At 52.4% G+C, this 61812-nt stretch overlaps 2 protein-coding genes across 3 annotated transcripts; both read right to left on the bottom strand.

Annotated features, from left to right (window-relative positions):
* Nucleotides 1–1072: 1072 nt before the first annotated feature.
* LOC120386233 (caspase recruitment domain-containing protein 8-like) lies at nucleotides 1073–23314 on the bottom strand. Its single transcript, XM_039505333.1, has 10 exons — nucleotides 22945–23314; nucleotides 16791–16823; nucleotides 12005–12102; nucleotides 10235–10296; nucleotides 9932–10152; nucleotides 7975–8240; nucleotides 6025–6150; nucleotides 5153–5294; nucleotides 3130–3171; nucleotides 1073–2191 (listed from the first exon to the last, which is right to left on the bottom strand). The coding sequence occupies exons 1-10, from the start codon at nucleotides 23216–23218 to the stop codon at nucleotides 1920–1922; spliced, it is 1536 nt and encodes a 511-aa protein (XP_039361267.1). The 5' UTR covers nucleotides 23219–23314; the 3' UTR covers nucleotides 1073–1919.
* Nucleotides 23315–32592: 9278 nt separating this feature from the next.
* On the bottom strand, nucleotides 32593–60100 carry LOC120386232 (caspase recruitment domain-containing protein 8-like). 2 transcript variants are annotated; one of them, XM_039505331.1, is made up of 12 exons: nucleotides 59656–60100; nucleotides 53329–53364; nucleotides 52874–52966; nucleotides 47776–47873; nucleotides 46994–47055; nucleotides 46691–46911; nucleotides 45711–45791; nucleotides 39002–39258; nucleotides 37362–37487; nucleotides 35724–35865; nucleotides 33907–33948; nucleotides 32593–32982 (listed from the first exon to the last, which is right to left on the bottom strand). In XM_039505331.1, exons 1-12 carry the CDS (start codon nucleotides 59924–59926, stop codon nucleotides 32711–32713), a joined length of 1701 nt encoding a protein of 566 aa, XP_039361265.1. In that variant the 5' UTR covers nucleotides 59927–60100; the 3' UTR covers nucleotides 32593–32710. The 2 variants fall into 2 exon arrangements, with proteins under 2 accessions (XP_039361265.1, XP_039361266.1); XM_039505332.1 differs by lacking the exon at nucleotides 52874–52966 and having other exon boundaries at nucleotides 59656–60099.
* Nucleotides 60101–61812: the final 1712 nt, after the last annotated feature.

Below are 61812 nucleotides of genomic sequence, written 5' to 3'. Positions count from 1 at the left end.
CTGGCTTTGTACTTTCACTCCTGATGTTTCAGACAAAATATCACCATTGTCAAACCATTTTATTGTGTGCTAAGTTGGGGTGTTCTTGTGCTGGCCTGTGTTTGCATATTCGGTGTGTTTTAGCAATACCGGCATCGAGTTCGTGTCCCAGACACTGGCTTGCAGGCAAGCATCTGCTTTGACAGGGCCTGACTGTTGCTCATAGGATAACTTCTGCTGACTTTGGTTCAGGCCTTGCACCAGGCCCTTGCTTCAGGCTCTTTCTTTCTACTCCAGTGTCCTTAAACAATTCCCAATTGTCATTCACATTTTCTGAATGATTTTTTTTCTCCCAGCTGATTTGGCTCATAATTGTTTACAGCTTTGTGAAACTGGCCCTTTTGAAGCACCGTCATGGGTCTGGACTTTATTCTGTTTGCACATTGTAAGTGTGATCAAGTCATTATCACTTGTATGTAAGTTACCATTAATTTTTAGTTCTGCGATCAGTCCCCCTTTATCTGTCCAGACGAGGTCTAATATAGAATTCCCCTGTGCTGGATGGAAGGGTTAGAGTTCAGCAAGGCCCCTAAAGACCAGTTTGGGGTGGGAGATCAGCGAAGGAGGTGCTTCCTGTGTTAAGGCATTGCGCTGCAGGGAGCCAGCTGAAGAGTTCTTACAGGTGTCAGTGCCTTTGTTAGGGAGGACCGATGATGTCAAGGCTGATTTCCCGCTCTGGCACGTCGAGTGCAGAAGGTGGGGGCCTGCAAGGACTCTAAAAGTTAATCCTGGCCACGCCAGGCTGGTTTTAAACTCCCAAGGTTACAGCTTCTCTCTGATCTTGGCTGGGTAGATGCTGCCACCACCCAAGTGCAAAAACCCCTTTGAGAACCCAGGAAGGAGCACTTGGGAATTCCTCCCTGTGGGGTACCCTCAAGCCCTTTCACTCCCCCTTCCAGGGAAGAGCTGAGAAAGAAAACAAAGGAAATCAGCCGTTGCCACTGGCTAATTAAACATGTGCACAAAGCTCTTAGGACACAAAATCCAATCCTGTCCTTAAACAAGATTCTTTTTGTTTTTAATAAAATGTAAGAAAATACATTTGAAAATGCAGGGTAGTGCGAGATTTTAAAAACCCACTTACAAGAATTAAGCATCAAGTCCAGCTTAAAGTGTACAAGCAAAACAAAAGCATTTGGGGTTAGCACAGAAGAGTCCAAAAGGCATAAAGAAATAAACAAAGATAAACCTAATCACGTCTTCCTAGACATTCCTGATCTATTTACATATCTGGGGTTTCACATGAGTAGTTTTTAGGTGACTCAGATGATTTTCAAACCTGGCCCCAAACTTCTTCCAGCATCCTTCCAGCCCACTCTCTGCTTCTCCCGGAGAACAACAGACAGACAGACAAAGGGAAGTTTTTTCCCCATTTAAAAAAGTTCTAGCCTTCCCATTGGCTCTTTTGGTCAGGTGCCCACTCCCTTCCTTTTACCTATGCAGGGAGACTTTTTAACCCTTTACAGGTGAGGTAAAGTAAGTAGAGAACTATGAGGGATTTTATAGCTAACTGGCTGGCTGGGTATCCATAAAAGGGAGCTACCCCCCACCCCTTTCATTTATCACAGATGATTTACCGGTGAAGGGTCTGGACTAGGAGTCAGGGCTGCTCTCGGTTGGGCCTGGTTGCGGAGGGCCCCTGGGGCCGTTGTGAGTGGGGTCAGAGAGTCAGATATGCAGGGGAATCCCCATTTTGAATGGTCAGCCAGCTTTCCAGCTCCTTTGCACTGCTAGCGTGGCACCCAGTGGGGAGACCCAGGCCCAGGGGCTGTGTCAGAAGGCTTGAAAAGCTCCTCACGTGACGTAAATCATATTGCTCCATGGTCCCTGGCGATGGCACAGCCAGGAGCACAGGTGGCTGTTAGTGGGATCTCCAGGCCCTAGCTGGATTGCTCCAAGTCCTGTACAAGGTAAGGGTCCATGTCTCTGAGAGACTGGTAGAATTCTTCTTGGGCCTGAGCTCCCTTCCGCTCAACCAGCTGCAGTAAGGCCTCGTTCATCCCCTTTCGTCCGTACTGCATACTAAGCACCTCCTCCTCTTCATCACTGTTCATTGCCTCTATGTCCCGTAAGCGTGCCAGGATGGGATGGATCGCTCCCATTCGCTGACGGAGCTGCTCCCGGTGCTTCTTCACAAAGGACACGCCTCGAGCTAAAGGAGACACCAGCCCTGCATTACTCTGCTGGGTATGGGAGGGACAACTCTGGGTTATTACAGTCCCATGAAATGACCCCATGTCACTGTGGGGTGCAACACCTTCCCCTGCACTGTAGGGCTGTTCTAGCTCAAAGTGTGTGGTCAGTTGCATGAAGTGATTCGTGTTGGAATATGGTTGTAAAGACCCATCCACGCTAACACTGCAAGGGGCTGAGGCTCTGATGCAACAGCCAGCACTGCTACAAGTTCCAGACCATCCCGCCAGCCTGTCCCGGGGGTATAGCGAGGGATAAGGAGATGGCACTGAGGAAAGGAAAGCTTGGGATGGACCTCAGGAGCACAACTCTCACCAGTGACGTACAGAGGGATCCCTTTGTGAGGAAGGGATGGAATCTGTGAGTCACTGCACTGGACAAAGGCAAACTGGAAGGTCTTTCTCCATGTCTAAGGTCTACGCTTCAAGCAGGAGGACAGGGCGTGTTAGAGAAGAAATGGATTCCAGCTAAAGCTTGTCAACATTTTTCAAACTTTTTTCCAAGTGGCTTTTTTTTTTTTTAAATAAAACTTTTTTTATTTTTCTGAAATTGTCCGATTTTTTTTCCACAACCTCCTTCCCCCTTGAAATTGACAATCCAAAGGGTTTTCCCTCTTTGGTATTTTACTCATTCCCCCCGCTCCTTCCCGCATTCCCCTCACTCAGCACCTATTTCTAATTTTGCCACTGAAAAAAGCATGGGAGTGGGGGGAGGGAGAGGAAGGGGTAAAACTGGACAGCTCTAAAGTTTGGGGTTTCCAGGTTGAAAAAAATCAGAATTTTTTCATGTAAATGTTTCAAGAAAATCCCAAGAATTAATTATTTTTTCATTAAACATACTGTATTCTGACCAGCTTGAGATTGTGGAAACTGAAAGCTCTGTTAAAATAATACTGACCTGTGAGCGTTTGGGACGATGCTGCAGGAATTTTAACGTCCCCTAAAAGAGAAAGGGAAGGGATCAGTCAAACAACCAATCACTTCTCTCATTAGCAGGAGGGTCCAGCAACATTAAAGACCATCAGAGGCTAAGGGCAATCAGAGAAGCTTTGCATTCCCAGAGACCTTCTCCTCCTTTGCTAGCAGGTGTCTCAGCTTCTCTAAAGTTATACTGGAGTTTCTCCACCTCACAAAGAATCTTGAAATACTTGGGTAATTTTCCAAAGATAATTTCTGAAATCTCCAGAGGAACCATGATCAAAGATCCTAAAAGTGCATTTAAACCACAGGACTTTGTTCAGTGGATTAGGATTTTTGCCATGGATAATGAAGATGGCAGAGCTGAGACAGCTGATTTAATGTACATCTCCTGCCTCTCTGTGCCCTCAACATGCCTAACTTCAATACCTGGGAAATTATAGAAAGATAGAAGCCTTATAGACTTACAGACGTTTTTTGAACTTGAACGTGGGTGAATGCCCACTTTGTTGGAGTGGGCCACCAAAGCTCATCATGCAAAACGCAAGTAGTCTATATAAGGTGCCATATATCTTTTTTTGCTTTTTTACAGAACCAGACTAACACAGCTACCTCTCTGATACTTGGGAAATTATCATGATTCAAGAACCAGTTTGCAGCTAGAGGATAATAGGGTTATAAGGGACAGCCAGCATGGGTTTGCCAAGAACAAAGCATGTCAAACCAACCTAATTCCCTTCTTTGACAGGGTAACTGACTTATGGGATAGAGGGGAAGCAGCAGATATGCTATAGCTTGATTTTATTAAGTCTTTTAACACAGTCCCTCATGACATTCTCATAAGCAAATTAGGGAAATGTGGTCTACATTAAATTACTATAAAGTGAGTGCACAACTGGTTGAAAGATGAAACTCAAAGAGTAGTTATCAATGGTTTTCTGTCAAACTGGAAGGGCGTAGCTAATGAGATTATACAGGCGTCAGTCCTGGGACTAGTCAATATTTTCATTAATGACTTGTAGAATGGATTGGCGAGTATGCGTAGAACATTTACAGATGACACCAAGCTGGAATGGGTTGCAAGAACTTTGGAGGACAGATTTAGAATTCAGAATCACTTTGACAAATTGGAGAATTGGTCTGAAATCAACAAAATGAAATTCAATAAAAACAAGTGCAAAGTACTCCACGTAGGAAGCAAAAATGAAACGAGACCTATATACTGGGGAATAACTGGCTAGGTAGCACTGCCAAAAAGCATCTGGGGTTATAGTGGATCCCAAATTGAATATGAGGCAACAATGGGATGCAGTGCCAGTTGCGAAAAAGGCTAATATCGCTCTGGGATGTATTAGCACGAGTGTTGTATGTAAGACACGGGAGATAATTGCCCTAGTTGACTCGGCACAGATGAGGCCTCGGCTGGAGCACTGTGTCCAGTTCTGGGCACCGCACTTGAAGAAACGATGTGGGCAAATTGCAGAGAGTCCAGAGGGGAGCAACAAAAATGATAAAAGGTTTAGAAAACTTGACCTGTGAGGGAAGGTTAAAAAACTGGGCACGTTTAGTCTTAAGAAAAGAAGACTGAGGGGGGAACCTGATACCAGTCTTCAAATATGTGAAGGGCTGTTACAAAGAGAACAGGGATCAATTGTTCTCCATGTTCGCTGAAGGTAGGACAAGAAGTAACTGGCTTAATGTGCAGCAAGGGAGATTTAGGTTAGATATCAGGAAAAACTTTCTAACTCTAAGGGTAGCTGAGCTCTGGAACAGGCTCCCAAGGGAGGTTGTGGAATCCCCATCATGGGAGGTTGTTAGGAACAGGCTGGACAAACACCTGTCAGGGATGGTCTAGGTTACTTGGTCCTGCCTCAGCACAGGGGGCTGCACTTGATGACCTCTCAAGGTCCCTTCCAGCCCGACATTTCAGCGATTCCATGAGCATCAGTCACCACAACCACCTGCCCAGAAGTTCTGCTTCAACGTCTTACGTGTGATCCTACCTGGCCTCACAAACGTCTTCCAAACCAATTTCCCATCTTTTCTGTCTTTCATGTGAAGCTTGATTTCCTCCTCCAGATCCGTCATGTAGAGCTCAATATAAGTCTGCTGGTCTGCCGGGCTTCTATAGCAGAGCTCCAGTTGCTGCAGTAAAGATACAATGACTTATGAGAGTCTCCCACCTCCGCCAAAAGCAGGAGGGTGGAGCAGCAGGTTCCCTAAGAACCGTGGACTCTGTGGAAATTAGACGGTTGTTTGTAAGGGGGGGGCAAGGCAAAGAAGGGCCAGGGGGGCCCATCACCATCCTGTTCCTCCCTGTTGCCCCCAGGATTCCCTCCCCTGGCCCCCCTCCCTCTTCCCCCCCCTCCCTTCTCCTGGGCTGGCGCCAGCCGGCCCAGCTGGCAGCTGGCAGCTGAGCTGAGCTGTCCCTGCCTGCTGCTGCTTGCTGGCAAGCAAAGGGGAGGGGGGGGGGGCTCTAAGGTTGCCGGGGGGGGGTGGGGCACTTTGCCCCCCCAGGCCCTGGCCCCCCCCCCCGCCCCACGTCTCCCCCTGCCCCGGCCCCTGTCCCCCCCTTAAATCAGAACTTTTTATAGGGAACCGGTTGTTAAGATTTTGGCAGCTCATCACTGAGCAGGAGTGAACGATGCCCATTGTTTGCTGTGTCCATTGTGGTCTCTTGGCTTATACTTAGATTGGAAGCTCTTTGGGGCAGGTCCATCTTTTTGTTCTGTGTTTGTACAGCTCCTGGCACAAGGGGGTCTTAGGTCACGACTGGGGCTCCTAGGCACCACCACCACACAACTAAAGCATAATAATACTTAATTGTTCAGCTCGTTTTCATGCCTTGGTGGAAGCAGAGGACAATCCTACTTACGTCAGGTGTTATCTTTAGCTCTGATGTACCAGACACCTCATACTGAGATCCAAAGTACAGTGCACTGGTCTGAGGAGGTTTGAGAATGAGCTTTGACTCCCACTTCGTTTCTTCTTCTTCAATGGCCTGTAAATTTCAAACATTGTCATTTCTGAGAGATACAAACAGGAGCCCCTGACCCTCAGCCAGCTCCGTCTTCACTCAGAGCATGTCGAGTCGTGGAGGGAAAAGGCCTGTTGGATCACCTTGTCCATCCCCCAGCCAAAGCAGGCATGTTCCCTACGCTACGTTTGGCTGGGATCTGGTCCAGCCCAGTCAAAATAATGCAGGTGCTAGGGCTGTCACCATTTCCCTGCTGGGAACCTCTTTCACAGCCTACCAGACCTCACGCTCAGGAAGTGTTTCCTCAGACAAACCTGATCACCACAGAAAAGATGGAGGCCTCTGCTTCTGCTTAAAAATAGGATGCGATCAAATACAAGGACAGACTCTCACAATACATACAGACAAGGGAGCAGAGAGAAGGTTGCAAACCACAATCTTAATTCTGGCATTCTCCAGTCAGTGGGTGATTGACTTTGCAACCTTAACATTGTTCTTTTAATGTGTGTGTATTTTCCATAGTGATAACAGGCTATGGGATCTACAGGCAATGTGGGGGTGGCTCCTGGGGTCCTTACAGTGATCATGTGGTCGCAGCCAGTGTAGCTAATGTTGAGTTCTAGCTGCCAACCTAATTCCCTCACTCAGAGTTTTCATTTGAACCTGGACTCTCCCATGCCTCTGGGTGACATTTGTAAAGATTTTTCACTGCTCAGAAGCTCAGTTATACATGGAATAGGCCACGGTGAGGAATGAGGCTGCTGGAGAGAACAGCACCTCCTAGTGGGTGCTGGGAGGACCTGGCCTTTAGCTTCAGGAATCACTATGTGGCTGAGTGGTGTGGATATCACACCACGGCAAGCCCGGCCCTGAGCTAGTCCCAGCTGTCCGCTGCTGCATACGGTGCCCCGTGAAGCTTGGTCACACCAACAATATAGTTCTCTTGATCTTCACCTCCTGTTTGAGCTTCCCCCAACAGATAAGGTATCTGTGCTGTGAGACCCCCGATCTCAGGGGTTCTCAAACTGGGGGTCGAGACCCCTCAAGAGGTCGCGAGCTGGCAGCCTCCACCCCAAATCCCGCTTTGCCTCCAGCATTTATAATGGTGTTAAATATATTAAAAAGTGTTATTAATTTATAAGGGGGGTCACTGGCTATGTGAAAGGGGTCGCCAGTATGAAAGTTTGAGAACCACTGCCCTATCCATTGGGGTCCCAACCGCATGCCTCATGTTAGCTAGTGCTGTGCATCCCTTGTGAGCTCAACTCTCTCCCCCTGGGTATGTGCCCCAGCCCATCACGCACCACTATTAAAAACACAGGAAAACGTGACTGCCGAGGTGCCTTCTATTTCAGTGACAGTCAGTGTGTAGGCCTCTGCCCTGTCCTCTCTGAACGATGCCGTGCTGCCCGGCGTTGCACTATGTGCTTGGCGGTACGGGTGTATTGATGTGGTTCATTCTCACTCTATGGTTGTGCAGAAGCAGCAAAGATCCCAAGAAGTTTTGCAGCATGAGCTTTTTTTTGGTGAATGTGCACTGAGCCCGGATACAACCAAGTAGTGGTGGAAATTTCCAGCATATATATATATATATATAGCAGAAGCAAGAAAGAGTAGAGATAAGAATCATCAGAGGAGGAGGAGGAGGATTGAGGCAGTGTTGGTGTGAAAACCAAGGGAGGAGAAACTGGTTCTGTAATTGGCAAGCCATTCACAGTCTTCGTTTAATCCTGAGCTGATGGTGTCAAATTTGCAGATGAACTGGAGCTCAGCAGTTTCTCTTTGGTTGCACCGTGTCCCAGCAATCTCGGTGTTGGGCACACCGTATAAATGGGATGGTTGTTTTACCTTCCTGAGTGAGCGGTAGTTGGGTATCAGGTAGAGGTGGAGAGTTATGTCTGCAGCCCTGAGTGCCCGGTAGATCAGCACAAGCGAATGGATGGGAATAAACGTTATGGTCGAACGTATCGTTCTCCAAAGCACGCCGAGCTGGGAGAAGCTGGGATTTTCCAGGACAACATGGAAGAGATGGATTCTTGTTGGAGTTTCCAGGGTCATGTGGCCAGCTTCAAAATGGGCGATTTGGCATGAACTTAAATCCCCTCCGCCTGGAGCTGGGATAGTGAGGGGAAGGAGATTGAAACACCCTGAGCTGGCAGCACCTGTACAATGACTTACACCAACACACAACAGCCGTCCCAGACGCCTTACAAATATAAACAACCGCAGGCGCTGTGCAGCCCTGCATCGAATGGGGTGCAGAGAGATGGACGGAGTGAGGAGAAAGGGAAGGAACGAGACGGCGGGAGGAAGAACAGACTGGGAGAAAGGGTGAGGCAGGGCGGTCCTTAGACACTGTAGTGTTCTATGCTGGCCCCAGGCCTCTGCAGGGGGAGAGCAGGGAAGAGGGGAGCATCCCCAGGCCTCTGCAGGGGGAGGGGCTGCACCCAAGGTCTGTGTGGGGGGCAGGAGCAGGCTTGGGGGGCAGGGGGGAACCACCCCACAGTACGAGCCGGCAGAGTGGAGTGGGATGGGGCTGGGTCGCCCCACTTCCTGCCGCCCAGTGAGTGCAGGACAGGCCTGACCCCTGCTGCAGTCCCCCGAGATGTAACTCAGGGGAAGGGGTGGGAAGAGGCAGGATGGGGGCAGAGCAGGGGCTTTGGGGAAGAGGTGGAGTGGGGGTGGTGCGGGAGTGGGGGCAGCTTTCCTGGCCGGCTCAGCCAGCCAGAGACCGGACTGGCTGCTGGAGCAGCACGCAGCTGCGTAGTGAACTAGGAAATTTGCAGCCATTTGGTGCCCCAAATTTCCTGGTGCCTTACGCAGCTGCGTAGTTTGCGTATGGGTAAGGACAGCCCTGGGGTGAGGGCTGGGAGAAGGGTACCCAGGGAAGGGGTCACACGGGAGGCTTAAGAGACAGGAGAGAGAACAAAAGCACAGTGAGAAGGAAACTAAAGGGAGGGAATGAAAAGAAGTGACACTGCCCCCTGAGTAGGAGAGAGAAGGGGAAGCCGTGGGTCTGGGCACAGGGACAGAGGCAGGGAATGGCTAGCGAGGGGAGATCAGGAGGGCTGGAGGGAGGACGCATGGAAGCAGCTGGGAGCGCTCTGGGATATCACACAGAAGAGTCTCCCTTAGGGAACCACCGGCCCAGGGAGTGATGGCAGGAAATGAAGCTTGCGAGATCCAGACCGGAAAACGGAGAGGTGGAAGGCCAGGGCAGGAACAGGGACACAATGGCCTGAATCTCCTCTGGGCCTTCTCCCCAGCCCAGCCTGTCTGCTGGGTGTACAGTGAGCATGGGACCACCTCCTGCTGTCTTCCCCCGGCCCCCTCCCACACAGAACCCGGGGGTCTGCCCCAGGCTCCCCCATCCCCTCCCCCTGCCCCAGGGGGTCGTTGCACTCCCGTGTGACGGGCACTTGTCTGGCCCTCAGGCGCTGGAGGATCTACCCACCATCCCCCACAGGGGGAGCCACACTCCCGTCAGGGTGGGGGATCTACACCCGAACTGGGCCGGACTGTGCCTGGCCCTGCACAGCGAGGAGGAGGAGGGAGAGGCAGCCAGGAGCCTTCCTCTCGGCTGCCCGCTCCCTGGAGCAGGGCCAGGCACAGTCTCCCTTGTGGTGGAGCCGAGCTGGAGCAGGAGCTGGGAGGGGAGCGGCGGGCACAGCGCAGAGCCCCTGGGGCTCACACTCCCCCAGTGCTGCAGGACCCCCCAGCCCTGCTGGCTGCAGACTGTGGCTCAAAGCCACCATCAGCCCCTGACTCCAGCAGCCAGCCCAGTGACTCCCCGTTCCTGCCCTACCTGCAAGGCACACGAAGTGGGGGAGGTGCACGGCTCGCACCGTATCAGGCTCGGCCCTGATGTGGAACAGGGGGCCGGCGACCATCCACTCCTGCCTGGCAGATGGGCTCAGACTCTCCGCCCAGGAGCCGTATTCATACTCGACGGTCACTGCTGCGCTCACCTCAAAGCCAAGCCCCGTTTTGGAGCAGCGGAAGGAGCCAGCGCTGGGGATGCGAGCTCTGGGGGGCACAACGAAAACGCAGAGGTCAGGCTTGGACAGGGCTTCTAGGGCCACATCCTGCAGCACCCTGGAGCTCCTACCTGTAGACGGTCCTGTTCTCCTCTGTGCCTGGAACAATCTCTGGCGTTACCTCTGGAAGGATCTGAAAGACAGCGAGTTCCAGTAACTAGGGGCTTCATAACGGTTACTCCTAGTGACAATGGAACATCTGGTGCTGGGCACTGTCAGAGAGAGGATACTGGGCCAGGTGGAGCTTGGCTCTGATCCACTCTGACAATCTCTGTGTTCCTAACATGGATGATTGTATTCTTGCCAGCAAGTTAAAGTAGTATGGGCTGGATGAATGGACTATGAGATGGATAGAAAGCTGGCTAGATCATCGGGCTCAATGGGTAGTGATCAATGGCTCCATGTCTAGTTGGCAGCCGGTATCAAGCGGGGTGCCCCAAGGGTCAGTCCTGGGGCCGGTTTTGTTCAATATCTTCATTAATGATCTGGAGGATGGCGTGGACTGCACCCTCAGCAAGTTTGCAGATGACACTAAACTGGGAGGAGTGGTAGATACACTGGAGGATAGGGATAGGATACAGAGGGACCAGACAAATTAGAGGGTTGGGCCAAAAGAAACCTGATGAGGTTCAACAAGGACAAGTGTAGAGTCCTGCACTTAGGATGGAAGAATCCCATGCACTGCTACAGGCTAGGGACCGAATGGCTGGGCAGCAGTTCTGCAGAAAAGGACCTAGGGGGTTACAGTGGACGAGAAGCTGGATATAAGTCGACAGTGTGCCCTTGTTGCCAAGAAGGCTAACAACATTTTGGGCTATATAAGAAGGAGCATTGCCAGCAGATCGAGGGACATGATCATTCCCCTGTAATCGACATTGGTGAGACCTCAGCTGGAGTACTGTGTCCAGCTTTGGGACCAAGAAGGATGTGGAAAAATTGGAGAGAGTCCACTGAAGGGCAACAAAAATGATTAGGGGGCTGGAGCACATGACTTATCATAGAATATCAGGGTTGGAAGGGACCTCAGGAGGTATCTAGTCCAACCCCCTGCTCAAAGCAGGACCAAACCCCAGACATTTTTTGCCCCAGATTCCTAAATGGCCCCTTCAAGGATTGAGTTTATAACCCTGGGTTTAGCAGGCCAATGCTCAAACCACTGAGCTATCCCTCCCCACCATGAGGAGAGGCTGAGGCAACTGAGATTGTTTAGTCTGCAGAAGGGAGGCATGGGAGAGGGATAGCTCAGTGGTTTGAGCATTGGCCTACTAAACCTGGGGTTGTGAGTTCAATCCTTGAGGGGGGCATTTAGAGATCTGGGGCAAAATCAGTACTTGGTCCTGCTTGTGAAGGCAGGGGACTGGACTCAATGACCTTTAAGGTCCCTTCCAGCTCTATGAGATAGGTGTATCTCTCTATATAGATGGGATTTGATAGCTGTTTTCAACTACCTAAAAGGGGCTCCTAAAGAGGATGAATCTAGACTGTTCTCAGTGGTAGAAGATGACAGAACAAGAAGCAATGGTCTCAAGTTGTAGTGGGGGAGGTCTAGGTTGGATATTAGGAAACACTATTTCACTAGGAGGGTGGTGAAGCACTGGAATGGGTTCCCTAGGGAGGTGGTGGAATCTCCTTCCTTAAAGGTTTTTAAGGCCTGGCTTGACAAAGCCCTGGCTGGGATGATTTAGTTGGGGATTGGTCCTGCTTTGAGCAGGGGGTTGGACTAGATACCTCCTGAGGTCCCTTCCAACCCTGAGATTCTATGATTTCTTCCAAGCTAAGCTGTGTCCCAGTTGAAACTGTTAAACTTCCAAGACTTTGACCGTCAGAAAGCAGCCCCTTACCTTGCTGATGCACTGCTTGCAGTTTTCCTTTGGTAAGGTGGAATTTCTAAGATCAGCCACAGCTCTTTTTGCATTTTCTATGTGCTGTATCTGCATAGCTAAAAAGATCACAACCACCCATGACCATTTTGTGTCTCTCTCCCTTGGCTCTCACAGAGACTTGGATCCTTTTGTCTGACTCTGGCCCTGCAGCCACCTTCTCCTACAGAGGCTTTCCCTTCTCTCACATCCCCAACCAAGATCAGAGCAGGGCAGGGGTGTTGGGCTTCTCCTGTCCTGTTCCCGCCTCTTCCAAACCCTCCCTCCCTCCTCGCCCTTCTGTCTCCTCTCTAAACAGCACTTCATCCTCTCTCCTCTTCCCGCCATGCTGCTGTCATCTACTGTGCACCCAGCTCCTCTCCATCAGCCTTCCTGTCTGAGTTCAACCCTTGGCTCTCTCCTCCTTGCCTCACAATCCCCCATACTCATCCTCAGTGGCTTCAACTGATGACCCGTCAGACCCTATACCTGCACCCTCATCTCTGCATTCGACCTGCAGCTCTGGTTCCTTGCTCCCACTCACCCACGGACCATTCACTCAGCTTGCTGTGCACCAAGCACTGCTCTCTCTGTGATCTGCTGGTACTGAGTTCCCCTTGTATGACCATCACTGGGTCTCTTTCAGTATCATGCATCGGCCTCCCCTCGTGCCGTCGCTCGGCCTCTCCTTGACTTCAGTCCATCAGCGCTGATGACTTCTCATCTGCTCCCTGCCCTCTTTCTTTTCTTCCATTAAATGGCTGTTGATTCTGTCCATGCTTCATTCTCCTCCATGCTGTACTCTTTTACCCCCTCTCCCACTGTAGGGTCTGCCCTGCCGACCCCCAGCCCTGGCTCACCCCCGACACCTGTTTCCTCCGTTCCTGCTCTCGCATTGCGGAGCGTCTCTGGCAGAAATCCTGCAGCCAGGCTGACATCCTCCTACAAATGTGTTCTCTCCTCCTTCAGGTCCACCATTGTCCTACCCGAATGCCTCTACTTCTCCAACCTCGCTTAACCGCACACCCATAATCCCAGCTGCCTTTTCACCATCTTTGACTCACTCCTGAAACCCTGCCCTCTCCCACCTCCACTTCTCTCTGCACAGGATCTCACCAATTTCTTCTAGGAGAAATGACTTTCCCCTGCCCCTCAGCTCCCTTTCCTTCCCTCTTCTCCTCCTCCTCACTCTCTCCTCCTTCTCCCTTCTCATGGATGCAGAAGTTTCCCATCTTCTGTCCTCCTCCAACCCCTCCACTTGTCCCAGTGACCCCATCCCAGCTCCTGATCTCTTGCACATCCACCCTCATGCCCTCCCTTATTCGTCTCCTTAGCCTCTCACTCTCCTCTAACTCTCTCCCCTCACAATACAAACATGCTTCAGTTTCTCCCATCTTAATAACGCACCCTTGACTCCACTTGCCTCTCCAGCTACCGCCCCATCTCTCTTCTCCTTTCCATCCCCACGCTCACTGAACACGCGCGTTACAATCTCTGTCTGCAGTTCCTTTTCTCCAGTTCCACCCTGGGCCCTGTCCAGGCCAGTGTCCACCCTGGCCCTCCACTGAAATCACCCTCGCCCAAGTCTCTGATGTCCTCTTCCTAACCAAAGCTCAGAACCAGTGCTCTGGCCTCAGCCTTCTTGATCTGTCAGATGCCTTTGACCAAGCTCTTCTTGAAATCTTGTCCTCCCCAGGCTTCCATGACTCTGTCCTCTCCCGGTTCTCCTCCTGCCTCTCTTATCACTCCTTCAACGCATCCTCCTCATCCTCCCCCCAGCTCTCTGTAGGGGTTCCACAGAGTCTGTCCTTGGTCCCCTTTTCCTCCCCTCTGCGCTGTACCTCTGGGTAATCTCATCACAAACCATCCCAACGCTGACCATGCGCAGACCTACCACTGCTCCAGACCTGTCTCCTTCTGGCCACACTAACCTCTCAGCCTGTCTTTCTGACCACGTATCCTTGTGGATGTTTAGCTGTCAGATCAACCTCTCAATGGCTAAAACAGAGCTCCTAATCTTCCCTCCCCCCACCACCTGCTTTATTCATCATTCTGGACATCACATCCACCCTGACTGTCATTCAGGCCCATAACTTGGGTGTCATCTTCGATCCAGCCTCTCTCTAGGTCCTCACATCACGCAGATTCTTTCTGCAGAACATCTCTGAAGTTCACTCTTTCCTGTCCATCCACACAACTCAAACTCTCGCTCAGGCTCCCATCATCTGGCCTGTCAGCTACTGCAACATCCTTCTCTCTGGCCTCGACTAATGCTGGCTCGCCCTGCTCATACCCATTCAGCATGCTGCCGCGCTCTGCTAGCCCGGGGCTTTGGCCATGTCACCCCCTCTTTGCATTCCTCTAGGAGATCAAACATAAGCTGCTTGTCTTCACTCTCAAGGCCCTTCATGGCCTGTCCCCCGTGAACCTCTCATCTCTTATTCACTCTCAAGCTGCTGCCCCCCACCTCTGCATGGCCACCCACCAGCACCCACTTGAGCCATTTTCAAACCAGCATCTTTCTGCTTTCTCCCTGGCTGCCCCTCAGCTTGAGAACTACGGCGTTATTTCAGAAGAAGGTTGGGGGAGGGGACACAAAGTAAGCTTGACACAGCATCCCTCACAGGCCCAAGAGAGACACAGCTGGGCCACCTAGGTACTGCCACAGCACACCCAGGTACTGCCACAGCACACCCAGGTACCGCCATAGCACCCCCTGGTACCGCCATAGCACACCCAGGTACTGCCATAGCACACCTAATAACAGACAGTGCCTGGCACACTGGGTCCTGGGCAATGGCTGGAGCTCCTAGGTGCTACCATAATACAAATTAATAAGAATAAAATAACAACAACTACATAGATGACACCATATATTTAAACTGTGTCTATCCAGTGGTATTTATTTTTTCTACAGCTGGTATAAGGCTCATACCCTGGGTGCTGAAGCTCAGCACAGTGCAGGGCTCCGCACCCTGAGCTGGCAGGATCCCCCTATCAGGTTTTACATGCAGAGTGCGGTGGCTGTACGGACAGTCTGGGGTTGCAGTTACTCAGAGCTCCCTGCCAGCCAGTGCTCCTGCCCCACTCCCCAGAAGCTCTTCCTGCTGGGAGAGGCTGGACTTGGATTTGGGTCAATGGCCCAGTCCCTTCTCTTGTGATGGAATCTTGTGCTTCAACATACAAGTTTTCATTTATAAAAGAAAATCAAGCCTGCAGCCCCCTAGTTTCAAAGATCAACTTTGAAACGTGACTCAGGTGAACCTGATGCCGTGATGTCTGCCTGAGTCTGCAGACAGCTGGAAACAACAGCTCTGAGAGGGGCGGGGATTCCATGTTCACATTCACAGGAAGGGGGTTAACGCTGACTCTCTGAAGGTGACAATTTAAAGGGCCGACCCAATAACCATTTCACAGCTCAGGCGAGGAGAGGGACAAGCATACAAGGAAGAGCTGCACAATCTATGCAAGTGGAAGCCCATTTTAGTCTCACAGCTGGGTGGGTTTTGGTTCTGGGTTGAGGATGGTAGAAGATCACATTCCCCCTCCCCCCTCCAAATGAACCCTGCAAGTAGCGGGGGCTCCCCACAGCCAGTGTTTCTATCGAGGGCCGGTGCAAGGATCTTTTGCGCCCTAGGCAAAACTTTCACCTTGTGCCCTCCCCCCATCCCTGAGCCCCTGCTCTGAGGCGGCCCCCCCTCGCGGCAGCTCCCCCCCTTCGCCCTGAGGTGCCCCTCCTGCCCACCCCAGGTGACCCCTGCTCCGTGCACGAGCACGAGCACCCCGAGTACGCCGTGGCTGCTTCACTTCTCCCGCCTATGTCGCAAGCCTGGGAGGCGGGAGAAGTGACACAGCCATGGCGTGCTCGGGGAGGAGGCGGGGCAGGGGTGAGCTGGGGCGGGGAGTTCCCCTGCGTGCCACCCCCTCCTTACTTGCTGCAGGCAGCCCTCCCCACGCTCCCCTGCCCCAGCTCCCTCCACCTAAATGCCGGCAGTGACCGGGACGGCCGAAGATCCGGCCACTGCGGTCGCCGCTGAAGAAAATGCCGCCCCCCAAATCCTAGTGCCCTAGGTGACCGCCTAAATGGTTGCACCGGCCCTGTTTCTATCACCCTTCTGTCTGGGAGAGGCTGGGACTGGAATCGCTGGGGGCTCCCTCAGCCCGTGCTTCTGTGGCACCTCCTACTGGGAGAGGCTGGTACTGCACTAGCAGGGGGCTGCTCCAGTGCTATTCTCTCGCTAGCATTTCATTGTTTTCTCTGGAGGGTTTTATTCCTGCACTGCCCAATTTTTAATTTCTTGAGACCCCCCGTTACGTGTTTGTTCCTCAGGTTCTGTTTTGTCTGGAGATGAGGAATGTGGCTGGGCTCCCGCTCTGCCTTGTGCAGTTACAGCAGGAAAGTGAGGGTCTGGAATAGCAGAGAAACCACTGTCACCTGAGATCATGTTTGTGTTAGTAATGCCAGCGCCATTCCTGATCCCACCCCATAACTCCTCTGCCCTCCCACAGCCTAACATTGCGTTGCCTTTCTGCTGCACTAACACCGCTGTCAGGGCTTGGTCTAGGATGCTGTCTCCATTGGATAGACGGGGAAGCGAGTAGAGGTGAGAGGCAGTGACATACCAAGGCCATACTGCAAATCCTCTAGAGCACGGCCAGCCTTCCTCACTGTCCCTCCAGACCCAGGATCCAGCCTGTTGCTCTCTCCCCGAGCAGCGCTTTTAAAGGGAAAACATTCAAAGTGGAAAAAAACGGTGGTTCTTCTTACCTGGAAGGAAGCTTAGATCATAACCACTGTACACTGCAAAACAAACATCAGCGGGTGAGACCAGGACCCTCAGCCCCCTGCGGAGAAGTATCCCTCTCCCACTGCTTCCCCATTCTCCCAGTCCCTGTCCTGCTCTCAGCCCCGTTAGAAAGAAGCCTTTTGCTGCCATGTTATGTGGCAGAGGGCTGTGTGCCTCTCCCCACTGAATGGTTCTGGGGCTCTGCTAAATAGTGGTAGCAGGGTGAGGCCCTGTACCCAGGAGGGAGAGTACTGCCGGAGTTCTGAGGGGGGCGTGGCCTCACCTGGAAGAGGCGGGGCCTCTCAAGATTTAAAGGCCCTGGGGAACCAGCTGTGGCTGGGAGACCCAGGGCCTTTAAATCAACCAGGGGCTCCCAGCTGCAGAGGTGGCTGGGAGCCCCCCGGGGATCGGGCAAATTAAAGGGCCCGGGGCTCTGGCCGCCGGGGGGGAACCCCAAGCTTTGCGGGGCTGGGGCAGTGATTTAAAGGGCCCAGAGCTCCTGCCGCTGAGGGAAGCCCGGAGCCCTTTAAATCCTGGCCCCAGCCCAGCTGCCAGAGCTGCGGGGAGCTTTGAGCCCTTTAAATTCCCGCCCGAGCCCAGCCTCCAGAGCCACGGCCGGGATTCAAACGGCTCTGGGCTGCCCGCAGCGGCGGGGAGCTCTGAGCCCTTTAAATTCCAGCCGCGGTCAGGATTTAAAGGGCTCTGGGCTGCCCGCAGCTGCAGGGAGCTCTGAGCCCTTTAAATCCTTGCCCCAGCCCTGCCGCCGGAGCCGCGGCTGGGATTGAAAGGGCTCTGGGCTGCTCGCAGCCGCAGGCAGCCCAGAGCCCTTTCAATCCCCGCCATGGAAGTCGATGCGGTCCGGCACGGCGTACTGGCTCTTGCCGGTATGCCGGACAGGACCAAACCGGCTTACTTTCACCTCTGCCTGTACCACTATTACCCTGCAGATGTGCTGCTCTCTGACAGGATAGAAAGCAGACTATGGGGTGGGCTGCTGCCTGTTAGGTGAAAACAGTATCAAAGCAACTTCCATTGGTGAACAAACCCCTCCCCTCCTTAGGTGGAAGTAGAGTGTCTATTCAATTCCATCACCTCATACACCTATCAATAATGTGTAGGGAAAACAGCTGTGGGATGACGGTGAACTTTAATTTGAGCCACATATGCTAAGGTCGCAGCCTGCGAGTATGAAAACATGCTTGGGATTTCTAAACATTATAGATGACAGTTTGCTAACATAACGACAGTCGCAGCCAACAGAGGGAAATTCTACATTAGACCTTGTCCAACAGATAAAGAGGAACTGATCAGAGAATTCACAATTTAATTATAGCTTATGTTCAAGTGATCATGATCTGATCACATTTATAAAGTGCAAGCAGAATAAAGTCCAGACCAGAAATATATATATATACTTGCTGCTTTAAGAGGGCCAATTTCACAAAGCTGAAAACAGTTATGAGCCATATCATCTGGGAGGAAGAATTTAATTAGAAAAATATGAATGATAATTGGGAATCATTTAAGAGCACCTTACTAGATGCTCAAAAAGCCACAATCTAGAAAGAAGGTTGTACTGGTTTAAAAAACGAAGCTTGTTTAGAGGGGACATGAAGGCAGATATACAAAATAAAAATATATATATAACAAATGGAAGAAAGGGGAAGTTGAGAGTAATAAATATAAATCAGAAGTCAGGAATTGTAGAAAATTGATAAGGGAAGAAAAAGGACACACGGCGAAATCTATGTCCAGCAGAGATATGAACAATAAAAAGTTGTTTTTAAAATACATTAAGAACAAAAAGAATCCTGACAATGGTATTGGTCCATTACAAGACGGAAATTGTAGAATTATCTATAATAATGGAATAAAGGCAGAAGTGTTCAATAAATATTTTTGTTCCAGATTTGGGGGAAAAACATAATATAGTCTCATCATATGGTGATCAAGACACTCTTACATTCCTCTAGTATCTTGGGAGGATGTTAAATAGAAGATATTAAAATGAGATACTTTAAAATCAGCAGGTCCAGATAACTTGTATCCATGAGTTTTAAGTGAGCCGGCTGAAGAGGAGCTCACTGGACCATTAATTCTGATTTTTAATAAGTCTTGAAGTACAGGGGAAGCTCCAGAAGACTGGAAGATCACTAATGTGCCAATTTTTAAAAAGGGTAAATGGGATGACCTGGATAATTGTAGGCCTGTCAACCTGACATCGATCCTGGCCAAGATAATGGAGCGGCTGATAAAGAATTAAAGGAGTTTAAATAAATTAATGCAAATCAAGGTGTGTTTATGGAAAATAGACCCTGTCAAACTAACTTGCTATATTTGTTGGATGAGATTACAAATTGGGTTGATAAAGGTACTAGTGCTGATGTAATATACTGAGACGTCTGTAAGGTATTTGACTTGGTACCACATGATATTTTGATTAAAAATCTAGGATGATATGAAATTAACATGACACATATTAAATACATTAAAAGCTGGATAAATTGTCATCGAGCAGATTTGTTTCCAGTGAGGGATCGGTTCTTGGCCCTACTCTATTTCTCATTTTGATCATTGACCTGGAAGAAAACATAAAATCATCGCTGATAAAGTTTGTTGATGATACAAAAATTGGGGGAGTGGAAAAATCACTGATACGGAGCCATCTGGATCTCTAGGTAGCTGGGTGCAAACATACAATATTGATTTTAATACAGCGAAATGTAAATGTTAACACCTAGGACCAAAGAACGTAGGCCTTGCTTACAGAATGGGGACTCTATCCTGAGAAGCAGTGTCTCTGCAAAAGATTTAGGGCTCGTGGTGGACAATCAGCAGAATGAGCTCCCAATCTGTGGCCAAAAGGGCCAATGTGATCCTGGGATGCCTAAACAGGGAATCCCAGGTAGGAGCAGAGAGGTTATTTTACTCTGTGTTAGTCACCGGTGTGACCACTGCTGGAATCCTGTGTCCAGTTCTGGTGCCCACAATTCGAGAAAGAGGTTGATAAATTGGAGACTGTTGAGAGAAGAGCCACGAGAATGGTTAAAGGGTTGGAAAACCTGCCGGGGCAGGAGCTCACTCTAGGTAGTTTAACAACCAGAAGGTCAAGGGCAGCTCTGATTACAATCGATAAGCCCCTATGCGGAGAATAAATGTTGGGCTCTGCACTCTCGCAGAGGAAGGTCCAACGCAACCCAATGGCCGGAAATTGAAGCTAGACAAATGCAGACTAGAAATAAGGCACAAATTTACAACGGTGAGAGTAATTAACCATCAAAACAATTTCCCAAGGGTCGCGGTGGATTCTCCACCACTGGCCATTTTAAACCCAAGATTGGCTGTTGGCTGTTTTTAAAAGCTCCGCCCTAGGCATTATTGTGGGGCAGTTCGACAGCCTGTATGCTGCTGGAGATCTGACACTAGACGATCACAACGGTCCCTTCTGGCCTCGGAATCTACCCCTAGGAACCAGGGCCGGGTTTACAATGGCTCCAGTGGCTCCATGGAGCTGGGCCTATGCTCAGAAGGGGCCCCGGCCTGCTCTGCTTGCACTGTGCCCCGAGACCCCGCTGGCTCCCCCCGCCCCCTCCCCCGCTCCTCTCCGCCCCCTGGCCGGACCCTAGTGCACCTCCAGATCCGGGCAGTCTCTGCTTCCCGCCACCCGTGGGGCCCCGCCGGTCTCCCCGGAGCTGAGCTGCCTGGCACTGGTGCAGAAGCCTGGCCAGTCTCAGCCCAGGGGGTGGAGGAAGACAATGTGGGGAGCAGGGGTGGCTCTAGTAACCGGCTGCCCCAAGCAGGGCGGCATGCCGCTGGGGGCGCGCTGCCGGGCACCGGTCCCGCGGCTCCGGGGGACGTGCCTGCGGAGGATCCACTGGTCCCGCGGCTCCAGTGCAGCTTTCGCAGGCATGCCTGTGGGAGGTCCAGCCGAGCCACGGGACCAGGGAACCGTCCGCAGTCATGCCTGCGGGAGGTCCGCTGGCCCGGCGGCTCCGGTGGACCTCCCGCAGGCATGACTGCGGAAGGTCCACCGGACCCGCCTGCCGCCCTCCTGGGAAAATGCCGCCCCACGCGCGTGCTTGGCGCGCTGGGGTCTAGAGCCGGCCCTGGTGGGGAGCATGGCTGGGCCCCTCCAGGCAAGTGCACCTTGAGGGACCCCAGCTGCGGCAGGCCCTGGCCTGGCTGATTGCACCATTCCCGAAGGGTCGGAGCTATTCCCGGCCCCAGGACCAGCCCTGGCTGCACTGGCTGCTAAGCCCAGCAGACACAGGGCCGGTGAGTGCAGCCGGGAGGCAGGGTGCAGGGGAGTGGGTCTCTTCAGGGTCTGGGGCGGTGCTGGGCTGTGAAGGGGCGGGGAGGATCTGTGTGTGTTGGGGCACTAGGAAGTGGGGGTTCTGTGGGGGCTGCTGGGCAGTTGTGGGGCTGTGAGCTCGGTGGTGTTGTGCAGGGCACTGTGCATTTGTGGGTGGGTCTGGGGGGCGCTGGGCATAGTGGATCCAGGGGGCCTCTGGCCATAGGGAGTTGGGGGGCTGTGTGGCACGGCATGGGCCTGCTTCCGAGGGGAAGGGACACGCTGGCAGCACAGGGCCGGGCAGGCCATTGTGCATCTGGCAACTGACAGTTTGTAACTAGTGCCCTGGCCTCTGGCTGGCCCCTCGCTCCAGGGACTGGCCTCCCCGTGCCATGCTCCATTGCCTCCATGGGGGCCCACAAATATGTTGGGCGCCGCGCCCAGAAAAGGTTAATCCGGCCCTGCTAGGAACCCCCTGCGGGAAGAGGGGTTTTCCTCCTCCTTCCTCCCCTGGCTTCTGGGAGCCGAGCTCTGCCCCACCGCTGCCCCTTCCTACCTGCTGCTAAGAGGGGGCACCACCACCTTCTCATCCCCACCCCCGGCCGGGATGGGGCACCCTGCATTCCTGCCCCCTCCCCGACTGCTGGGGAGGGGCTTCCCATTCTCTCCCCTCCCTCCATACCCCATGCAAAGTCTGCAGCTGCACAGGGCACCAGGAAATTTGGGGCATCACATTTCCTGGTGCCCTACACAGCTGCATGTTGCTCCAGCCCCTGCTCCACCTCTTCCCCATGGCCCCCACCCCGCCCCTTCCTTGCCCCAGCCCCACGTCTTCCCACCCCTGGTCTGCCCCAACCCTGCCCCCACTCCACCCCTTCCCCTGAGGGGTCGGGCGCCCTGCACTCACCGGGTGGCAGGAAGTGGAGCGACCTGGCCCCAGCCTGCTCTGTGCCGCATCGCCAGCTCCCAGCCGTGCCACCGGTGAGTGCTGGGGGCCGGTTCCCCCTGCCCCCCAAGTCCCAAGGCTGGGAGCCAGGGGAGCAGAGCGGAGTGGGCTGGGGCCGGGTCACTTCACTTCCCACTGCTCTGCCGGCTCGTACTGTGGGGTGCTTTCCCTCCTGCCCCCCAAGCCTGATCCAGCCCGTTGGGGCCAGGCCCCCCCCACACTGAGGCCTGGGGCCACAACCCCCCCCCCCCGTGGGGAGGCTGCGTAGGGCACCGAAATGGCTAGGGATGGCCCTGCATGGAGATGAGGCAAGGCCCAGGTTCCTCTCCTTCCCTCCTGCCCCATGTGTGCGTGCTCTGCCAGCTGTTTTACACATGGGTGGGCTGTCCAGACATGGCCTCCCCCACACCTCTAGGAGCAGGGTGCAAGGAGGTGACCCTTCTCCTTTCCTGCAGCCCCTCCCCTCACCGTTCCATTCCCCCACCCCACCCACCCCCACAGAGCACCGTCAGCCTGGGTGGCTCTTATTTGGCAAAACAACAAATCTAAGAAAGAACAAAAGTAAAGTCTTCTGGGTAAGTGCCAGTTGGAGCACCCCTGCCTGGCCCCATGAGTTGCTCTGGGTCTCAGTGGGGGTCTCCCAGATGCTGTTAAAGCTCAGACACTCCCCAGAGATGCGCCCCGGCCATAAAATCCACTGGCTCTTCATTCAGCAATCCTGGTTGTGCTTTCCTTCAGTTCCGCCGATCCGTCCCCTTGGTAAAGGCCGTCACCAGCCCCTCGTAAGGACATCACCCAGGTTCCCCCTCCTCCCCCGATCACCCACTCTCCTGGCCACCCCATCCAGTCCCTTCCCTGCACTCCCCCGCTCGCCCTCCCATCCTCGCCCTGAACTTACAGCGCCGCACTGCATCGACAGTGCAGTGATTGGTCAGCCCTTGGTGCCGCAGACTCTTGGCATCTTCCAGCCATTTGCCTGCGAATTTCAGTCTAAACCCGTCAACATCGTAAAGGTGGATGTTTTCCTCTATCGCCTTCCTCTTCAGGTCCTCCCCGGTGTCATCCCAACACACATCCACGGCCCCCATCATGCCATCAGTTAAGGTTTTAATAAAGACTGTGCCCCGGGCCCCGCCAGCGGCTGCAGAGCTCCCAGTGGCTCCGTGCTCCATAATGTCTGAGCCCCACGGGGCGGTCTGTGCAGACTGTGCTCTGAGACCCGGGCCGTGGATTCCTCAGAGCCCCCCACCAGCCTCCTTCCTCCGGATTTCCCGATTCCCTACTTTGGCTGCACTGAGCATGCGCAGCCGAACTGCGCATGCCCAGTAACCTTTGCTGTCGCCACTTCCCTACTTTGGCTGCACTGAGCATGCGCAGCCGAACTGCGCATGCCCAGTAACCTTTGCTGTCGCCACTGCCCTCTCTCTGCCCTCACTTCTTCTTACGATTTGCTGCCTCCTCGGGAGGGCGGGGTTAAAAGGCTCAAGGGGCCAAATCGCAGCGGGGGGGCTGCCAGCGTCTGAGCTGGGGGCAGAAATTTACTGGCCGGGGGGATCAAGCTGCTGTAGGTAGCGGCAGGAGAGAGGCTGAAGGGGGAAACTCGGGGGTGGTAGCCGGGCTTAAGCCGGGGGGGAGACGCTGCCAGCAGGGGCGGCTCTAGGCACCAGCAAAACAAGCTGGTGCCTAGGGCGGCGAAAGGCTGGGGCCCCAGCTCATCCTGCCGCTGCGAGCTGAGGAGCGGCCGTCCCCTGCAGGGGGAGGCAGGCATGACTGCGGAGGGGGCGCTCGTCCCGCGGCTCGGCTGGACCTCCCGCAGGCATGACTGCGGCAGCTCAAGCGGAGCCGCCAGACCCCCCAACCGTCCGCAGCTGCGGGGGGTCCAGCCGAGCCACGCGGGACCAGCGGTCCCTCTGCAGTCATGCCCGCGGGAGGTCCGCTGCTCCCACGGCTCCGGGGCGCCTCCCGCGCATGACTGCTTGGGGCGGCCAAAAAGGTAGAGCCGCCCCTGGCTGCCAGACCCTGTGCGGGGACAAAACCCCCGTTAGGGAGGGGGGAACAGTGACCCCTTGGGGTGAGCCCCCTGCTGCGCTCGCAGATCTGGGGGTGTTGGGGCTGTGGGGGGGGCCACAGGCTGTTTTCAGTTCTGCAGCTTGTCAGCCCCGGAGCAGGGGGCGGGTTCCTGGGGCTGGGTCTTAAAGGCACCGGCAGCCCAATTCCCAGACTGTCAAAGCTCAGACACCGCAGCTCCTCTCTATCCTATACAAGTGCTGCGGGGCGGTTACTGCTCCAGCCGGGAGACTGAATGCAGGGAAATATTGTACAGACGTCCCCGCCCTCCCTCCAACGCTGCCTCTCACATTTTGACTGTGGAAAAGTGCAGGGGCGGCTCTACAAATTTGGCCGCCCCAAGCAGTCATGCCCAGGAGGCGCCCCCGAGCCGCGGGAGCAGCGGACCTCCCGCGGGCATGACTGCGGAGGGTCCGCTGGTCGCGCGGCTCGGCTGGACCTCCCGCAGCTGCGGGCGGTTCGCTGGTCCGGCGGCTCCGGTTGAACTGCCGCAGGCATGACTGCGGCAGGTCCGCCGGCCCAGCCTGCTGCCCCCCGGGAAAGGGCCGCCCCACGCGGGTGCTTGCCCCGCTGGGGTCTGGAGCCGGCCCTGGAAAAGTGTCTTCTATCAGTTTCTATGTCTATATGAAATCACTGCAGCTCCTTTCTCTTATACAACGTGCTGATTTGGTAACTCCATCCCAGAGCCTGCACCCCAAACAGGGCCGGATTAACCTTTTGTGGGCCCGGTGCTAAACATATTTGTGGGTCCCCATTGGGGAAATGTGGACATGGGGTAGGGGGGCAGAGTCCTCAGAGCAAGGGGCTGACTGGGGGCAACGGGAGATGGGTCATGGTATGGCAGGGACAGCCCCACTCCACCCAGCCCAGTACAAGGGCCCTGTTTACAAACCAGGAGCTGCCAAACCCATGCTGTCCAGCCCAGCCCTGCACTGCCATTGTGCTTCTTCCCCTTGGGGGTGGGCCCATGCTGCACCATGCTACCCCCTGCCCAGCACCCCTCTGGCTCCCTACACCCAGTGCCACACCCCTCAGAGACCCCACAAACCCCCCTGCCCAGTGCCCTCCCAGATCACTCCCCCACCCACTCAGAACCCGCCCACAGATCCTCTCACTGACCAGTGCCCCCCAGCTGAAGACCCCCCACAGCCCTCCCACAACTGCACAGTGCCCCGCACCTTCCCACCCAGAGCCCCCCTACAGATCCCCTCACTGTCAAGTGCCCCCCATCACCACAACTGCATAGTGCCCCGCACAGATCCCCCACACTTCCCAGCGCCCACACACACACAGATCTCCCCCACTGACAGCCCCGCAACACACAGAGATCTCCCCACCCCCCAGTGCCCAGCACCTACCCAGACCCCCTAGAGACCTACTCTCCCACACCCTAACCCCCAGCTACAGTAGCCGGCCCTGATGGGAGGTGACTGTGGCTGCGAGGCTGAGATGGCAGCGCAGCCAGAGCTGGTCCTGGGGCAGGATAACTCTGGCCTCTTGGGAGTGGTGGAAGCAGCCAGGCTGGAGCAGGAGCAGAGCCTACCCGGGCCAGGCTCTCTCAGGACCCAGCTAAGCCTCCCCACTCCCCGACTGTTCCCTGTGAGTGGCTGAGACTGGCCCAGCCTCTGCACCAGTCCCAGGTGGCTCTTCCCCCAGGGAGGCAGGTGGGGCCCCACAGGTCCCAGGCAGTGGAGACAGCTCAGAGCTGGAGCAGTGCTGGGGAGTGGGGCAGATCCCTGAGACGTGACTCCCAAGATCCTACCCAGCCCACCCACATCCATTGGCCCCGTGGCCAGCAGCCTTGCAGAGCACACACCTCTCTCTCTCCCTGCTTTCCTATCACCAGTTATGTTACTACAGGAATGAAATCGAGACATCCCGTAAAACAGCTAGTTCCACATTGTTCTTCAAACCTCAGATCATTGAAATGCAGCTTTGCATTTGAGATACTATATGACTGTAGTACACTTTGCACTGCCTGCATCTACACTGACATCAGGAGAGGAGAAGAGGACAAGACTGTCCCTAGCATATGTGATTTTAAAGAAAGGTGAGACACACCCACCCACTATCAATACAACAAGAAGGGAGAACAGTAGCTGGTGCCAAGAGAGAAGATGCAATGAAACCCTTCTGTACCCACAACTGATGTCTGAAAAGCATCAGTCACTCTGCAGATCAAAGAAAGACAGAGCAGCCAGTTTCAGACAGATAGGATCCTTATGACCTATATAGGAGAAGTGCACTTCCCTATAGCAGTTTCCCAACATAGTTTTCTTATGGATTTATTTATTAAGCAAAAATTAAGATTAGGAGTCTGATTTAAATTATGTACATTTTTAGTGTTAGTTAAGTATGAAACTATTGCAGCTACTTTTATTTTACTCCTGCCTTCATAAAAAGCTACCGAGTTATAACAGATCATTACAAAGACTAAAGTACATGCTTTAATATAATTAGGACCGGGCAACCCAAGATGAAAACTACACCGTGGAAGAGTCCTACAACCAGGTATTTGAGGCCAATCCCTTTATCAATGGAATCCTAACCAAAATATGAGGAAGGAGAAGAGTCACCCTCAAACTTTTGACAATAGCTCAAGGTCAGACACCAAGAAGACCAGCACCATTCGTATTCTGGTTTTGAATAAAATACTTGATCTTGCCTACATCATAGAAACCTTCCTCTCTCCAAGTCTACACCCCACTACACCCTTTAGCAATAAAGTAACCATTAAACAAGTTCTGAATCAGACGTCTTTCTTCCCAATTTAGTTTTAACAATAAAGCTGCAGCGTAAGTAGCTATGGGAGAAGACAATGCAACTACTAGGTATTGGTGGGGGAAAAGTGTGCTAGTAATGTCCTGGATATACTGGCAGGGCCGGCTTTAGGCCAATTCAACCAATTCCCCTGAATTGGGCCCTGCCCCTATGAGGGTCCCGCGCCCAAGCCCTGGTTCAGTGTATTGGCAAGAGTCAGTGCACTGTACCGGGGTGGCCCGGCTTCTCCAGGGGACAATTTAAAGGGCCTGGGGGCCCTTTAAATTACCACCACAGCCACACTGCTGGAGTCCTGGGGTAGGGCTGTGGGGATCTGTGGGCTACTTAAAAAGTCCGTGGCTCCCGTTGCTTCTATCGCCCCAGCCCTTTAAATAGCCACTGGAGCCCCGCCGCTTCCCCAGGGCTCCGGCAACTATGTACATGGCCAGGGCTGTGGAAGCAGGGGAGCCCCTGGTGGCTGCTGCTACCCTGGTGGGGGAGGGAGGAGGAGGAGGGAGCACTTACCATACCGGGTGGTCTGTACCCCCTGTGCCCGCACCCCCTGCCCTGTCTCCAGCCAACCACTCCCTGCCCTGTCTCCAGCCAACCCCTGCTGCATCCCCCCTGCCTGAAGCCAGCCATTCCTGCACTTCTCTGTCTTCAGCACTGCCAATCTATGCCGTACCCCCCTATGGCCCTGCTTGAAGCCGGCCAGCCCACCCCACCCCACACACCCCTGTCTCCAGCCATTGCTGCACCCCTTGCCCTGCCTGCAGCCAGCCCCATGTCCACTGGTGCCCTGCAATTCCCTGGGCAGTAACCCTGCACACCTGCTTCAATGATGGGAGAAGAGAGCAGCTGGTACCCACACATGTGCACACCCTAGGGTGACCAGACAGCAAGTGTGAAAAATCGGGATGGGGTGGAGGTTAATAGGATCCTATATAAGAAAAAGACCCCCAAATTGGGACTGTCTCTATAAAATCGGGACATGTGGTCACCCTAGCACACTCCCAGGGAGTGGCGGGGACCCACACATGTGAAGCGGAGTCATTTCTAGTTCAGGCCCATCTTTTTTAAAAAGAACCGTAGGTAGGGTTAACATACAGCCGTATTTTCCCAGACATGTCAGACTTTTTGGTTCTTAAATTGCAGTCTGGGAGGAATTTTTAAATATGGACATATGGTAACCCTATTGGTACCAAAAATACATATTCTGGCACATCCCTTAAATCAGAACTTTTTATAGGGAACCGGTTGCTAAGAAAGGAAAGGCTTTTTTTTTAACCTTTTTTTTCTTTTTTTTAAAGTCATCCCTGCTGGGGCCCCGCCAAAAATGTTTGAATTGGGTGGGCCCCAAACTTCCTAAAGCCGGCCCTAACTTGTCTGTTCAGTGTTATAGCTTTTAATATGCTAATGCAAACACTGTAATAGAGCATTAATGTCCCAATGTACTGTAGCTTGTTTTAACTTACCGTAATATACTAGAAGTGGTGCATGTGAACATTGCCGTAACGAGGGCAAGGCGAGTGAGGCACTTGCCTCAGGCACGGAAAGTTAGGGGCTCAGAAAGTCTCTCCTTCAGCGGCAATTCGGCAGCAAGTCCTTCCCTCTGAGAGGGACTGGGGGACCCATTGCCGAATTGCCGCTGGTCGTCAGCAATGGAGAGGGGCGGCACATACGGCTCTTTTGCAGAAATTAATTGGTGAATCCTTCCCTCCAATAGGGAAGAGCTGGACATGCTGCCTCTGTTCCTTGCCTTGTGTGCAAAAATCCCTAGTTACGGCCAGTGATGAGCTGCCAAAATCTTAACAACGGGTTCCCTATAAAAAGTTCTGATTTAACAACGGGTTCCCTATAAAAAGTTCTGATTTAAGGGATGTGCGACAGCATGTATTTTTTGTACCAATAGGGTTACCATACGTCCATATTTTCCCAGGAGGTGATTAAGAACCGAAAAGCCTGACATGTCCAGGAAAATACAGATGTATTTTAACCCTACCTAAAGTTCTTTTTAAAAAAGATGGGGCTGAACTAGAAATGAGCTCCGTTTCACATGTGTGGGTGTGATCACGGACAATCTCAATTTTTGGGTCTTTTTCTTATATAGGCTCCTATTACCCCTCACCCCCGTCCCGATTTTTCACACTTGCTGTCTGGTCACTCTAGGGTGTGCACATGTGTGGGTCCCAGCTGCTCCCTGCCCCCCCCTCATTGAAGCAGGTGTGCAGGGTTACTGCCCTGGGAACTGCAGGGCACCAGTGGACATGGGGCTGGCTGCAGATAGGGGTGTGGGGCAGGGCTAGCTGGAGGCAGGGAGTGACACGGGCTGGCTGTGGGCAGGTGATGCAGACGGGCGGGCTGCGGGTGGCTGTGGACAGGGGGTGGCTGCAGGCAGGGGGTGGCTGTGGCAGGGGCTGCAGGCAGAGGCTGGCTGTGGCAAGGGCTGGCTGGGGGCAGAGGGCGGCTGTGGGCAGGGGCTGGCTGCGGGCAGAGGGCGGCTGTGGGCAGAGGGCTGCGGGTGGCTGTGGGCAGGGGTGGGGCAGGGGTGGCTGCGGGCAGGGGGTGGCTGTGGGCAGGGGTGGCTGGGGCAGGGGTGGCTGTGGCTGGCTGGGGCAGGGGCTGGCTGCAGGCAGAGGGGCTGTGGGCAGAGGCGGCTGCGGGTGGCTGTGGGCAGGGGTGGGGCAGGGGCGGCTGCAGGCAGGGGTGGCTGTGGGCAGGGGCTGGCTGCGGGCAGTGGCTGGCTGGGGCAGGGGTGGCTGTGGCTGGCTGGGGCTGTGGCTGGCTGGGGGCAGAGGCTGTGGCTGGCTGGGGCTGGGGCTGGCTGCGGGCAGAGGCGGCTGTGGCTGGCTGGGGCAGGGGCTGGCTGGGGGATGGGGCAGGGGCTGGCTGGGGGCAGGGGCTGGCTGCGGGTGGGGCAGGGGCTGGCTGGGGCAGGGGCTGGCTGCGGGTGGGGCAGGGGCTGGCTGGGGCTGGGGCTGGCTGGGGGCAGAGGCGGCTGTGGCTGGCTGGGGGCAGGGGCTGGCTGGGGTGGAGCAGGGGCTGGCTGGGGCAGGGGCTGGCTGGGGGCTGGGGCAGGGGCTGGCTGCGGGTGGGGCCGGGGCTGGCTGGGGGGGGGGCAGGGGCTGGCTGGGGGCAGGGGCTGGCGGGGGGGGGGGGCAGGGGCTGGCTGGGGGCCCAATCACTTAGTTTTGTGAGATCTTTTTGAAGTCCTTCACAATCTGCTTTGGTCTTAACTATCTTGAGCAGTTTAGTATCATCTGCAAACTTGGCCACCTCACTGTTTACCCCTTTCTCCAGATCATTTATGAATAAATTGAATGGGATTGGTCCTAGGACTGACCCTTGGGGAACACCACTAGTTACCCCTCTCCATTCTGAGAATTTACCATTAATTCCTACCCTTTGTTCCCTGTCCTTTAACCAGTTCTCAATCCATGAAAGGATCTTCCCTCTTATCCCATGACAGCTTAATTTACATAAGAGCCTTTGGTGAGGGAACTTGTCAAAGGCTTTCTGGAAATCCAAGTACACTATGTCCACCGGATTCCCCCTTGTCCACATGTTTGTTGACCCCTTCAAAGAATTCTAATAGATTAGTAAGACACAATTTCCCTTTACAGAAACCATGTTGACTATTGCTCAAGAGTTTATGTTTTTCTATGTGTCTGACAATTTTATTCTTTACTATTGTTTCAACTAATTTGCCCGGTACCGACGTTAGACTTACCGGTCTGTAATTGCCGGGATCACCCCTAGAGCCCTTTTTAAATATTGGTGTTACATTAGCTAACTTCCAGTCATTGGGTACCGAAGCCGATTTAAAGGACAGGTTACAAACCTTAGTTAATAGTTCCACAACTTCAAATTTGAGTTCTTTCAGAACTCTTGGGTGAATGCTATCTGGTCCCGGTGACTTGTTAATGTTGAGTTTATCAATTAATTCCAAAACTGCCAGCAAGTTTAACTTGGGCTCCAGAGGCAGCCAGTGGCTCGAGCTGCCTGGTGGTAGCGGGAGTCCCGGGGGGCAGTCAGGGAGCAGGGGGAGGGTTGGATGGTTCGGGGGGGGGGGGACTTTCTGGGGCTGGGGCAGTCAGGGAGCAAGGGAGGGTTAGACGGGAGGAAGTCTGGGCCTCTTTCCAACAGCAAAACACAAGCCTAGAAAAGCAGCCTTCAGTGTGAAGTGCTATCTGCTGGCCCGGGCAGCCTGCACGGCCCCGGCCCGCTTGCCTGAGCTGTATTATTAATGCATTTCAGTTGGAAGATGCAGCCTGAGTGATGTAAAGGCCCCAAATGCTGCTGAAAGAGCTGGGACAGTTGCAGGTTTTCTCTGCTGGGCTTTTCATCGGGGTCATACACTGCAAACCTGCTTGAGGCACTGCGCAAGAGATCATTATTGAGGAAGTTCATGCAACTCACAGCTTAGGCTCTTCTAAGCTTGCAGCCAGGGCCCAGGATTTGGGAGCCCCGCCCCCGCAGTGGCGGAGGGGGGCGGGGTCTGGCTGCTGGAGGCCCAATGGGAGCGGTGCAGTCAGTCCCAGGTGGCCAATCAGCAGTGCCACACTCTGCACGGGGGGAAATCCTGGACCTTTCTACCTTATTACAAATTCCTGCAAAGGCACCACTTTGGGGCAATGTGCTCAGTGGGGGAGCAGCGGCCCCCCGATCCCCCCAGCTCCGCTCCTGGGAGCCCAACCAGAGCAGTGACGGAAGGTAGCGCAGGCGTGTAGCACTGATACCAGGTTATCTCGGGAGTCCCTAGGACAAGAAAGCTCTGCCCTCTGCAAGGTGGGGCTCCTCGGTGAGAGGGTATCCCCACACAGCACCCAGGGGTTACACTTTAGATGTAGGAGGGACAGACTCTGCTGAACTTAATTCGAGGAATGATTTTCTTACTGTAAACCAAACAGAAGAGGGGTAGATATGTGCTCTGTGAAAGCTCTCCGGGGGAGACAGCCAGGCCTTAAAGGCCACAGGACAAACCCATCAAAGTGGCCATTAAAACACACAGACAATAGCCCCAATGATCACCAGTGGCATAGCCCAGTACCTCTCCGAGCTGAATGGGCTGGGTTTGGAGAGGAGCCCCCAGGATCTCTCCAGAGACTAAGAAGGACTGTTAAATAGCAAAGAGAGTCTCTCTTTGGGTAAAAGGCCATTGGTGCTACTGAAGAGTGACACTCTGAAAGGCATGGGGATGGTCCCACACAGGAGGGTGGGAGCTGGGCCAGACCAAGGAGGTCAGCTCCAGTGTAGGTTCTCTGGGGTAGGACAGGGGCAGAAGGCTAATCTGTCTGCTGGACCATGTCAAAACTTTCCTTATCTTCCTCCTTTTCTGCAACGAAACAGGAAAAACACTTTTCTAAAATTGAGGCTAACATTTGGAGATGAGAAAAAAAGATTTATGTTTATTTAAAAATGTTCCTCTCTTTCATTCTAAATAAAGCTTGTTTAACTGAGAGATCGGCTGTATGTTTGGAAAGATTCAACCCGTTCTTCTGTCTCCGAGGAGAAAACATGCAGAAACCTCGCGCAAAGGGGTCTACCCGGTACTGACAGCCGGGAGCCTAAGACCCCTATTTTGTCTAGAGGGTAGAGGACAGAAGGAAATGCTCCCCCAGACTGTGCGTAGGACAAGAGGAGAGCAGGTAGATCGCAAGAAGAGCAGGGAAGAGCGAGAGGTAGCGGTGGCCTAAAGGTCACAGTGATAAAAAGCTCCTCGTATCAAACCAGCTTTATGTTGCTGCGTAAATAACAAAGGTAAGAATATGTTCACACCCCAGACTGGCGGTGGCACAGCCAGGAGCACAGGTGGCTGTTAGCGGCATCTCCAGGCCCTAGCTGGATTTCTCCAAGTCTAGTACAAGGAAAGGGTCCGTCTCTCTGAGAGTCTGGTAGAGTTCTTCTTGGGCCTGAGCTCCCTTCCGCTCAACCAGCTGCAGTAAGGCCTCGTTCATCCCCTTTCTCCTGGACTGCATACTAAGCACCTCCTCCTCTTCATCACTGTTCATTGCCTCTATGTCCCGTAAGCGAGCCAGGATGGGATGGATCGCTCCCATTCGACGACGGAGCTGCTCCCGGTGCTTCTTCACAAAGGACACGCCTCGAGCTAAAGGAGACACCAGCCCTGCATTACTCTGCTGGGTACGGGAGGGACAACTCTGGGTTATTACAGTCCCACTAAATGACCCCATGTCACTGTGGGGTGCAACACCTCCCCTGTACTGCAGGGCTGTTCTAGCTCAAAGTGTGTGGTCAGTTGCAAGAAGTGATTCATGTTGGAATATGGTTTGTAAAGACCCATCCACGCTAACACTGCAAGGGGCTGAGGCTCTGATGCAACAGCCAGCACTGCTACAAGTTCCAGACCATCCCGCCAGCCTGTCCCAGGGGTATAGCGAGGGATAAGGAGATGGCACTGAGGAAAGGAAAGCTTGGGATGGACCTCAGGAGCACAACTCTCGCCAGTGACGTACAGAGGGATCCCTTTGTGAGGAAGGGATGGAATCTGTGAGTCACTGCACTGGACAAAGGCAAACTGGAAGGTCTTTCTCCATGTCTAAGGTCTACGCTTCAAGCAGGAGGACCGGGCATGTTAGAGAAGAAATGGATTCCAGCTAAAGCTTGTCAACATTTTTCAAACTTTTTTCCAAGTGGCTTTTTTTTTTAAATAAAACTTTTTTTTTTTCTGAAATTGTCCAATTTTTTTTCAACAACCTCCTTCTTCCTTGAAATTGACAATCCAAAGGGTTTTCCCTCTTTGGTATTTTACTCATTCTCCCCCGCCCCTTGCCTTCCCTTCACTCAGCACCTATTTCTAATTTTGCCACTGAAAAAAACATGGGGGTGGGAGGAGGGGGTAAAACTGGACAGCTCTAAAGTTTGGGGTTTCCAGGTTGAAAAAAAAATCAGAAATTTTTCATGTAAATGTTTCAAGAAAACCCCTAGAATTAATTATTTTTTCATTAAACATACTGTATTCTGACCAGCTTGAGACTGCAGAAACTGAAAGCTCTGTTAAAATAATACTGACCTGTGAGTGTTTGGGACGATGCTGCAGGAATTTTAACGTCCCCTAAAGGAGAAAGGGAAGGGATCAGTCAAACAACCAGTCACTTCTCTCATTAGCAGGAGGGTCCAGCAACATTAAAGACCATCAGAGGCTAAGGGCAATCAGAGAAGCTTTGCATTCCCAGAGACCTTCTCCTCCTTTGCTAGCAGGTGTCTCAGCTTCTCTAAAGTTATACTGGAGTTTCTCCACCTCACAAGGAATCTTGAATTACTTGGGTAATTTCCCAAAGATAATTTCTGAAATCTCCAGAGAAATCATGATCAAAGATCCTAAAAGTGCATTTAAACCACAGGACTTTGTTCAGTGGATTAGGATTTTTGCCATGGATAATGAAGATGGCAGAGCTGAGACAGCTGATTTAATGTACATCTCCTGCCTCTCTGTGCCCCCAAGACGCCTAACTTCAATACCTGGGAAATTATCATGATTCAAGAACCAGTTTGCAGCTAGAGGATAATAGGGTTATAAGGGACAGCCAGCATGGGTTTGCCAAGAACAAAGCATGTCAAACCAACCTAATTCCCTTCTTTGACAGGGTAACTGACTTACGGGATAGAGGGGAAGCAGCAGATATGCTATAGCTTGATTTCAATAAGTCTTTTAACACAGTCCCTCATGACATTCTCATAAGCAAATTAGGGAAGTGTGGTCTACATTAAATTACTATAAAGTGAGTGCACAACTGGTTGAAAGATGATACTCAAAGAGTAGTTATCAATGGTTTTCTATCAAACTGGAAGGGCGTAGCTAATGGAATTATACAGGCGTCAGTCCTGGGACTAGTCAATATTTTCATTAATGACTTGTAGAATGGATTGGCGAGTATGCGCAGAACATTTGCAGATGACACCAAGCTGGGATGGGTTGCAAGAACTTTGGAGGACAGATTTAGAATTCAGAACCACTTTGACAAATTGGAGAATTGGTCTGAAATCAACAAAATGAAATTCAATAAAAACAAGTGCAAAGTACTCCACATAGGAAGCAACATATACTGGGGAATAACTGGCTAGGTGGTAGCACTGCCGAAAAGCATCTGGGGTTATAGTGGATCCCAAACTGAATATGAGGCAACAACGGGATGCAGTGCCAGTTGCGAAAAAGGCTAATATCGTTCTGGGATGTATTAGCACGAGTGTTGTATGTAAGACACGGGAGATAATTGCCCCAGTTGACTCGGCACAGATGAGGCCTCGGCTGGAGCACTGTGTCCAGTTCTGGGCACCGCACTTGAAGAAACGATGTGGGCAAATTGCAGAGAGTCCAGAGGAGACCAAGAAAAATGATAAAAGGTTTAGAAAACTTGACCTGTGAGGGAAGGTTAAAAAACTGGGCACGTTTAGTCTTAAGAAAAGAAGACTGAGGGGGGAACCTGATACCAGTCTTCAAATATGTGAAGGGCTGTTACAAAGAGAACAGGGATCAATTGTTCTCCATGTTCGCTGAAGGTAGGACAAGAAGTAACTGGCTTAATGTGCAGCAAGGGAGATTTAGGTTAGATATTAGGAAAAACTTTCTAACTCTAAGGGTAGCTGAGCTCTGGAATAGGCTTCCAAAGGAGGTTGTGGAATCCCCATCATGGGAGGCTGTTAGGAACAGGCTGGACAAACACCTGTCAGGGATGGTCTAGGTTACTTGGTCCTGCCTCAGCACGGGGGGCTGCACTTGATGACCTCTCAAGGTCCCTTCCAGCCCGACATTTCAGCGATTCCATGAGCATCAGTCACCACAACCACCTGCCCAGAAGTTCTGCTTCAACGTCTTACGTGTGATCCTACCTGGCCTCACAAACGTCTTCCAAACCAATTTCCCGTCTTTTCTGTCTTTCATGTGAAGCTTGATTTCCTCCTCCAGATCCGTCATGTAGAGCTCAATATAAGGCTGCTGGTCTGCGGGGCTTCTATAGCAGAGCTCCAGTTGCTGCAGTAAAGATAAAATGACTTATGAGAGTCTCCCACCTCCGCCAAGAGCAGGAGTGAACGATGCCCATTGTTTGCTGTGTCCATTGTGGTCTCTTGGCTTATACTTAGATTGGAAGCTCTTTGGGGCAGGTCCATCTTTTTGTTCTGTGATTGTACAGCACCTGGCACAAGGGGGTCCTAGGCAGTGATGAGCTGCCAAAATGCTAACAACCGGTTCCCTCCTCCTCACCCCATGAGGGGTCATGCCCCCCCGGGACTCCTGCCCCATCCAACCCCCCCCATGTTCCTTGACAGCCCCCACCCCAGGACCCATGCCCTAACCACCCCCTTCCCTGTCTCGACTGCCCCTTGCCACCCCATCCAACCCCTTCTCTGATTCCTGATGGCACCCTGGAACCCCTACCCCATCCAACCACCCCTTCTCTCTGTCCCCTGACTGTCCCTGGAATCCCTACCCCTAACTGCCCCCCACCGCCCCATCCAACCCCTGCTCCTTTCTGACTGCCTCCCCCCCACCCCCAGACCCTTGCCCCGTTCAATCTCCCTGTTCCCTGCCCTCTGACCGCTCCGACACTAATCCACCCCCCCCCACAACTCCCCTGCCCTCTATCCAACACACCCTCCCTGTTCCCTTACTGTTCTACCTGGACCCGGGGCCAGCCCCGGGGGCCGGGCAGGCAGGAGCCGCGCCCCCCCGGCTGGACCCGGACCCGGGCAGGCAGGAGCCGCACCCCCCCAAGCTGGACCCGGACCCGGACCGGGCAGGCAGGAGCTGCGCCGCCCGGCTGGACCCGGACCCGGGGCCGGGCAGGCAGGAGCCGCGCCCCGGCTGGACCCGGACCCGGGCAGGCAGGAGCCGCGCCCACCCGGGCTGGACCCGGACCCGGACCTGGGCAGGCAGGAGCTGCGCCGCCCGGCTGGACCTGGGGGCTGGGCAGGAGCCACTCTGCGCTGCCCGGAGAGGTCACAGCTGGACCCGGGAAGCAGGAGCTGCGCCGCCCAGCCCCAGGGTCCGGCCGCAACCTTGCCGGGCGGCGCAGCGCCTGGAACCCTCCCCTCCCGCTGGCGCCCCCGCCCCAGCTCAAGCTCATCTGCAGGAAGTCTCTGCTTTCTTCTCAGCCCTCCCAGGCTTCCCGCGCGAACAGCTGATTCGCGGGAAGCCTGGGAGGGAGAGGAGAAGCCAGGAGCTTCTGAAGAGGAGGTGGAGTGAGGTGAGCTGGGGCTGGGGGAAGGGCAGGGAGCTGCTACAGCTTTTCTTAAATTTAAAAGCCCTTTTGGAACTAGTTGTCCCTCCAGGAACAACCGGTTCCAAAGGGGCTTCTAAATTTAACAACCGGTTCGCGCGCTCCGGTGCGAACCGGCTGCAGCTCACCACTGGTCCTAGGTCACGACTGAGGCTCCTAGGCACCACCACCACCCAACTAAAGCATGATAATACTTAATTGTTCAGCTCGTTTTGATGCCTTGGTGGAAGCAGAGGACAATCCTACTTACGTCAGGAGTTATCTTTAGCTCTGATGTACCAGACACCTCATACTGAGATCCAAAGTACAGCGCATTGGTCTGAGGAGGTTTGAGAATGAGCTTTGACTCCCACTTCGTTTCTTCTTCTTCAATGGCCTGTAAATTTCAAACACTGTCATTTCTGAGAGATACAAACAGGAGCCCCTGACCCACAGCCAGCTCCGTCTTCACTCAGAGCATCTCGAGTCGTGGAGGGAAAAGGCCTGCTGGGTCACCTTGTCCATCCCCCAGCCAAAGCAGGCATGTTCCCTACGCTACGTTCGGCTGGGATCTGGTCCAGCCCAGTCAAAAATAACGCAGGTGACAGGGCAGTCATCATTTCCCTGCTGGGAACCTCTTTCACAGCCTACCAGACCTCACGCTCAGGAAGTGTTTCCTCAGACAAACCTGATCACCACAGAAAAGATGGAGGCCTCTGCTTCTGCTTAAAAATAGGGTGCGATCAAATACAAGGACAGACTCTCACAATACATACAGACAAGGGAGCAGAGAGAAGGTTCAAACCACAATCTTAATTCTGGCATTCTCCAATTAGTGGGTGATTGACTTTGCAACCTTAACATTGTTCTTTTAATGTGTGTGTATTTTCCATAGTGATAACAGGCTATGGGATCTACAGGCAATGTGGGGGTGGCTCCTGGGGTTCTTACAGTGATCATGTGGTCGCAGCCAGTGTAGCTAATGTTGAGTTCTAGCTGCCAACCTAATTCCCTCGCTCAGAGTTTTCATTTTAACCTGGACTCTCCCATGCCTCTGAGTGACATTTTGTAAAGAAGATTTTTCACTGCTCAGAAGCTCAGTTATACATGGAATAGGCCACAGTGAGGAATGAGGCTGCTGGAGAGAACAGCACCTCCTAGTGGGTGCTGGGAGGACCTGGCCTTTAGCTTCAGGAATCACTATGTGGCTGAGTGGAGTGGATATCACACCACGGCAAGCCCGGCCCTGAGCTATTCCCACCTGTCCGCTGCTGCATACGGTGCCCCATGAAGCTTGGTCACACCAACAATATAGTTCTCTTGATCTTCACCTCCTATTTGAGCCTCCCCCAACAGATAAGGTAACAGTGCTGTGAGACCCCCGATCCCAGGGGTTCTCAAACTGGGGGTCGAGACCCCTCAAGAGGTCGCGAGCTGGCAGCCTCCACCCCAAATCCCGCTTTGCCTCCAGCGTTTATAATGGTGTTAAATATATTAAAAAGTGTTTTTAATTTATAAGGGGAGTCGCTGGCTATGTGAAAGGGGTCACCAGTACGAAAGTTTGAGAACCACTGCCCTATCCATTGGGGTCCCAACCGCATGCCTCATGTTAGCTAGTGCTGTGCATCCCTCACAAGCTCAACTCTCTCCCACTGGGTACGTGCCCCAGCCCATCACGCACGACTATTAAAAACACAGGAAAACGTGACTGCCGAGGTGCCTTCTATTTCAGTGACAGTCAGCGTGTAGGCCTCTGCCCTGTCCTCTCTGAACGATGCCGTGCTGCCCGGCGTTTCACAATGTGCTTGGCGGTGCGGGTGTATTGATGTGGTTCATTCTCACTGTGTGGTTGTGCAGTGTCCCAGCAATCTCGGGGTTGGGCACACCGTATAAATGGGATGGTTGTTTTACCTTCCTGAGTGAGTGGTCGTTGGGTATCAGGTAGAGGTGGAGTGTAATGTCTGCAGCCCTGAGTGCCCGGTAGATCAGCACAAGGGAATGGATGGGAATAAACGTTATGGTTGAACGTATCTTTCTCCAAAGCACGCCAAGCTGGGAGAAGCTGGGATTTTCTAGGACAACATGGAAGAGATGGATTCTTGTTGGAGTTTCCAGGGTCATGTGGCCAGCTTCAAAATGGGCGATTTGGCATGAACTTAAATCCTCTCCTGTCATAAACAGATAGTTAAGGGTTAAGGTCTCTTTTACCTGTAAAGGGTTAACAAGCTCAGTAACCTGAGGAATACCTGACCAGAGGACCAATCAAGGGACAAGATAATTTCAAATCTCTGTGGAGGGAAGTCTTTGTCTGTGTTCTTTGTTTGGGTCTTTGTTCTCTCTTTGGATCTAAGAGGGGCCAGACATATTTCCAGGCTATCCAAATTTCCTGAAGTATTTTCTTCTATTCAGTATAATGAATATTAGAAAGGCGGATTAGTCTTATAATTAATTTTTACATTTGCAATTGTGTGTTTGCTGGAGAAATCTCTTTATTTCTGTTTGCTGTTACTTTGATTATTCTGAGAAAGGAGGGGGGAAGTCTCTCCAGTTTTATAAGTTAGACCCTGTAATTTTTTCCATCCTGGTGTTACAGAGATAGTGTTCTTTCTTTCTTTCTTTCTTTCTTTCTTTCTTTCTTTTAATAAAATCCTTTTCTTTTTAGAACCTGATTGATTTCTTCCCTTGTTTGGATTTTCAGGGGAAGGGAGGGGGGAAAAGTGAATCCCTCTTTGTTTTGATTCAAAGAGTTTGAATCAAGGTGATCTCTCCCGATGACTAGGGGAGGGGGAAGAAGGTGGGGGAATGATTTATTTCCCTTTGTGTTGAGATTCAAGGAGTTTGAATCTGTGTTCCCAGGGAAAGTTTTGGGGGAACAGAGAGTGTGCCAGACACTAAAACCTGGCTGGTGGCAGCTTTACCAGATCTAAACTAGGATTTAAGTTTAGAGAAGCCCATGCAGGTCCCCATCTTGTGAACGCTAAAGTTCAAAGTGGGGAATAAACCTATGACACCTCCGCCTGCAGCTGGGATAGTGAGGGGAAGGAGATTGAAACACCCTGAGCTGGCAGCACCTGTACAATGACTTACACCAACACACAACAGCCGTCCCAGACGCCTTACAAATATAAACAACCGCAGGCGCTGTGCAGCCCTGCCATCGAATGGGGTGCAGAGAGATGGACGGAGTGAGGAGAAAGGGAAGGAACGAGATGGCGGGGGAGGAAGGACAGACTGGGAGAAAGGGTGAGGCAGGGCGGTCCTTAGACACTGTAGTGTTCTATGCTGGCCCCAGGCCTCTGCAGGGGGAGGGGAGGGAAGAGGGGGGCGTCCCCAGGCCTCTGCGGGGGGTGGGGCTGCGCCCAAGGTCTGGGGGGGGGGCAGGAGCAGGCTTGGGGGGCAGGGGGAAACCACCCCACAGTACGAGCCCGCAGAGTGGAGCGGGTTGGGGCTGGGTCACCCCACTTCCTGCCGCCTGGTGAGTGCAGGACAGGCCTGACCCCTGCTGCAGTCCCCCGAGATGTAACTCAGGGGAAGGGGTGGGAAGAGGCAGGATGGGGGCAGAGCAGGGGCAGGGGCTTTGGGGAAGAGGTGGAGTGGGGGTGGTGCGGGAGTGGGGGCAGCTTTCCTGGCCGGCTCAGCCAGCCAGAGACCGGACTGGCTGCTGGAGCAGCACGCAGCTGTGTAGGGTACCAGGAAATTTGCAGCCATTTGGTGCCCCATATTTCCTGGTGCCTTTTGCAGCTGCGCAGTTTGCGTATGGGTAAGGACAGCCCTGGGGCGAGGGCTGGGAGAAGGGTACCCAGGGAAGGGGTCACACGGGAGGCTTAATAAGAACATAAGAACATAAGAATGGCCGTACCGGGTCAGACCAAAGGTCCATCTAGCCCAGTATCTGTCTACCGACAGTGGCCAATGCCAGGTGCCCCAGAGGGAGTGAACCTAACAGGCAATGATCAAGTGATCTCTCTCCTGCCATCCATCTCCATCCTCTGACGAACAGAGGCTAGGGACACCATTCCTTACCCATCCTGGCTAATAGCCATTTATGGACTTAACCTCCATGAATTTATCCAGTTCCGTTTTAAACATTGTTATAGTCCTAGCCTTCACAACCTCCTCAGGTAAGGAGTTCCACAAGTTGACTGTGCGCTGCGTGAAGAAGAACTTCCTTTTATTTGTTTTAAACCTGCTGCCTATTAATTTCATTTGGTGACCCCTAGTTCTTGTATTATGGGAATAAGTAAATAACTTTTCCTTATCCACTTTCTCCACACCACTCATGATTTTATATACCTCTATCATATCCCCCCTTAGTCTTCTCTTTGCCAAGCTGAAGAGTCCTAGCCTCTTTAATCTTTCCTCGTATGGGACCCTCTCCAAACCCCTAATCATTTTAGTTGCCCTTTTCTGAACCTTTTCTAGTGCTAGAATATCTTTTTTGAGGTGAGGAGACCACATCTGTACACAGTATTCGAGATGTGGGCATACCATGGATTTATATAAGGGCAATACTATATTCTCTGTCTTGTTCTCTATCCCCTTTTTAACGATTCCTAACATCCTGTTTGCTTTTTTGATCACCTCTGCACACTGCGTGGACATCTTCAGAGAACTATCCACAATGACTCCAAGATCTTTTTCCTGACTCGTTGTAGCTAAATTAGCCCCCATCATATTGTATGTATAGTTGGGGTTATTTTTTTCCAATGTGCATTACTTTTCATTTATCCATATTAAATTTCATTTGCCATTTTGTTGCCCAATCACTTAGTTTTGTGAGATCTTTTTGAAGTTCTTCACAATCTGCTTTGGTCTTAACTATCTTGAGCAGTTTAGTATCATCTGCAAACTTTGCCACCTCACTGTTTACCCCTTTCTCCAGATCATTTATGAATAAATTGAATAGGATTGGTCCTAGGACTGACCCTTGGGGAACACCATTAGTTACCCCTCTTCATTCTGAGAATTTACCATTAATTCCTACCCTTTGTTCCCTGTCTTTTAACCAGTTCTCAATCCATGAAAGAACCTTCCCTTTTATCCCATGACAGCTTAATTTACGTAAGAGCCTTTGGTGAGGGACCTTGTCAAAGGCTTTCTGGAAATCCAAGTACACTATGTCCACCGGATCCCCCTTGTCCACATGTTTGTTGACCCCTTCAAAGAACTCTAATAGATTAGTAAGACATGATTTCCCTTTACAGAAACCATGTTGGGTCATTACACTAATTGAATCTATTTCCCTATGTTAAGTTCTCCACACACCTTCTATTGGCCATCTTAATTATCACTTCAAAAAGTTTTTTTTCTTCCTGCTGATAAGAGCTCATCTCAATTGATTAGACTTTTCCTGTTGTTATGCATACTTCCACCTTTTCATGTTCTCTGTATGTATAAATATCCCCTGTCTGTGTGTTCCATTCTATGCATCCGAAGAAGTGAGCTGTAGCTCACGAAAGCTCATGCTACAATAAATTTGTTAGTCTTTAAGGTGCCACAAGTACTCCTGTTCTTTCAACAATTTATGTTCTTCTATGTGTCTGACAATTTTATTCTTAACTATTGTTTCAACTAATTTGCCCGGTACCGACGTTAGACTTACCGGTCTGTAATTGCTGGGATCACCTCTAGAGCCCTTTTTAAATATTGGCGTTACATTAGCTAACTTCCAGTCATTGGGTACCGAAGCCGATTTAAAGGACAGGTTACAAACCTTGGTTAATAGTTCCGCAACTTCACATTTGAGTTCTTTCAGAACGCTTGGGTGAATGCCATCTGGTCCCGGTGACTTGTTAATGTTGAGTTTATCAATTAATTCCAAAACCTCTTCTAGTGACACTTCAATCTGTGACAGTTCCTCAGATTTGTCACCTACAAAAGCCAGCTCAGGTTTGGGAATCTCCCTAACATCCTCAGCCGTGAAGACTGAAGAAAAAATCCATTTAGTTTCTCCGCAATGACTTTATCGTCTTTAAGCGCTCCTTTTGTATTTTGATCGTCAAGGGGCCCCACTGGTTGTTTAGCTGGCTTCCTGCTTCTGATGTACTTAAAAAACATTTTGTTATTACCTTTGGAGTTTTTGGCTAGCCTTTCTTCAAACTCCTCTTTGGCTTTTCTTATTGCACTCTTGCACTTAAGTTGGCAGTGTTTGTGCTCCTTTCTATTTGCCTCGCTAGGATTTGACTTCCACTTTTTAAAGGAAGTCTTTTTATCTCTCACTGCTTCTTTTACATGGTTGTTAAGCCACGGTGGCTCTTTTTTAGTTCTTTTACTGTGTTTCTTAATTTGGGGTATACATTGAAGTTGGGCCTCTATAATGGTGTCTTTAAAAAGGGCCCACGCAACTTGCAGGGATTTCACTTTAGTCACTGTACCTTTTAACTTTTGTTTAACTAACCCCCTCATTTTTGTATAGTTCCCCCTTTTGAAATTAAATGCCACAGTGTTGGGCTGTTGAGGTGTTCTTCCCACCACAGGGATGTTGAATGCTATTGTATTATGGTCACTATTTCCAAGTGGTCCTGCTATAGTTACCTCTTGGACCAGCTCCTGCACTCCACTCAGGATTAAATCTAGAGTTGCCTCTCCCCTTGTGGGTTCCCGTACCAGCTGCTCCATGAAGCAGTCATTTAAAGTATCAAGAAATTTTATCTCTGCATTTTGTCCTGAAGTGAATATGGGGATAATTGAAATCCCCCTCTCTAATTTCCCTTAGCATTTCATCATCACTATTACTGTCCTGGTCAGGTGGTCGATAATAGATCCCTAATGTTATATTTTTATTAGAGCATGAAATTTCTATCCATAGAGATTCTATGGAACATGTGGATTCGCTTAAAATTTTTACTTCATTTGAATCTACATTTTCTTTCACATATAGTGCCTCTCCTCCTCCTGCACGACCTGTTCTGTCCTTCCGATATATTTTGTACCCCAGAATGATTGTGTCCCATTGATTGCTCTTAGTCCACCAGGTTTCTGTGCTGCCTATTATATCAATATCCTCCTTTATCACAAGGCACTCTAGTTCACCCATCTTATTATTTAGACTTCTAGCATTTGTGTACAAGCACTTTAAAAACTTGCCCCTGTTTATTTGTCTGCCCTTTTCTGATGTGTCAGATTCTTTTTTATGTGACTGTTTATCATCAGACTCGGCCCTTACATTATCCTCTTCCATCCTCTTCTCCTGACTATAACCTGGAGATTCTCTATCATCAAACTCTCCCCTAAGAGAAGTCTGTGTCCAATCCACATGCTCCTCTGCAGCAGTTGGCTTTCCCCCATCTCCTAGTTTAAAAACTGCTCTACAACCTTTTTAATGTTTAGTGCCAGCAGTGTGGTTCCACTTTGGTTTAGGTGGAGCCCATCTCTCCTGTATAGGCTCCTCCCATCCCAGAAGTTTCCCCAGTTCCTAATGAATGTGAACCCCTCCTCTCTACACCATCGTCTCATCCACACGTTGAGACTCTGAATCTCTGCCTGCCTACCTGGCCCTGCGCGTGCAACTGGGAGCATTTCTGAGAATGCCACCATAGAGGTCCTGGATTTCAGTCTCTTCCCTAGCAGCCTAAATTTGGCTTCCAGGACATCTCTCCTACCCTTCCCTATGTCATTGGTATCTACATGTACCACGACCACCGGCTCCTCCCCAGCACTACACATAAGTCTGTTTAGATGCCTCGAGAGATCTGCAACCTTCGCACCAGGCAGGCAAGTCACCATACGGTTCTCCCAGTCATCACAAACCCAGCTAACTATGTTCCTAATAATCGAATCTCCCATTACTCACACCTGCCTTTTCCTAGAAACTGGAGTTCCCTCCCCCGGAGAGGTAACCTCAGTGCGAGAGGCAACCCCAGCACCATCTGGAAGGAGGGTCCCAACTACGGGAAGGTTTCCCTCTGCTCCCATTGACTGCTCTGCTTCGCTGGGCCTTTCTTCCTCCTCAACAGCACAGGGGCTGTCTGAGCGGAGGTGGGACAATTCTACAGTGTCCCGGAAAGCCTCATCAACATACCTCTCTGCCTCTCTTAGCTCCTCCAGTTCCGCCACCCTGGCCTCCAAAGTCTGTACATGGTCTCTGAGGGCCAGGAGCTCCTTGCACCGACTGCACACATACGCCACCCGCCCAAAGGGCAGGTAATCATACATGCAACACTCAGCGCAATAAACTGGATAGCCCCCACTCTGCTGCTGGGCTTCTGCCTGCATTGTCTCCTAGTTAATGGAAGGGTGGTTTACAGAAAGGGGTTTTGATATGTGGTTTGGTTTATAGGTTTTCAGGGATTTACAGGGGAAGGGGTTAGGGCCGACAAGGGACTCCCACTCCCTTCCCAACTCTCTTGCGAAACTCCCTGTTAGCAGCCCCTGGTCGCTTGTGCGCGGCTTTATAAAGCCCTGGCCGGAGTGAATGCCCCGCCCACCGATTAAGGCTCAGCCAATTACCAGAGGCTTCGAGCTTTCAAACCTTCCTTTGAAGCTCACGGCCTCCAACTGCCAGCCAGAGCACACGGTCCTGCAAACAACCAACCAAACAAACAGACTGACAAACACAAGCTCAGCACACAGCAAGTAACCCCCAAACACAAACAAACACACACTACAGACAGTCACTTACTCCACAGATGCTGTATTTGCTCCTCCTTCACCGGGAAAACTCCCTTGTGAAATGCCCTTTTAGCAGCCCCTGTTTCCAAAGCTTAAGAGACAGGAGAGAGAACAAAAGCACAGTGAGAAGGAAACTAAAGGGAGGGAATGAAAAGAAGTGACACTGCCCCCTGAGTAGGAGAGAGAAGGGGAAGCCGTGGGTCTGGGCACAGGGGCAGAGGCAGGGAATGGCCTGCGGTGGGAGATCAGGAGGGCTGGAGGGAGGACGCATGGAAGCAGCTGGGAGCCTCTGGGATATCACACAGAAGAGTCTCCCTTAGGGAACCACCGGCCCAGGGAGTGATGGCAGGAAATGAAGCTTGCGACATCCAGACCGGAAAACGGAGAGGTGGAAGGCCAGGGCAGGAACAGGGACACAATGGCCTGAATCTCCTCTGGGCCTTCTCCCCAGCCCAGCCTGTCTGCTGGGTGTACAGTGAGCATGGAACCACCTCCTGCTGTCTTCCCCCGGCCCCCTCCCACACAGAACCCGGGGGTCTGCCCCAGACTCCCCCATCCCCTCCCCCCGCCCCAGGGGGTCCTTGCACTCCCATGTGACGGGCAATTGTCTGGCCCTCAGGCGCTGGAGGATCTACCCACCATCCCCCACAGGGGAAGCCACACTCCCGTCAGGGTGGGGGATCTACACCCGAACTGGGCCGGACTGTGCCTGGCCCTGCACAGCGAGGAGGAGGAGGGAGAGGCAGCCAGGAGCCTTCCTCTCGGCTGCCCGCTCCCCGGAGCAGGGCCAGGCACAGTCTCCCTTGTGGTGGAGCCGAGCTGGAGCAGGAGCTGGGCAGGGAGTGGAGGGCACAGCGCAGAGCCCCTGGGGCTCACACTCCCCCAGTGCTCCAGGACCCCCCAGCCCCGCTGGCTGCAGACTGTGGCTCAAAGCCACCATCAGCCCCTGACTCCAGCAGCCAGCCCAGTGACTCCCCGTTCCTGCCCTACCTGCAAGGCACACGAAGTGGGGGAGGTGCACGGCTCGCACCGTGTCGGGCTCGGCCCTGATGTGGAACAGGGGGCCGGCGACCATCCACTCCTGCCTGGCAGATGGGCTCAGACTCTCCGCCCAGGAGCCGTATTCGTACTCGACGGTCACTGCTGCGCTCACCTCAAAGCCAAGCCCCGTTTTGGAGCAGCGGAAGGAGCCAGCGCTGGGGATGCGAGCTCTGGGGGGCACAACGAAAACGCAGAGGTCAGGCTTGGACAGGGCTTCTAGGGCCACATCCTGCAGCACCCTGGAGCTCCTACCTGTACACGGTCCTGTTCTCCTCTGTGCCTGGAACAATCTCTGGCGTTACCTCTGGTAGGATCTGAAAGACAGCGAGTTCCAGTAACTAGGGGCTTCATAACGGTTACTCCTAGTGACAATGGAACATCTGGTGCTGGGCACTGTCAGAGAGAGGATACTGGGCCAGGTGGAGCTTGGCTCTGATCCACTCTGACAATCTCTGTGTTCCCAACATGGATGATTGTATTCTTGCCAGCAAGTTAAAGAAGTATGGGCTGGATGAATGGACGGTAAGGTGGATAGAAAACTGGCTAGATCGTCGGGCTCAATGGGTAGTGATCAATGGCTCCATGCCTAGTTGGCAGCCGGTATCAAGCGGGGTGCCCCAAGGGTTGGTGCTGGGGCCGGTTTTATTCAATATCTTCATGAACGATCTGGAGGATGGTGTGGACTGCACCCTCAGCAAGTTTGCAGATGACACTAAACTGGGAGGAGTGGTAGATACACTAGGTTGGATATTAGGAAACACTATTTCACTAGGAGGGTGGTGAAGCACTGGAATGGGTTACTAGGGAGATGTTGGAATCACATTCCTTAAAGATTTTTAAGGCCTGGCTTGACAAAGCCCTGGCTGGGATGATTTAGTTGGGGATTGGTCCTGCTTTGAGCAGGGGGTTGGACTAGATGACCTCCTGAGGTCCCTTCCAACCCTGAGATTCTATGATTTCTTCCAAGCTAAGCCGTGTCCCAGCTGAAACTGTTAAACTTCCAAGACTTTGCCTGTCAGAGAGCAGCCCCTTACCTTGCTGGTGCACTGCTTGCAGTTTTCCTTTCGTAAGGTGGAATTTCTAAGATCAGCCACAGCTCTTTTTGCATTTTCTTTGTGCTGTCTCTGCATAGCTAAAAAGATCACAACCATCCATGACCATTTTGTGTCTCTCTCCCTTGGCTCTCACAGAGACTTGTCTGACTCTGGCCCTGCAGCCACCTTCTCCTACAGAGGCTTTCCCTTCTCTCACATCCCCAACCAAGATCAGAGCAGGGCAGGGGTGTTGGGTTTCTCCTGTCCTGTTCCTGCCACTCCTCCCTCCTCGCCCTTCTGTCTCCTCTCTAAACAGCACTTCATCCTCTCTCCTCTTCCCGCCATGCTGCTGTCATCTACTGTGCACCCAGCTCCTCTCCATCAGCCTTCCTGTCTGAGTTCAACCCTTGGCTCTCTCCTCCTTGCCTCACAATCCCCCATACTCATCCTCAGTGGCTTCAACTGATGACCCATCAGACACTATACCTGCACCCTCATCTCTGCATTCGACCTGCAGCTCTGGTTCCTTGCTCCCACTCACCCACGGGCCATTCACTCAGCTTGCTGTGCACCAAGCACTGCTCTCTCTGTGATCTGCTGGTACTGAGTTCCCCTTGTATGACCATCCCTGGGTCTCTTTCAGTATCATGCATCGGCCTCCCCTCGTGCCGTCGCTCGGCCTCTCCTTGACTTCAGTCCATCAGCGCTGATGACTTCTCATCTGCTCCCTGCCCTCTTTCTTTTCTTCCATTAAATGGCTGTTGATTCTGTCCATGCTTCATTCTCCTCCATGCTGTACTCTTTTACCCCCTCTCCCACTGTAGGGTCTGCCCTGCCGACCCCCAGCCCTGGCTCACCCCCGGCACCTGTTTCCTCCGTTCCTGCTCTCGCATTGCGGAGCGTCTCTGGCAGAAATCCTGCAGCCAGGCTGACATCCTCCTACAAATGTGTTCTCTCCTCCTTCAGGTCCACCATTGTCCTACCCGAATGCCTCTACTTCTCCAACCTCGCTTAACCGCACACCCATAATCCCAGCTGCCTTTTCACCATCTTTGACTCACTCCTGAAACCCTCCCCTCTCCCACCTCCACTTCTCTCTGCACAGGATCTCATCAATTTCTTCTAGGAGAAAATTGACAAAATACTGCATGACTTTCCCCTGCCCCTCAGCTGATTTTCCTTCCCTCTTCTCCTCCTCCTCACTCTCTCCTCCTTCTCCCTTCTCATGGATGCAGAAGTTTCCCATCTTCTGTCCTCCTCCAACCCCTCCACTTGTCCCAGTGACCCCATCCCAGCTCCTGATCCACCCTCATGCCCTCCCTTATTCGTCTCCTTAGCCTCTCACTCTCCTCTCACTCTCTCCCCTCACAATACAAACATGCTTCAGTTCCTCCCATCTTAATAACACACCCTTGACTCCACTTGCCTCTCCAGCTACTGCCCCATCTCTCTTCTCCTTTCCATCCCCACGCTCACTGAACACGCGCGTTACAATCTCTGTCTGCAGTTCCTTTTCTCCAGTTCCACCCTGGGCCCTGTCCAGGCCAGTGTCCACCCTGGCCCTCCACTGAAATCACCCTCGCCCAAGTCTCTGATGTCCTCTTCCTAACCAAAGCTCAGAACCAGTGCTCTGGCCTCAGCCTTCTTGATCTGTCAGATGCCTTTGACCAAGCTCTTCTTGAAATCTTGTCCTCCCCAGGCTTCCATGACTCTGTCCTCTCCCGGTTCTCCTCCTGCCTCTCTTATCACTCCTTCAACGCATCCTCCTCATCCTCCCCCCAGCTCTCTGTAGGGGTTCCACAGAGTCTGTCCTTGGTCCCCTTTTCCTCCCCTCTGCGCTGTACCTCTGGGTAATCTCATCACAAACCGTCCCAACGCTGACCATGCGCAGACCTACCTCTGCTCCAGACCTGTCTCCTTCTGGCCACACTAACCTCTCAGCCTGTCTCTCTGACCACGTATCCTTGTGGATGTTTAGCTGTCAGATCAACCTCTCAATGGCTAAAACAGAGCTCCTAATCTTCCCTCCCCCCACCACCTGCTTTATTCATCATTCTGGACATCACATCCACCCTGACTGTCATTCAGGCCCATAACTTGGGTGTCATCTTCGATCCAGCCTCTCTCTAGGTCCTCACATCACGCAGATTCTTTCTGCAGAACATCTCTGAAGTTCACTCTTTCCTGTCCATCCACACAACTCAAACTCTCGCTCAGGCTGCCATCATCTGGCCTGTCAGCTACTGCAACATCCTTCTCTCTGGCCTCGACTAATGCTGGCTCGCTCTGCTCATACCCATTCAGCATGCTGCCGCGCTCTGCTAGCCCGGGGCTTTGGCCATGTCACCCCCTCTTTGCATTCCTCTAGGAGATCAAACATAAGCTGCTTGTCTTCACTCTCAAGGCCCTTCATGGCCTGTCCCCCCTGAACCTCTCATCTCTCATTCACTCTCAAGCTGCTGCCCCCCACCTCTGCTTGGCCACCCACCAGCACCCACTTGAGCCATTTTCAAACCAGCATCTTTCTGCTCTCTCCCTGGCTGCCCCTCAGCTTGAGAACTACGGCGTTATTTCAGCAGAAGGTTGGGGGAGGGGACACAAAGTAAGCTTGACACAGCATCCCCTGTTCCGCCATCCCACTGAGGCTGTGGCTGCCTGTGGCGGGTGAATGCGGGGGGAGTCAGCAGGTTGGTCCTATCCTGGAGGGGGTTGTGCCAGTCCTATCGCTGGGGAAAGAGCAGGTGGAGGGCTAGTGGGGGTGGGTGTTTCACTGATGGCCAGGCTGGGGCAGGAATCAGGGCCTGTGTTCAGCTCTGGTCCAGGCCACCGCAACTGCTTACAGTCCGGCCAGTGGGGAGAAAGGGCCAGCGCTGACAACATGGGAATGAGGAGCCCTGGCCCAGATTGCCGAAGAGCAGCCCTCACAGGCCCAAGGGAGACACAGCTGGGCCACCTAGGTACTGCCACAACACACCCTGGTACTGCCACAGCACACCCTGGTACTGCCATAGCACACCCAGGTACTGCCATAGCACACCTAGGTACTTCCATAACACACCCAGCTACAACCATAGCACACCCTGGTACTTCCATAACACATCCAGGTACTACCATAGCACACCCAGGTACTGCCATAGCACACCTTGGTACTGCCATAACACACCCTGGTACTGCCATAGCACACCCTGGTACTACCATAGCATACCCTGGTACTACGATAACACATCTTGGTACTACCATAGCACACCCAGGTACTACCATAGCATACCTTGGTACTACCATAACACATCTTGGTACTACCATAGCACACCTAGGTACTTCCATAACACACCCAGGTACTACCATAGAACACCCAGGTACTACCATAGCACACTTCATAACATACAGTGCCTGGCACACTGGGTCCTGGGCAATGGCTGGAGCTCCTAGGTGCTACCATAATACAAATTAATAAGAATAAAATAATAACTACATAGATGACACCATATATTTAAACTGTGTCTATCCAGTGGTATTTATTTTTTCTACAGCTGGTATAAGGCTCATACCCTGGGTGCTGAAGCTCAGCGCAGTGCAGGGCTCCGCACCCTGAGCTGGCAGGATTCCCCCTATCAGGTTTTACATGCAGAGTGGGGGTCTGCTAGGACAGTCTGGGGTTGCAGTTACTCGGAGCTCCCTCACCACCAGTGCTCTTGCCCCACTCCCCATGAGCTCATCCTGCTGGGAGAGGCTGGACTTGGATTTGGGTCAATGGCCCAGTCCCTTCGCTTGTGATGGAATCTTGTGCTTCAAAATACAAGTTTTCATTTATAAAAGAAAATCAAGCCTGCAGCCCCCTAGTTTCAAAGATCAACTTTGAAACGTGACTCAGGTGAACCTGATGCCGTGATGTCTGCCTGAGTCTGCAGACAGCCGGAAACAACAGCTCTGAGAGGGGCGGGGATTCCATGTTCACATTCACAGGAAGGGGGTTAACGCTGACTCTCTGAAGGTGACAATTTAAAGGGCCGACCCCAATAACCATTTCACAGCTCAGGCTAGGAGAGGGACAAGCATACAAGGAAGAGCTGCACAATCTATGCAAGTGGAAGCCCATTTTAGTCTCACAGCTGGGTGGGTTTTGGTTCTGGGTGGAGGATGGTGGAAGATCATATTCCCCCTCCTCACTCCAAATGAACCCTGCAAGTAGCGAGGGGCTCCCCACAGCCAGTGTTTCTATTGAGGCCGGTGCAAGGATGTTTTGCGCCCTAGGCAAAACTTTCACCTTGTGCCCTCCCCCATCCCCGAGCCCCTGCTCTGAGGCGACCCCCCCTGCGGCAGCTCCCCCCCTCCGCCCTGAGGTGCCCCTCCTGCAGCAGCTCCCCATCCCCCACCCTCCGCCCTGAGGCTCCCCATCCCCCACCCTGCGCACAAGCACGAGCACCCCGAGCACGCCGTGGCTGTTTCACTTCTCCCACCTCCCAGGCTTGCGACGCCTAAGCTGATTGGTGCTGCAAGCCTGGGAGGCGGGAGAAGTGAAGCAGCTCACCCCTGCTCCGGCTCCTCCCCGAGCACGCCGTCGCTGCTTCACTTCTCCCGCCTCCCAGGCTTGCGGCACCAATCAGCTTAGGTGTCGCAAGCCTGGGAGGTGGGAGAAGTGAAACAGCCACGGCGTGCTCGGGGAGGAGGCGGGGCAGGGGTGAGCTGGGGCGGGGAGTTCCCCTGCGTGCCGCCCCCCCCTTACTTGTTGCAGGCGGCCCTCCCCGTGCTCCCCTGACCCAGCTCCCTCCACCTAAATGCCGGCGGCGACTGGGACGGCCGAAGATCCGGCCACTGCGGTCGCCGCTGAAGAAAATGCCGCCCCCCAAATCCTAGTGCCCTAGGCGACCGCCTAAATGGTTGCACCGGCCCTGTTTCTATCACCCTTCTGTCTGGGAGAGGCTGGGACTGGAATCGCTGGGGGCTCCCTCAGCCAGAGCTTCTGTGGCACCTCCTACTGGGAGAATCTGGTACTGCACTAGCAGGGGGCTGCTCCAGAGCTCCAGTGCTATTCTCTTGCTAGCATTTCATTGTTTTATTCCTGCATTGCCCAATTTTTAATTTCTTGAGACCCCCTTACGTGTTTGTTCCTCAGGTTCTGTTTTGTCTGGAGATGAGGAATGTGGCTGGGCTCCCTCTCTGCCTTGTGCAGTTACAGCAGGAAAGTGAAAGATTGGAATAGCAGAGAAACCACTGTCACCTGAGATCATGTTTGTGTTAGTAATGCCAGCGCCATCCCTGATCCCACCCCATAACTCCTCTGCCCTCCCACAGCCTAACATTGCGTTGCCTTTCTGCTGCACTAACACCACCACCAGGGCTTGGTCTAGGATGCTGTCTCCATTGGATAGACGGGGAAGCGAGTAGAGGTGAGAGGCAGTGACATACCAAGGCCATACTGCAAATCCTCTAGAGCACAGCCAGCCTTCCTCACTCTGTCCCTCCAGACCCAGGATCCAGCCTGTTGCTCTCTCCCCGAGCAGCGCTTTTAAAGGGAAAACATTCAAAGTGGAAAAAAACAGCGTCTCTCCTTACCCGGAGGAAGGAAGCTTGGATCGCCACCGCCGCGCACTGCAAAACAAACATCAGCGGGTGAGACCAGGACCCCCAGCCCCCTGCGGAGAAGTATCCCTCTCCCACTGTTTCCTCATTCTCCCAGTCCCAGTCCTGCTCTCAGCCCCGTTAGAAAGAAGCCTTTTGCTGCCATGTTATGTGGCAGAGGGCTGTGTGCCTCTCCCCACTGAATGGTGCTGGGGCTCTGCTAAATAGTGATAGCAGGGTGAGGCCCTGAACCCAGGGGGGAAAGTAACTTACAGGACTTACTGGTATTGCCGGAGTCCTGAGGGGGGCGTGGCCTCATGTGGAAGAGGCGGGGCCTCTCAAGATTTAAAGGCCCTGGGGAACCAGCTGTGACTGGGAGACCCAGAGCCTTTAAATCAACCAGGGGCTCCCAGTTGCAGAGGTGGCTGGGAGCCCCCCGGGGCTCGGGCAAATTAAAGGGCCCGGGGCTCCAGCGGCCGGGGGGGACCCAGAGCTTTGCGGGGCTGGGGCAGTGATTTAAAGAACCCAGAGCTCCTGCCGCTGAGGGAAGCCCGGAGCCCTTTAAATCCTGGCCCCAGCCCGGCCGCCAGAGCTGCGGGGAGCTTTGAGCCCTTTAAATTCCCGCCCGAGCCCAGCCTCCAGAGCCACGGCCAGGATTCAAAGGGCTCTGGGCTGCCCGCAGCGGTGGGGAGCTCTGAGCCCTTTAAATCCCAGCCGTGGTCAGGATTGAAAGGGCTCTGGGCTGCCCGCATCTGCAGGGAGCTCTGAGCCCTTTAAATCCTTGCCCCAGCCCTGCCGCCGGAGCCGCGGCTGGGATTGAAAGGGCTCTGGGCTGCCCGCAGCCACGGGCAGCCCAGAGCCCTTTCAATCCCCGCCACGGAAGTCGATGCGGTCTGGCACAGCATACTGGCTCTTGCTGGTACGCCGGACCGGACCGGCTTACTTTCACCTCTGCCTGTACCACTATTACCCTGCAGATGTGCTATTCTCTGACAGGATAGAAAGCAGACTATGGGGTGGGCTGCTGCCTGTTAGAGGTGAAAACAGTATCTAAGCAACTTCCACTGGTGAACAAACCCCTCCCCACCTTAGGTGGAAGTAGAGTGTCTATTCAATTCCATCACCTCATACACCTATCGATAATGTGTAGGGAAAACAGCTGTGGGATGACAGGGAACTTTAATTTGAGCCACATATGCTAAGGTCGCAGGCTGCGAGTACGAAAACATGCTTGGGATTTCTAAACATTATAGATGACAGTTTGCTAACATAACGACAGTTGCAGCCAACAGAGGGAAATTCTACATTAGACCTTGTCCTAACAGATAAAGAGGAACTGATCAGAGAACTAACAATTTAATGGTACCTTATGTTCAAGTGATCATGATCTGATCACATTTATAAAGTGCAAGCAGAATAAAGTCCAGACCAGAAATATATATATACTTGCTGCTTTAAGAGGGCCAATTTCACAAAGCTGAAAACAGTTATGAGCCATATCATCTGGGAGGAAGAATTTAATTAGAAAAATATGAATGATAATTGGGAATCATTTAAGAGCACCTTATTAGATGCTCAAAAAGCCACACTCTAGAAAGAAGGTTGTACTGGTTTAAAAAACGAAGCTTGTTTAGAGGGGACATGAAGGCAGATATACAAAATAAAAATATATATATAACAAATGGAAGAAAGGGGAAGTTGAGAGTAATAAATATAAATCAGAAATCAGGAATTGTAGAAAATTGATAAGGGAAGAAAAAGGACACACGGCGAAATCTATGGCCGGCGGAGATATGGACAATAAAAAGGAGTTTTTAAAATACATTAAGAACAAAAAGAATCCTGACAATGGTATTGGTCCATTACAAGACGGAAATTGTAGAATTATATATAATAATGGAATAAAGGCAGAAGTGTTCAATAAATATTTTTGTTCCATATTTGGGGGAAAAACATAATATAGTCTCATCATATGGTGATCAAGACACTCTTACATTCCTCTAGTATCTTGGGAGGATGTTAAATAGAAGATATTAAAATGAGATACAAGTTATCTGGACCTGCTGATTTAAAAGTATCTATGAGTTTTAAGTGAGCCGGCTGAAGAGGAGCTCACTGGACCATTAATTCTGATTTTTAATAAGTCTTGAAGTACAGGGGAAGCTCCAGAAGACTGGAAGATCACTAATGTTGTGCCAATTTTTAAAAAGGGTAAATGGGATGACCTGGATAATTATAGGCCTGTCAACCTGACATCGATCCTGGCCAAGATAATGGAGTGGCTGATAAAGAATTAAAGGAGTTTAATTAAATTAATGCAAATCAAGGTGTGTTTATGGAAAATAGACCCTGTCAAACTAACTTGCTATATTTTTTGGATGAGATTACAAAGTAGGTTCATAAAGGTAATGGTGCTGATGTAATATACTGAGACATCTGTAAGGTATTTGACTTGGTACCACATGATATTTTGATTAAAAATCTAGGATGATATGAAATTAACATGACACATATTAAATTGATTAAAAACTGGCTAAATTGTCATCGAGCAGGTTTGTTTCCAGTGAGGGATCAGTTCTTGGCCCTACTCTATTTCTCTATAAAAAGTGTGACAATTCACCATTAGGCAGGCAATACCCCCATCTCTTGTCTCCTATCGTCTCACCCTATCTATCCCCTACGAAGGCTGTTAACTACTGACAGGTCGTGGTATTATTTCTTTTCAAAGCTGTAAGTATAAAGGAATCTATTTTCTGCTTTACGTTTAAAGCATCTAGTTTATAGAGGGTTAAACTCTTACCCAGTCTTTTTATCATTTCCTTTATCATAGGTGTTAACAACACCCAAGTGAATTTAGAACTGTGTATTATCATAAATATCTCTCTTAAAGAACTGTGATATTTTGTAACTTTGTAATCTCAAACTGTTTTTAACATTTTTACATTTACTTATTGTTTCATTGATTTTAATAAAAGGTCTTGATGACTATTTCTGTCTCAGTGTAAGTTCCTGTCATATACCCCGAAGCTCCTTGTTAAACTCTGTGAAGCCTGATTCAAGACGAACTTTATCTTCTAATCACACATATTGGCGAGCCATACCCATATTATTAATATCTATTAATTATTATTAATATTACTAATTAATTAGAAAATTAATTATCAAATAAAACTAAATTAAGTGGATAAATTCCACCAACCCTACTAACCCACCCCAAATCAGGCTACACATCTGGATCACTAGGTGAGCTGGGTGTAAACATACAATATTGATTTTAATACAGTGAAATGTAAATGTTAACACCTAGGACCAAAGAACGTAGGCCTTGCTTACAGAATGGGGGACTCTATCTTGAGAAGCAGTATCTCTGAAAAAGATTTGGGGCTCATGGTGGACAATCAGCGGAACATGAGCTCCCAATCTGTGGCCAAAAGGACCAATGCGATCCTGGGATGCCTAAACAGGGAATCCCAGGTAGGAGCAGAGAGGTTATTTTACTTTGTGTTAGTCACCGGTGTGACCACTGCTGGAATGATGTGTCCAGTTCTGGTGCCCACAATTCGAGAAAGAGGTTGATAAATTGGAGACTGTTGAGAGAAGAGCCACGAGAATGGTTAAAGGATTGGAAAACCTGCCGGGGCAGGAGCTCACTCTAGGTAGTTTAACAACCAGAAGGTCAAGGGCAGCTCTGATTACAATCGATAAGCCCCTATGCGGAGAATAAATGTTGGGCTCTTCACTCTCGCAGAGGAAGGTCCAACACAACCCAATGGCCGGAAATTGAAGCTAGACAAATGCAGACTGGAAATAAGGCACAAATTTACCATGGTGAGAGTAATTAACCGTCGAAACAATTTTCCAAGGGTCGCGGTGGATTCTCCACCACTGGCCATTTTAAACCCAAGATTGGCTGTTGGCTGTTTTTAAAAGCTCCGCCCTAGGCATTATTGTGGGGCAGTTCGACAGCCTGTGTGCTGCTGGAGATCTGACACTAGACGGTCACAACGGTCCCTTCTGGCCTCGGAATCTACCCCTAGGAACCAGGGCCGGGTTTACAATGGCTCCAGTGGCTCCATGGAGCTGGGCCTATGCTCAGAAGGGGCCCCGGCCTGCTCTGCTTGCACTGTGCCCCGAGACCCCGCTGGCTCCCTCAGCCCTGTCCCCTGCTCCTCTCCGCCCCCTGGCTGGACCCTAGTGCACCTCCAGCTCCGGGCAGTCTCTGCTTCCCGCCACCCGTGGGGCCCCGCCGGTCTCCCCGGAGCTGAGCTGCCAGGCACTGGTGCAGAAGCCTGGCCAGTCTCAGCCCAGCGGGTGGAGGAAGACAATGTGGGCAGCATGGCTGGGCCCCTCCAGGCAAGTGCATCTTGAGAGACCCCAGCTGGAGCAGGCCCTGGCCTGGCTGATTGCACCACTCCCGAAGGGTCGGAGCTATTCCCGGCCCCAGGACCAGCCCTGGCTGCATTGGCTGCTAAGCCCAGCAGACACAGGGCTGGTGAGTGCAGCCGGGAGGCAGGGTGCAGGGGAGTGGGTCTCTTCAGGGTCTGGCGGGGTGCTGGGCTGTGAAGGGGCGGGGAGGATCTGTGTGTGTTGGGGCACTAGGAAGTGGGGGTTCTGTGGGGGCTGCTGGGCAGTTGTGGGGCTGTGAGCTCGGTGGTGTTGTGCAGGGCACTGTGCATTTGTGGGTGGGTCTGGGGGGCGCTGGGCATAGTGGATCCAGGGGGCCTCTGGCCATAGGGAGTTGGGGGGCTGTGTGGCACGGCATGGGCCTGCTTCTGAGGGGAAGGGACACGCTGGCAGCACAGGGCTGGGCAGGCCATTGTGCATCTGGTAACTGACAGTTTGTAACTAGTGCCCTCGCCTCTGGCTGGCCCCTCACTCCAGGGACTGGCCTCCCCGCGCCATGCTCCATTGCCTCCATGGGGGCCCACAAATATGTTGGGCGCCGTGCCCAGAAAAGGTTAATCCGGCCCTGCTAGGAACCCCCTGCGGGAGGAGGGGTTTTCCTCCTCCTTCCTCCCCTGGCTTCTGGGAGCCGAGCTCTGCCCCACCGCTGCACCTTCCTGCCTGCTGCTAAGAGGGGGCGCCACCACCTTCTCATCCCCACCCCCGGCCGGGATGGGGCACCCTGCATTCCTGCCCCCACCCCGACTGCTGGGGAGGGGCTTCCCATTCTCTCCCCTCCCCCCATACCCCATGCAAAGTCTGCAGCTGCACAGGGCACCAGGAAATTTGGGGCATCACATTTCCTGGTGCCCTACACAGCTGCATGCTGTACCAGCCCCTGCTCCACCTCTTCCACCCCGCCCCTTCCTTGCCCCAGCCCCACCTCTTCCCACCCCTGCTCTGCCCCAACCCCGCCCCCACTCCACCCCTTCCCCTGAGGGGCCTGGCGCCCTGCACTCACCGGGTGGCAGGAAGTGGAGCGACCTGGCCCCAGCCTGCTCTGTGCCGCATCGCCAGCTCCCAGCCGCGCCACCGGTGAGTGCTGAGGGCCGGTTCCCCCTGCCCCCCAAGCCCCAAGGCTGGGAGCCAGGGGAGCAGAGCGGAGTGGGCTGGGGCCAGGTCACTTCACTTCCCACTGCTCTGCCGGCTCGTACTGTGGGGTGCTTTCCCCCCTGCCCCCCAAGCCTGATCCAGCCCATTGGGGCCACCCCCCCCCCGTGGGGAGGCTGAGTAGGGCACCGAAATGGCTAGGGACGGCCCTGCATGGAGATGAGGCAAGGCCCAGGTTCCTCTCCTTCCCTCCTGCCCCGTGTGTGCACGCTCTGCCAGCTGTTTTACACATGGGTGGGCTGTCCAGACATGGCCTCCCCCACTCCTCTAGGAGCAGGGTGCAAGGAGGTGACCCTTCTCCTTTCCTGCAGCCCCTCCCCTCACCATTCCATTCCCCCACCCCACCCACCCACCCACACAGAGCACCGTCAGCCTGGGTGGCTTTTATTTGGCAAAACAACAAATCTAAGAAAGAACAAAAGTAAAGTCTTCTGGGTAAGTAAGTGCCAGTTGGAGCACCCCTGCCTGCCTGGCCCCATGAGTTGCTCTGGGTCTCAGTGGGGGTCTCCCAGATGCTGTTAAAGCTCAGACACTCCCCAGAGATGCGCCCTGGGCAGTAAAATCCATTGGCTCTTCATTCAGCAATCCTGGTTGTGCTTTCTTTCAGTTCCGCCGATCCGTCCCCTTGGTAAAGGCCGTCACCAGCCCCCCGTAAGGACATCACCCAGCTCCTCCCTCCTCCCCGATCACCCACTCTCCTGGCCACCCCATCCAGTCCCTTCCCTGCACTCCCCCCCGCTCGCCCTCCCATCCTCGCCCTGAACTTACAGCGCCGCACTGCATGGACAGTGCAGTGATTGGTCAGCCCTTGGTGCTGCAGACTCCTGGCATCTTCAAGCTGTTTGCCTGCGAATATCAGTCTAAACCCGTCAACATCGTAAAGGTGGATGTTTTCCTCTATCGCCTTCCTCTTCAGGTCCTCCCCGGTGTCATCCCAACACACATCCACAGCCCCCATGTGACCAGTTAAGGTTCTAATAAAGATTGTGCCCCGGGCCCCGCCAGTGGCTGCAGAGCTCCCAGTGGCTCCGTGCTCCATAGTGTCTGAGCCCCACGGGGCTGTCTGTGCAGACTGTGCTCTGAGTCCCGGGCTGTGGATTCCTCAGAACCCCCCACCAACCTCCTTCCTCCGGACTTAGGAATCTTCTCTGCCCCCAGCAGAGCCCCAGCTCCCAGGCCCTAGGCCGGCCTGCCCTTCCTTCCACCCCGCTCAGAGCTCTCAGCCACTTCCTGAGAAACTGAAACTGCAGCTGGCCAGGAGCCCAGGCCTCGGAGCCCAGCTGGATGTTTCTGAGGCTGCGCTGCACGGGGCTCATTTCAGTCACTTTTTTCCCCAACAAAACACGGCTTTTTTGGGAAACACAAATTTTCACAGAAGTTTTTTTTCCGTGAACTGTTCTAAGTTTTTCTAATAAGCTCATTCCCTCATGGAAAGCCATAGAGTTTTTGGTATTTTCCCCACTTTTTTCTTTTTTCCATTGAAAGGGGGAAAAACGAAAACACTTCCAAGGGGGGGGGAAAGGGGGCTGTTGAAAAAAATCAGAAAATGTCCATACTTTTCATGAACATTTTTGAAAAACCGAACCCAAATGGAATGGTGCGTACTGCCTGGTGTCTGAGCAGCCTTACTCCAGACTCCGAAAGCTCAAAGCTCTGACCTGTGCGGATTTGGGAAGATGAAGCAGGAACTAGAAGTTTAATGTCCCCTAAGGGACTGGGATCAAACACCCAGTGAATTCTCTCATTAGCAGCATCAAATAACAGTAGAGATCATTGGAGGCTAATGGCCAGCTGAGAGGCCCTGCGTTCAGGGTGACCAGACGTCCCGATAAAATCAGGACTGTCCCAATATTTGGCTGGCTGTCCCGCTTCCCGACGGATGTGTGGTCGGGACGCCATTTGTCCAGATATTTGGCTTCGGCCGCACTCTGGCTTTTCTTTTCTTTCTTTCTTTCTTTTTTTGGCTTTGGCGGCGCTTTGGCTTTTTTTTTTTTTGATTCGGCGGCGGTGTCCCGATAGTTTGTTCTTGTCATCTGGTCACCCTACCTGCGTTCCAGGAGACCCTTTCCTGCTTTGCTAGCAGGTGCCTGACCTTTCTCTACAGGAGTTTTACCTTCTCATAAGGAATCTTGAAATACTTGGTTGATTTCCTGTAGATCAGTGGTTCCGAAACTTTAACAACCTGTGAACCCCTTTCACTAAAATGTCAAGTGGGGAACCCCTTCCTCAAAATGAATATTTCCAGGGATTTTCTCCTTTACCTGAATATACTGCTGCTACTATATTACAGTCATTAAAAACCAAGAGTGAACAGTACAATATAAAATTCAGAAGACTAAAAGTCTTAACACAACTGCTGAAGAAATCAGGCCCAGTCACTCTAGCCTTTTACATTTTACAGGCATTGAATGTTATGCAATTAGTACTGCACTCTCCAAGTGTATGCAAAATTGTGGACAATGCAAAGTAAGTTAATTAAAATCAAAACTGCGGTGGAAGCCTAATATTGTGGGAGCCGCAATTTCCACAATATCGCAAATGAAGTAAGGCCTCAGTTATATGACTATATGCCAGTCACCAGTAGAAAATGGAAGCTCGGGACTCCCGGGATCTATCCCTGGCTCTGGGGAGTGGGGGAGTGTAGTCTAGACCAATGTTTCCCAAACTAGGGCTGCTGCTTGTTCAGGGAAAGCCCCTGGCCGGCCGGACCGGTTTGTTTACCTGGTTCGCGGCTCCCACTGGCTGCGGTTCGCTGCTCCAGGCTAATAGGAGCTGCTGGAAGCGGCGTGGGCCGAGGGACCATTTCACAGCTCAGGCGAGGAGAGGGACAAGCCTATGTAAGGGGACTGTTGCCCCCTTACTAACATTCAGTGGGGGGGGGGGTGTTTGGTTGCTAGCTCCCAGCACTAAAAGGGGAGGGGTCGA

The sequence above is a fragment of the Mauremys reevesii genome, linkage group 18 (genome assembly GCF_016161935.1).
Source record: "Mauremys reevesii isolate NIE-2019 linkage group 18, ASM1616193v1, whole genome shotgun sequence".
NCBI classification, from domain to species: domain Eukaryota; kingdom Metazoa; phylum Chordata; order Testudines; family Geoemydidae; genus Mauremys; species Mauremys reevesii.
The sequence above is the reverse complement of the archived record's forward strand: the minus strand, read 5'-3'. Positions and strand labels throughout refer to the sequence as shown.

Bases quoted from the DNA above. Each gene is read 5' to 3' on its own strand.
- LOC120386232 (XM_039505331.1), bottom strand. From the start codon at position 59,926: ATGGAGCACGGAGCCACTGGGAGCTCTGCAGCCACTGGCGGGGCCCGG. The intron at 46,912-46,993 runs GTAGGAGCTCCA...TGTGCCCCCCAG, and splicing joins GAGAACAGGACCGTGTACAG to AGCTCGCATCCCCAGCGCTG. The intron at 33,949-35,723 runs GTAGGATCACAC...TTTCTCCTTTAG, and splicing joins GAAGACGTTTGTGAGGCCAG to GGGACGTTAAAATTCCTGCA.
- LOC120386233 (XM_039505333.1), bottom strand. From the start codon at position 23,218: ATGGAGCACGGAGCCACTGGGAGCTCTGCAGCCGCTGGCGGGGCCCGG. The intron at 16,824-22,944 runs GTAAGTTCAGGG...TTTGTTTTGCAG, and splicing joins TGTCGATGCAGTGCGGCGCT to TGTACAGTGGTTATGATCTA. The intron at 3,172-5,152 runs GTAGGATCACAC...TTTCTCTTTTAG, and splicing joins GAAGACGTTTGTGAGGCCAG to GGGACGTTAAAATTCCTGCA.